Source organism: Uranotaenia lowii, chromosome 3 (genome assembly GCF_029784155.1).
Source record: "Uranotaenia lowii strain MFRU-FL chromosome 3, ASM2978415v1, whole genome shotgun sequence".
Taxonomy (NCBI): domain Eukaryota; kingdom Metazoa; phylum Arthropoda; class Insecta; order Diptera; family Culicidae; genus Uranotaenia; species Uranotaenia lowii.
The window spans coordinates 363899671-363971759 of NC_073693.1; the positions used below are offsets into that span (position 1 = coordinate 363899671).

The following is a 72089-nucleotide window of genomic DNA, read 5'->3' on the forward strand; positions in this document are numbered from 1 at the left end:
AGAGTTTTAATGGCCAACAATTCAAGTGGCTGCGCCGAGCCCCGTCAACGAGTCAAGTTTCAAGTTCAGCTTTAATGAAAGAAAATTTTCGCCATTAAAAAAGGCTGAATGACAACAGTCAGCCGCTGGCTGGCTGGCCGAAAACGACACTCATCCGAAGACACTTGTTTGGGGATCCTTACACAACCGGTTGCTTCCTTCTCGGTTTTTTGAATGGGACTGGATCATTCCGCTTTCCCCGGGTTCCTTCAAAATCCTGTCCCCGTTCCTTATTATTATTATTATAAAGGATAAAAGTGGAAGTTAAAAAATATGAAATTTTGGCACCAACAAAGTTTTGGGCGACGAACTTCGTCCAAGGAGAGAGAAACAGTGGGAGGAAAAACTAAAAAACCGGGCTAAATTTAATGAGGTTATCATCGCCTTCATCATTGTCGTTTTTGGCGGTGGTGGTTTTCAGTGCTGTGTGTGATTTCGTTCGAGTTTACAGTTGTGTTTACAAACAAAATTCGTCGTCGCTGGTGGCTCAACATGTTGTAGGCTCGCCAGCCGCGACATGAAAATATCGATTTTTGTTCTCGCTTATCTGCTGGATGATGCTGCTGGGTGTCTCGGACTGACAGTTAACTTCTGGTCTTCCGGATGGGCGCTTTAAAGCTTCCCGAAACTGGTTCGAGCATTGGACGGAGATTCGGTGATAGGATTAAAGCGGAGCGTCTTTTTTGCGCAATTATTGTCCGAAAACGAACTTTGATTTTGTGAAATATTATGAAACTAATAATCTTTGTGCTTTTTATCGTTTTAACACATAAAACGGTTCGAAGGACCACGAATCTTCAAAGAAGGACATCTATAACTTGTAAACATTGAAAACAAACTCCATTAAACTTTGACAATCATGCTGAATTAGCCATTTGCTCATATTCGATTCGCTAAACTACAATTCTCACAATTTCTCAATTTCTCACAAAATTAAACAAAATATTGGTTAACCTTACATTCTTCTGGAAAAAAAATCTCCTGTTTCAGAAAACATAAGTTTGAATCCGGTTCGAAAGACCAACTTTCTTCAAAAAACAAAATATCTTAAGACATATTTTCCAGTTGTCATTCTGAAAACTCCAATAAGGGTTTATTGCCAGTAAAATTAGTGGAATACACTGCAAATATTTGATATTGTGATAACTAGCTCATATCCGGTTCGAAGGACCAAGTTTTCTCATTTTTATTTTTTATTTCGGAAGTTGTGTAGAAGACAATAATACTGATTTCTTCAGTAAGATAAGTGGGAAAGGTTACACAATTCACCACAATATGCTATTAAAATCATTGACTCATATCCGGTTCGAAGGACCAAAACCTTCCAGTCTTGATTTTCGGTAGTTTTTTGCAAGAATTTTGTTTAATCTTATATTCGGATTGAATGTTATAACAATGTTTCAACCAAAAACTCTTTTCAAAATCTAAGGTTATTCTTCTCTTCTTTTGAAGAGCGTCATGCGAAGTCCCAGAGAAAGACAAAACGAAGCAATTAAATTTTGGTTAACCTTCCATTCTGCTGAAAAACCTCATATTTTAGAAAACATTAGTTCCGATCCGGTTCGATGGACCAACTTTCTTCCAAAGAACTATAATATTTTAAGACATAATTCCCACTTGTCGTTCAATAAGGGTTTATTGCCAGCATGATCAGTAAAATGCGCTTCTACCTTTAGTTCATATCTGGTTCGAAGGACCAACTTTTCAAATTTTTAGTGTTTATTAGGCTAGATGTGTTCAAGACTACAATACTGATTTCTTTCAGTTAGATTAGTGTAAAAAGGTTGCACAATTCACTAAAGTATTCTAATTAAGTCATTGGCTCATACTCGGTTCGGAGGGCTGAAACCCTCCAAACTTGATTTTCGGTAATTTTTTGGAAGAATTATGTTAAACCTTATATCTGGATCGAAAGACAAAACGTTGTATAAACGCACAGCTCATATCCGATTCAAAGGTCTAACATTCATCGAAATGAATATACTATAATGTGCTTTAGAAAGGCTAAACCTGTATCCGGTTCGAAGGACCAACAATTTTCAAACTTGGTTGTCTAGTATACAATTAACTGAAGGACGAAAATTGGCTGCCACCTTGATCAAATAGAATCCGAAAAGTTGTTCAATTTCATTCTTCATGGACAAAAAAGACAGAATTATTCAACTCAAATGATATAAACCAATATTCTTATCACCGACACAGAAAGCTATTTTTGGGTTGTAGATGTTAAGTTTTTGGTAAATCTTCTGTTAATTTAAAAAATCATCTGATTTCGGACAGTATGACTAGAAGATATGAACAGATCATAATAAGCTTCAATTGCCAAAAATTATATCCGGTTCGAAGGACCAAACTTCTCAAAACTGAAGAACTGAGAATGAAAATTTAGATTCGATACACGAAATGCAAATTTTCAATTGAGGGAATATTAAGATAAAACATATAAATGTAAAAATTACAATATTTTTCTCCCTTCGATGCAAGTCGTTCAAAGTCCTAAAGAAAAACAAAATGAAGCGATAGAATTTTGATTAAACTTCTGTAGAAAAAACCTCATATTTTAGAAACAAAATAAGTATCAATCCGGTTCGAAGGACCAGCTTTCATCCAAAAAACCATCATATTTTAAAACATACTTTCCGATTGTTATTCTGAAAACTTCAATAAGGGTTTATTGCCAGCAAAATCAGTAAAATTCACTGCTATCTTTAGCTCATATCCGGTTCGAAGGACCAACTTTTCACATTTTTATGTTTTATTTAGGTAGTTGTTCGGAAGTCTAAAATACGGATTTTTTTCATTAAAACTAGTGGAAAAGCTTTCACAATTCACTTTGATATGCCATTAAAGGCATTGGCTCACATTCGGTTCGAAGGACCAAAACCCTCCAAACTTGATTTTTGGTAGTTTTAAAAGAACTATGTTGAAAGTTTAAAAAACTCTTCCAAAAACAATCGAAAATCAAGTAGAAAGGTGCTTTAGAAAGGCTTGGCTTGAATCCGGTTCAAAGGACCAATAATTTTCAAACAAAGTTTTCTAGTATCTTATAAAAAAGAAGCAAAAATTGGTTTTCAGCTTGATCAGATAGGATGCAAAAAGCAGTTCAAATACATCTTCTCTCTTATATTAAGCTCAAATGATATTAAGTTCATAGAAGAGAACCAACATTCTCTTCAGTGACTTTGGGCCAGAAATCTGGTTTTGGGTTTCAAATGTAAATTTTTCAGTAAATTTTATAACAATTAAAAAAAACTGATTTCCGACAGTAAGACAAGTAGATAAAAAATAAATTTCAAAAGCCAAAGAATCATATCCAGTTCGAAGGACCAGAATTATCAAAACTATCGTTTTCAGCAGTTAAGAATTGAGAATGAAAATTCAGATTCGATACACAAAATGCAAATTTTCAATCAAGGAAAACAAAGGTAATAAAATGAAGAAAAAACAATCAACAGTTATTTTTCTCACCCTTCAATAGAAGTCGTGCAAAGTCGTCCCAAAGAAAGACAAAACGAAGCGATAAATATTAAAGGATTTACTCTCCGGATCCATTTGCCTTTATTGGATCGGTCCCTTGCTTTTCAGCTTTTTTTTTCTTTCGAAACACAATTTTTTCCTAGTCAAATGAGTTCCATTTGCGTATAAATCATAAAATAATTGAACGCGCTAAGCGCATTGAAAGACGCTGGCCTGGAATTAGTTCCATATGGGATTCCATTCTTCTGTGAGTTAAAGGCCTGTGGGATCATCTCAACTCGGGGTGATTAAAGGAATTTCGGTTTCCTATTACTGGTTTTGTTTTTTTGTTTTGGTTGGAAAAAAGTAAGTTCCCTTCTTAAATGAAGCGCTCTTTGCGCGCTATTAGCGTTTGACGAACGAGAAAAAAAACCCCTAAGAACCCGAATTTCTAAGGTGACAGAATCCTCGACCGCTCCCATATAATTTATGACGCCCATCTATCTGGCCCGACTTCTTCTGCCTGCCGCGCATAAAGGGGTGTAAATTGAGTGTTTCATTTTGGTTTTCCTATCCCCGCGATTTTTCTTCAAACCGAGCGAACGAAACTGTAGGTACATTTATAGTAAAGAGAACATTTCTCGAAGAAAATCGTGCAACTTATCCTCCCGATTCAGCTAGCTGGGAGAAATGAAGTTACAGCGTGACAGTTCTCTTTCAGCTTTTTTTCCTTGGGTTCAAAATTTACCTCTCGAAAATCACCAGTCTTTTTATCAAGCAACGACCACCCTTCCCCCGGAAAGGATCCTGTAAAGCTTCGAGGGCAATTGAGAAAAAAGATATTCTTCGTTCTTCCTTCCTAAGATTGAAGCCCCACCCGGCCACGAGTTTTGACGCGGAAGGTGATTGGGGAAGGACATTTGCAATTTTTCATGACAATCGCATGAAAAATTGCTTTTCCTTTCAATTTATTTTTACCTCCCCCCGAGCTGTAAGGTTTGGAGAAAGGAAAAATTTACAAAATGGCTTCCGGGTTGGATCGAATTCTGAATAGTGTCCGGTGGAATTTTTATCAATTTTTACGGTGTCACAGCAGAAAAAAGCCATCTGATCCGGAACAGCAATAATAAATTATAGATTAATAAATTTTGATTTCAACTTTTAAATATTTAATCTGATTTGGAATTCTCAACTTTATTTTTTTTGCAACAGTCAATTTTTTTTTCTAATTTAAGGTCCGAATAACTTTTAAGGCGAAAAACGAATTTTGGTCCTTCGAACCGGATTCAAACAGCTGTCTTTTGCATAAAGTGTGTTGTGTAACATTTAACACATTAAGGACCGCAAAGAAATCTTGGCTGAAAATACGAAAAAGTAGGCACTTTATAACTCAGGAATCACTAAACCAAATTTTTCAAACTTAGTGTCTATGAATTTCTGATAGTGTTATGTTTCATTTAGTTGAATATAGTTTGCTTATCAAATTTATTATTTATGAGTTATGCTTATGTTAGTGTGGAGGAATTGTGGCAACTGAAAAAATTGAGATATCTCGTATATGGTCCGCAATGTGTTTAGAGCTTTTCCATAAGTTCAACAATCAGTTTTTTACTACCAAATATCAAGTTCCAAGAATTTTGGTCCTTCGAACCGGGTACAAGGCAATCAATCATACGGAGTGTATGCAATATTTGGCTACTTTTTCTAGCAGCTCTGAATTCAGAAGGTGAGGTTTTCGGAACATTCAGTTGAAAAAAAGTTGGTCCTTCGAACCGAATTCTTAAAAAAGAACTTTCATTCGAGTCAGACATGAGCAGAAGATTCATGAAATAGAAATTTCATCAACCTAAAATAATGAATTTGGCATAATGTTTAACCATGTTGGCTTACGGAATACAACATTAGTTTTTGAAGTATATTGATTTGAGCCAAGCAGCTTTTCTTCTAATGTTATGCTTGAAAACTGTATAGAAGTCAACCAAATAACAGTAACTTGAACGTATTCTGGTCCTTCGAACCGCGTATGAACTTTTTTTAAGGGAATTTAAGTCAGAGGCTCATGAATTACAACGTTAAACAAAGTTTTAAAGTTTATCAAGCTGGCTGAAAATTCAAGTTTTCAGATACCAACCGAAGAAAAACCGTTTTGAGAATTCGGGTCTTTTTAACCAAATTTTACCAAAAAGTTTATAAATTTGATCTGTGTTTAAATTCTCAATTCAGTTTTTTCAAGAATATTCTGAAAAAAATTTTAATTTACGGAAAAATACGAATACGAATACAAAATACGAACTTTGGTCCTTCGAACCGGTTTCAAACAACCGATTTTTTTTTGCATAATGTGTGCTGTGTCACATTTTTACAATTAAGTGCTTTTCCGTAAGTTCAACTATCAGTTTTTTTACTGACAAATATCAAGTACTAAGAATTTTGGACCTTCGAACCGGGTACAAGGCAATCAATCATACAGGGTGTAGATATGAAATATTCAGCAGCTTTTTTTACCAGCTTCTGTTGTACTTTGATTAAAGCTTAGCGGCTTTTCTCCAATTTTTAAGCTTGAAAACTGTAAAAAAGTCAACCAAATATCTGCCAAAAACGTAACTTGGACGTATTCTGGTGCTCCGAACAGCTTATGAATTTTTGTTTGAGAGTTTATATAAGCCAGAGGTACAAGGTTAACCAAAATTTTAAAACTTATCAAGCTGGCTGAAAATGTAAAGTGTCCAGATACCAACCGAAAAAAAACCAGTTTGATAAATTGGGTCCTTCGAACCAGATTTTACCATTTGGATTATTAGACAGAACGATGAATGGTGCATAAAATAGACAACTAAAAAAAAGAAGCTATTTTGATACCATTCGAATCAAAAATAAATTTGAAAAGTTGGTCCTTCGAACCGAATATAAGTAAACGACTTCTGAAATATGCTCAATTATTCAGTTTTCACTGATCTGAAATCTGAAACTTTCAAACAGCTAACAGTGAGCAAATTACATCAAAACACGTCGACAGATTTTAATCTGTATTTTAGGATGAATGATGATTTTTACAAAATTTGTTCAAAAATATGGTTTTGAGACATAATAAAAAATCTACAACAAATTTTCTGGTTCTTTGATTTGGCAAACAAAGTGAATGTATCCGGGCAAAATTCTGGTATTTTTCAATGAAATTGAAGCTATTGGACCGGTCTAGACTCCTATATTCTGTAAAAAAAATATCCGGGAAAACCCGGATTAAACAGGGTAATCTGGCAACCTAAAAATAATTACAGAAATACTTTCTTATTAAATTTTAATCTTCTTAAATTAACATTTTGACAGATCCACCTACCCAAAACATGTTTTTTTCTTTCACGTTTACTACCAAAGCAGACACTTTGGAGAATTTTGGTCCTTTGAACCGGATATGAGCAAATTATCTCATTTTTTATTCTGTACCTTTTTTAGCTTGGAGAATAAGTCGAAGAATATTTCTGTTAATCAAGCTGGCTTCAAATTTTTGCCTTCGAAAAAAATAATGTTTTGATAGTTAGGGTCCTTTGAACCAAAATTGACTACATGGCTTATAAGACAAGCATTCTAACTAATGGACTAATGGAAAGTTAAATCCTTCGAAATAAGATAGAAATTAAGGCTGATTAGGTTTAAAACTTTAAAATTTAGAATTGCAAACCGGTACAACTGCCAGAAGTGTTTTTTGACAGCACCACATCCAAGATAAAAACCTCGGAGAATTTTGGTACTTTGAACCTGCTATTGTCAAATTTTTAGGATTTTTATTCTGTGGAGTGAAAGATTTTTCTGGCTGCTAGCAAACGGTTATTGGTATCTTTTAGAAAACTTTAAAAGACGACACAAAGATAATTTTGGTTTATCGAACATACATGTAAAGATACGAACTTATAATTCGCAAAACACAATGTCTCAAAAAAAAAAAAAAATATGTCGCAGATTAAAATATTTTGGGAAAAAATATCATGTTATCCAATTTTCTCCAAACAAAATAGATTCTCAAATCCAATGAATCATTCGAAATCCTCGCCCATGATTAAATTGAAAGGGAAAAAAACCATAAAATGAGGAAACATTCACAAAAGCGTCTCCATCATCTTGTGCTCCTCTCGAAGTGTAGCCATTTTCTTGTCGATGATAAAAATCTCTCATTTTTCTATAACTTTTTTACTCCACCATCGTCGTTTTGCCATTCGATGCCATTCTCGAATCCTGGGGATTCTTCTTGCATCACACGGCTATGTATCCACACCTAAAATCGGTAGCAAAAACTGGGATGGGGTGATGAGGTGGAAAGCAAAGTGATAGCCACCCCAGAAATGGAAATAAAAAGATCCTTCCCCGAAAAAAAAGCAAATTCGTAACGAAAACGCAAAAAAGCAATACGGATCGCTCGATGGATGGCTGGCTGGCTGGCTGCTCCTCTTCTTTTCGTTTCGGTGGAGCATAAACAGCTCCCCATTTGGTGTGCACGTGTGTATGTGGCCCTCTTGCACATTTTCCATCACCCGAGAAGTATTGGTTCGAGTGTTATATAAGACATCTCCCATCCTGGCTCCTAGCTTTTCCTTTCCTCGTCCTCTTCTAGGCGTGGGGCTACACAATTCGATCAGCGCTAGATAGGACATCGGGGAGATGGGAAAAAAGTATATGCTCTCCAATAGGAAATATAGGCGAACCCAACCAAAAAAAAAAACCGAATAAAAAGAAATCAATGAGGGTGGAGCCACTGCTGCTGCCTGCGTCGTCTTATCACGGGCGACGTATCACACCGCCCTAGTCTTCGTCGTCGTAGTCGTCGAAGGGACGTATAAATTTTATTTTCTATACACATTTACGATCCATCCCGTCCCATCCTGGCTCCCCGAAGCCCTTTTTGCTTACCCACACAGGAGGAAAATCTGCTCCGAAAGCTGGGTCGGAAAAGCTCAATGGAAAGGGGGGATGAAAAAGTTCCATCGTTTCTGAATTCGATGGGATAGGAATGAAGGCAGGAAAGAAGAAAAAAAACCATTTGCCTGTCACAGTTCGTCACATTCCATCATCATCGGTCTTTGGTCGTTCGCTTTTGTGTGTCGTCGTTGACGTCGTAGTCGTCGTTTGAATTCGATTCTCTTATCATATTTTTACTTCTTTTTTTTTCCTTTCGTTGGGTTCGATGTTCCGGGAGAAGAAAATCGACCGACGACCCTCCCCCAAGAGGAATCATCCCCCCATTCTTGCGTCTTTTTTCTCGCTCCCCATCGACGACGAGAGATCCTTGCCAATACATATTTTTCTTTCTTTATTGCTTCAGCTCTTGTAAATCGACTTTTTTTTTCGCACACTCTCACACCTCGCCAAAGTCGTCATCGCATCAGCGCGCCATACAGAAGAAGAAAACTTCGCACACATATTGGAAATCGGTTCGCTCGTTTGTTCGTTCGTTGGTTCCTGGCAAGTTTACTCTCGATTCCTTCCAGCTTTTCCGCCTGGTTCCCCCACCCAATCGTATATGTACCAGAGCTTTGCCTCCAGCAGGAGGATGATGACTGATTTTCTCTCACCATGTAGACATTCGATAGCCCATCGAAGAAAGAATCCCGACGAATACATGGAATACGGGACACACGGCAGCGCGCTAAATCAATAGCCCGCTCGCTGCTGCACGTCGTTCATCCCCCCCCTACTTGCTGAGGTTTGGGTTGCCAGCATCCATCCCAACAGCAGCATCCCATCTCGCTCTGGCGCGCTTTTCCCAAAAGAAGCAAAGAACCTGTATGTAGAAGAGCATCAGCAGCACACCACATAAAAGTGTTCGAAAAGACGGAAGACTTTTTTTCCGTCGATCCCGGAAGCAGCAACGGCACTACATATGCGCTTTTCCGAAATCTCCACCTTCTTCTTTTGGGTTCGACTTTCGGGGGGGTTTTCGCTGCTGCCTTTTTTTATTTGAACGTGTGTCACATTCGAGCTTGCAAGTACATGGCAGCCAGGCAGCAAGCTCTTCAAATTGGATCGATAGCTCCAGGGCTCCAGGATTTTCTAATCTAGATGTACATCCATCCGAACACGAAGGATCCGGATCGTTTGTCGTCGTCGTCGTTGCCGGGGGCCCTTAAAGCTTCGCCGTTAGCTTGTTTTTTTCTCTTATTTTCATCTCTCGGATTACATTACTTTCATTAGATCAAATGGATTCGCTACGGCGGGGGTCTCAAGATGAACTTTTTTTTTCATTTTTGTTGGTCCTTCAAGCTGAAAAAGGAAAAAAAAACGCTTCTAGCTAAGGACTGGAAAGGGAGATTCATTTCGATTATTGCTAACACTTCGGCGATGATTGTCAAAGTGTCACTTCGAACGACATTCTCGAGCTCGTTGTGGTTTGATTCTTATGAGAGTCACATCATGTGAAGATGAACATTTCCGAAATTAATTATTATTAATTAAATTAATTTCCGAAATTAAATTATTCTTATTTTGAATTTTTTTCTCGGTTAGTTTTAGTTATATTCAAATGAAAGGATATTCCGGCCTTAGAGTTCCAATCAAAAATCAGAATCCAGTTCGAAGGACCGACTTTTCACGGGCGTCTCTTTCACTCTTTTATGTGTTGTGCGTCTATCGGGTGGAATTATTTTACTGAATCAAAGCAATCGAAAGATTCCCCTTAATTCAACCACGGTTCAGCGGATCTTTCGATTGTTTCGATTTAGGCGTCTCTTTGCTTAAGTTATCTGAAATAAGTTAACTACTGTTTTCTGGCAGCTAGACGGATAGACAAATCGACTTATTCGCACCATAGTTAAGGCTGCCAGATTGCCCGGTTTAATCTGGGTTTGCCTGGATATTTAATACAAAATTTGGGAAATGTCTTGTCCAGTTTTCATTGAAAAAGCCCTGATTTTGCACGAATTTATCTACAGTATTTGCCAAAATACAAACAAGAAAAATTGTGTAGCAATTTTTTTAATAATTTTTACGTTCAAAACGAAATTTAAGAGCAGGATTTAAAGGAAGAATCGTGAAAGGTTTTTGGAAGCCTTCAATCCGATTTGAAATCGTCTGATATTTTTTAATGAAAAAAATCTTTTCAATGTTTTTTTCTTGATTTTTGTTGAGTAGTTTCTGGGTTTGTCCAAATTTGTCCAGATATTATATAGATTTTCGGTCGACAATTTTTAAATCATAGCCCGTATTTTGCAAGGTTTTCATATAAAAAAAAAGTTCGGGTTTGTCCAGCCCGGATACAAGCTGAAAAAACCTGGCAACCATAACCAAGTTACTTTAAGAGCTATATGCTTTTCCGGTTTGAAGGACCAAAATTTCCAAAATTCTCTCATTTGGTTGTTATTAAGAAGGCTTTAACAACTGTTTTTTTGCAGCTTAACCAGCGACAATATTGAGCTTGAAAAATCTTTAATTTTTTAATATCGAGTTTGAAGAACCAAAATTCTACCAAGAGATCTCATCTGCAGTAGCTTCAAGGCTTAAATTGCAGTTTCTGGCAGCAAGACTGGAGAATAGAGGAGTTTTACTGAATATGACATTTTATACTTAACAAGGTATAAAGTACGACAGACCAAAATTCTTTGAACTTTTTGCTTTGGTGGTTATCTCAAATGCATCAAAAACAGAAAGTTCACAGCTAGACGAGTTAAAAAAATTCAATATTATTCATCACAGGCCATTCGCTTATATCCGGTTCGAAGGACCAAATCATACGGAGTGTCTTTACCAGTAATTTGATGGTATTCAAACTTTTTAAGGCTCGTTGGAAGCTCAAACATCAATCTTCATAAGCTTCATTTTATAGCACCAACATCCTTCATATCGTTTTTGATTGCTTAAATAATTTTTTTTCTGGCATCTGAACCAGTGATGTTCTCAAATCGAAAATAATACACCTTTTAAGCCATATGTTCAAATCCAGTCCCAAGTTTTGCCGAAAATACATAAAGTTAATCGAATCCTTCAAAACTTGTTTCTTGTATTTATAAGGATATTTAATATAAAATTTAGGATAATATCAGGATTTTTTCTCATTTTCACTATCAATTCAAAATTTTAAAAACAAATTGTGTTGTAAAATTTTGTATTCATGGATTCAATACGAAATTTTTTGAGCAAGTTTCATAAAAATAGTCATGAAAGGTTTTTTGAAAGCTGATTTGAAATCTGCTCAAAAAATTTTATTTAAAAAAAGCTTTTTTTCATCCTTCCTTTAATGATTTTTAATGAGTTATTTCTTGGTTTTTACAAAATTTTCACGGATATTGCCCGGATTTCGGTCGACAATTTTGAAGTCCATTGCTTGGATTTTGGAAAGTTTTTAGATAAAATAGCTCGGATTTGTCCGGCCCGGATAGGTACTAAAAAAAACTTTGGCAACCTTAATCTAGTATCTAGAAAGACAAAAAATTTAGCTGCATACTTCCGTACTTCTGAATTTCCTAGAAAAAAGTTTGAACTCAGATTGAAAGACCGAAAACAAATTTTCTGTTTCCAATGAGATGGATTAATTAAAGTATTGAAAAGTTGATGAATAGAATGTCTCAAATTGAAAAATGACAAAATTAACAAAAAAGCTTTGATTATTATTAAGCATTACAAAAGATGAAATTGGCTAAATTGACAGCTTAAGGTTGCCAGAACTTTTCCAGCACGTATCTGGGCCAAGGTTGCCGAAAAAAATTCTTTGTTTTTGAGAAAAAAAATTCTGAATTTCTGCGATTTTACCCAAAAATTCTGTGATGGTTTTCTGTGAGACTTTTTCCTTTATTTTCATAGAAAACTCATAATAATTTGGGTTTTTTTATATTTAAGTATGGCAAAATCAATTAAAATTACATATCCCATCATACTTTTTTAATTTAAGGAAAAAAAATTTAAATTTTGTATTGGCTAAAATATCATAATTTTGGAAATCGATTCAAAATTCAAAAATTCTGTGAAATCTGTGAATTTTTCAAAATTCTGTGTTCTGTGACACAGATTCTGTGATGAAAATTTGCTCAAAATTCTGTGAAATTACAGATTTTTCTGTGATTTCGGCAACCTTGATCTGGGCTGGATAAATCCGGGCTATTTTATCTAAAAACCTGGCAAAATCAGAGCATTTGATTTAAAATTAGACGACATAAATCTGGGCAATATACGATCAAATTTGGTCAAACCCCAGGAATAACTTACCATAAATCAAGAAAAAGAACATGATAAAATATTCTTTTTTCTTCTAAATTTATCAGCAGATTTTTAATCGAATTTCAGGATTGAGACAAACAATTCATGATTATTTATATAATTTTAAACATAATTGATTTTTTTTTGTTTTGTTTGGCAAATAAAGTGAATGAATCTGGGCAAAATCCGAGCTTTTTCAATAAAATTCGGTCAACCGAGTTGGGCTGGACTTTTCCCAAATTTTGTATTAAATACCGGGCAAGCCGAGCAATCTGGCCATCATATGAAAGATGGGTCAAATTGACAAACTGCCTATAGAACATATTAACAAATGAATGCATCAACAGATTGACGAAGATTGTTTCAAAAATTTACAAATTGACTGGTTGGCAAGTTGACAGATTGACATATTGACAGATTGATTGATTGACAGATTGATAGATTGACAGATTGAAACTGCCTTAAGGGCAAATTTACAAATAAGGGCATCTACAGATTGAAAATTATTGCTTCAAAAATTGAAAAATTGACAGGTTGGTAAATTGACAGATTGACTTCTTGACAGATTGAAATATTGACACATTGACAGATTGGCATATTGACAGATTGACTTACTGACAGATTGACAAATCCACATGTTGATTGATTAATCAACTGATAAATACTATACTATGTTTAAGATATTTTTGAATTTTCAGTTAGATGAATGCTTTTTTTCAATAACTTTCAAGTTTTCCGAGGCTCCAGTTTGTTTTATTGTCAGTCCAGATGTGTTATTTTATCTCAAGAATTTTTTTTTTAAATTCTCTGAATGTTTTTGCTGAATTCTCAAATGCCTTCAAAAGTCTTGGAAAAGATCGATGCTTCACAAGATGTCATTCCGTCTTCCTACGAAAGATAATTAAAGCTAAAAGTTTAGGATGAACCACTCAAAATACCACCTCGCTTCAGCTTTTCTAGAATTTAGAACTGAACCAGATGTTATGTTCAAAGGAAAGCTGCCTCCCAAAACTTTTCAATAAATTCACCATCGTCTTCTTCAGCAGCAGCAGCAACAACAGCCCCTCTCATCTTCCAACCCGTTCCGCTGAAAAAAAAGAAACTATGCACTCACAAAGCGGGACGGAAGAAAAGTAGGACTTTTTTCGGTCGTTTCCTCCAAGCACCACCACACAAAGAACTGCTGTCGATCCTTCGCTACGCTCTGACTTTGGATTGTGCAAATTGCAACGCCTTGCTTCCACACACTAGTGCAAACTAGAACTGTAAAGAAGAAAACTAAGAAAAACCAGCTCGAAACCAATACCAATACCTCTCAATAGACCGATAGGTACGGAGAAAAGATTTGCACTGCTCCGCGATTGACAAAATCAAAACAATAATAACAACATCGAACAGTAGGGATGGAGAAAGCACATGTTTGCGTGGTACTCGGTTGCTACCTTCTACGAGAGAAATCACTCACCGCATCGGCTCCTTCGATTTGCGAAAAATTGGGAACTGGGAACAACTTTCTTCCTCAATGGATGATCTAGTACCACAATCCGAACATCGTGTGAGTGAGTGAGTGAGCGATGATGAGTCACACAGATCGGAAAAGGCGACCGACGGACGGGAGCATCGAACAGTGTTCGATTTGCTTCTGCTGCTTGCAGCAGAACAGAGATGTGAGCCGCTCAAGGTTTTCTCTGTCTTCGATTGGGATCGGATCGGCGGCCGCTCGCTCTCGCGAAATTTTTCTTTCGACCGTTCAATCGACCAGCAGCAGCAGCAGCAGAGAGTGTGCTGTGTACTGGTATTCGAGCGGTTTGCATACATGTATCTTGGGTGATGGGAGGTGCAGACTGCTGCATGCACATGCAGGCTCGCGCGCGGACCCGATTTTTGCACATAGAGAGGAATCGAACGGTTTTCGTCGGTTTCGGACGGGGGTCCTATAATTGGCGATGGGGAAGAAAAATCTTGAACGGGGGATCTCTCCTTGGTCGTCGATGTCCACGTCCTGTGTTCGCTCGCTCCGGCTCGTTCGCTCTTTCTCTGTGCTGCTGCGCGTCGGGAGAGCTATCGATAACGGTTGGAAATCGATGGGTTTTTTTTTTGGTTACTTGGTGGAGCGAGTTCGGGGTTTGGGGGCGACTCAATGGGGGGTCTATTATTGTTTGTTCTTCTCTCGTCGTCGTCGTCGATTCAGAAGAAATCCGAACACAGCGCGATACCGATCAGACAGCCAGCCAGCCAGCGGGCAATTGAGAGCGAGGCAAATCCAAATTGAGGAAGTTGACTCTGCCGCTGCTTCTGCTATTGAGTGCTGGCGGGATTGAGGATTTGATTCGGTTAGGCGAGTGGGGTTTGAGGGAGCACGAGGAAGTATATAAATCGGCTATCGGGAAACTTGGAATGAAATATGTAAGCTTTTTCCCTACCTCGCACCCCTAACCAACCTCAAGCTTCGTTGATCCTTTTATCCTGGAGCCGAAGGATTTGTTGCAGGACAACCACGTGCCTTGGAAAGGTTGGAGCGCGCTCCAAGTGTATTGGTGCGGTGCGCTATCCAAGCAGTCCATGTGTGTGCATGAACAGCTTTTTTCCCGATGTTCGACTTCTTTTCATTTCCTTTTTCACTTGAAGCTCTTTCCTCATCATTATCATCATCGTAGTAGTCGCTGGCGCTGTCGTTGTCGTCGTCGTCAATAGCTTTGCTAGTGTCGCTGCCTTCTGCGATATTCTTTTGCTGGTTGCTGCAGTGCATTCGATGAAAAGAAAAGGTGTGATTTTTTATTACATTCTTTTTTTTACTTCTCTCGATGATTATCATCATCGTTGTCGTCGTCGCCGTCGTCGCCGTTGTCGTTTGGATTCAGTCACACTGCTCGCGTTCGTTAATCGTCGTTCCGATCACACATATAGGTTCTTTTCGGTCGCTCTCTTTGGCGCGATCTGTATAGATATGTGTGTACACACAATAAATATCGATACGTTTTGGTTCCGAACAGTGGTGGAGGGACACCCTCTGCCCGCGGGCTCTCGGTACCGCACCAAACCATCCACAAACCAATCGAACGGGCAGCAATGTGATTGTGCATGTATCCCCCCAATAAGTCCCCACATCGATAGCGACGGTCTTCGTCGTTCTCATCGTCGTCGTCGTCGTCGTTATTGTCGGTCGGTCTTCTTGTCGTCATCGAGTGAGGCGGAGCAGTATCGTTTATTGGTAACGCCTCTCTAACATCGATATTGGACCGTTTGCTTTTTCGTACTTTTTTATTTATCCTCTTGCTATCCGCTTCTTCTGCCGCGCGCTCCCGCTCTTCCGTTCTCGCTCTCGCTCGTTCGTTCATTCCTGTGTGTTCAATCGCTCGCACATCAATTTTATGTGCTTTTTGTATTGCTATTTTTTTCTCATCACATTACCTCGCATCGTCGCACCTCCGTTGCTTCCTTCTTTTCCGTCACAATTGGCGAACGAGAACGTGATCGAATTTCGGTGTCGATTCAATTCTTCTTGTGCTGAGACCCACCGCATCGCACCGAAGAAAACTTGCCACTTTAATTATTTTTCCACCCCGATAAATCAAACTTGCCAAGAAAAAAAAAGGAACAAGGAACGTTGTTCCTCCATCCGATGTACAAAAGTCCAATTTGTTCTCAACCAACCCCCCTCGCGAAAGCAAGAAAGCATTAATAATCTGAAGAAATCAAATTTTCGGACCCCTCGCCCCTTCGCTTTCTCGTTTTTCCAGCAAATTGTATGGCGACCTTCACAAAACACGCTGTAGAAGCTAAAAACTTGTTCTGCCGCACTTTCTCGCATCCGCGAGAAAACATCCGGAGCTCGTCGCGCTGCGGTGACGAAACGCGTGAAAACCGAAGCGGGGGTGCGGCGACGAAGAACACCAATTAAGCGGTCTCGCGGCAGTCTACCCAAACCAGTGGCAAATGCGCCAGCTTACTTGCTACTGTTAGTAGTATTCCTCGCTAAAGCGTTAGTGTACTAAAACACAAAACAGCCGGGTGGCCAGCCGCGGCAAGCGGCCACTAATTTTATGCGCGACGCTTCTGGAAGTGACGGCCGACGTTTTTCCGAGCTGTTTTTTTTTTCGATTTGAATTCAGAATATATCAACCTAGCTACTTATGAAATGGTTTTTTTTTCTTTCTCCGGCCCCTGCAACAGATTTCAAGCTTCGAATGACCTCCGAGTCCGAGTCTAACTAAAACTGTGTGTAGGTGGGAAAGTTATGCATGTTATCGCTACCCGGATCCACCGTCAAGCCGATTCCAAACGATTGTTAGAATTGTTATAGATGGAAAATTATTTTCCGACCAATTCCGATCTACATTACTTTCATTCGCTTTCAGAGGAAATTGGAAAAGCGGGGGGTAGAGAAAGCATATCCGTGACGAATGATTGTTATGACTCAATCGAATCGGTGCTTTGGTTTTCCATATTCAAACGAATAAAAAAAAACGAACGAAAATTCTATCCGGAGGCGGAAGTCCATTGCGTGAATGAATGGAGATTGATCGTTGGTGGAGGTCAGACGGCCGATTATTCGGGCCAGGAAGTTCAATTTTCCGAATTTCAGTAAGAGAAAAGCCGTTCTGATAGATTTAACGAAAAAAAGGTCTTATCATGATTAAGAAATTATATAATTATTGAGCAAGAGAACGAAAATTGTTTTCGAGTGAAAAAACTAAATTCGTTATTCAATTGTTTATCCACTACTATGAAAAAAAATGTACGGAAAATAGGAAGCAATTTTGTAGCGTTTTTTGTTCTTGTAGAATTTAAGTTATAACTTTTTTGTCTATTTCAATAAAAAATTTCAATATACAACATACAACACACAATTCCCTACCTATTTTGAAAAACTTCAGAAATTTGAAGCCGACCATTTAAATTTTGACAATTTTTAAAAATTTCGACAATTTTGAAAGTTTCGACAGTTTTGACAATTTTACCAATTTGACAATTTTGACAATTTGGCAATTTTGACAATTTTGACAATTTTGACAATTTTGACAATTTTGACAATTTTGACAATTTTGACAATTTTGACAATTTTGACAATTTTGACAATTTTGACAATTTTGACAATTTTGACAATTTTGACAATTTTGACAATTTTGACAATTTTGACAATTTTGACAATTTTGACAATTTTGACAATTTTGACAATTTTGACAATTTTGACAATTTTGACAATTTTGACAATTTTGACAATTTTGACAATTTTGACAATTTTGACAATTTTGACAATTTTGACAACTTTGACAATTTTGACAATTTTGACAATTTTGACAATTTTGACAATTTTGACAATTTTGACAATTTTGACAATTTTGACAATTTTGACAATTTTGACAATTTTGACAATTTTGACAATTTTGACAATTTTGACAATTTTGACAATTTTGACAATTTTGACAATTTTGACAATTTTGACAATTTTGACAATTTTGACAATTTTGACAATTTTGACAATTTTGACCATTTTGACAATTTTGACAATTTCGACAATTTTGACAATTTTGACAATTTTGACAATTTTGACAATTTTGACAATTTTGACAATTTTGACAATTTTGACAATTTTGACAATTTTGACAATTTTGACAATTTTGACAATTTTGACAATTTTGACCATTTTGACAATTTTGACAATTTTGACAATTTTGACAATTTTGACAATTTTGACAATTTTGACAATTTTGACAATTTTGACAATTTTGACAATTTTGACAATTTTGACAATTTTGACAATTTTGACAATTTTGACAATTTTGACAATTCTGTTGACAATTTTGTTGACAATTTTGTTGACAATTTTGACAATTTTGACAATTTTGACAATTTTGACAATTTTGACAATTTTGACAATTTTGACAATTTTGACAATTTTGACAATTTTGACAATTTTGACAATTTTGACAATTTTGACAATTTTGACAATTTTGACAATTTTGACAATTTTGACAATTTTGACAATTTTGACAATTTTGACAATTTTGACAATTTTGACAATTTTGACAATTTTGACAATTTTGACAATTTTGACAATTTTGACAATTTTGACAATTTTGACAATTTTGACAATTTTGACAATTTTGACAATTTTGACAATTTTGACAATTTTGACAATTTTGACAATTTTGACAATTTTGACAATTTTGACAATTTTGACAATTTTGACAATTTTGACAATTTTGACAATTTTGACAATTTTGACAATTTTGACAATTTTGACAATTTTGACAATTTTGACAATTTTGACAATTTTGACAATTTTGACAATTTTGACAATTTTGACAATTTTGACAATTTTGACAATTTTGACAATTTTGACAATTTTGACAATTTTGACAATTTTGACAATTTTGACAATTTTGACAATTTTGACAATTTTGACAATTTTGACAATTTTGACAATTTTGACAATTTTGACAATTTTGACAATTTTGACAATTTTGACAATTTTGACAATTTTGACAATTTTGACAATTTTGACAATTTTGACAATTTTGACAATTTTGACAATTTTGACAATTTTGACAATTTTGACAATTTTGACAATTTTGACAATTTTGACAATTTTGACAATTTTGACAATTTTGACAATTTTGACAATTTTGACAATTTTGACAATTTTGACAATTTTGACAATTTTGACAATTTTGACAATTTTGACAATTTTGACAATTTTGACAATTTTGACAATTTTGACAATTTTGTAAATTTTGACAGTTTTGAAAATTTAGACAAAAGGAAAATGTTCTTCTCTAAATTTAAAATTGCAAATTTCCAATCAAATTTTGATCAAGATTTTTCAAGAAAATTTATCTCGACTCAGAAATTAAGATAAACCTCTTATACAAGGTCAATATTTCTACTAAAGGTTTTTAAATAATTTCTTATTTGTTGTTGTCTCGTACATCGAATTTTCATAAGATAGGACTACGCTTGCCAAATCGTCCAGATTTTGCTCGAGTTTTTGCACTTTTTTTAAATCAAACAAAAATTTGAATTGGGTCATGAAAACTATGTTTTTGCGTCTAATTTTTTCGAGTAAATTATGTCATAATAAATAACAGATATTTTTCAAAAGCTTAAAATATGATTTCTTACTGACTGATTTAATTCGATAAACAAAAGTCAAGTGTTTTTCTTCATGATTTTTATTTTCAAATTGGCAGATATTGGAGAGAATGTCCCGTATACTTGTGAAATATCTGGAAAGATTTAGTAAGAATAATTCCGGATTTTGTGGTCCCAAATTTAATAAACATTGAAATTTGATTTTTGTGATAAGAATTCGGGATCTGCATCTAGTTTTTTGTAACTAAATTTAAGTTTGTTAAATCATCAGGCAAATTCTGATTCGAATCAAGGATATGCATTTCAAACTCCTTTATGCGAAACTCATCTTTTCGGAATATGAAAAGAAAATATTTAAAATTACAAACCATTTCAAAGATTTGAAATTTTCAATTTTAATTTTTATTCTGAACTAAACTAAACTAAAATAAAGTTTCTTGATGGTGATCCATTATTGAAAATCTGAAATAATTTTATCATTCGCAATTTTCATTCAGGTTCACAAGTTGAATTTTGAATGAATAACTAATGTTAGGCTTTCAATGTAAGAACTCACATTGAAAACCAAACATCCAGAACTCAAATAAGAGATTTCTTGTTGAAATTTTGATCCAAATTTCGCTTTTTGGTAAATAATTTTTTTTATCTGGAACTTAAATTAAAACATCATTTTCAATTCTGGAATGAAGATTTCAAATTCAAGTTCAAAAGGCAGTTATCAGATTCGGAATAGAAATTGAAAAATCATGAAATTTTATTTTCAATCAGAGTCAGTTTGGAACACAAACCAAAAGAAATCACAAATAAAACCTTGATTTTTTAGAAGCATAGGTTTTATTTTTTATTCAATTTCACAGGATTCTTATCATGAAATGAATATTCAATTGATGATTTTTTTAGGCCAAAGAACATGTACTTTATTTTCAAGATAAAATTCCACTGCAAACATGTGGTTTTTTGTTTAACATTATTTATATTGCAGATTATTCTTAAACAAAGTTTCAAATTAAAATCTTTGATTTAAATCGAGTTAACCAAAAAAGTAAATAAATCTGATTTGAACCTCAAACTTGATCTCCAATATAAATTTCTAAATATTTGATAAATTTGTTCCAATGTTTAAAATGGTCAAATGGTCGTGCTCGTTGTTAAAAAGAATAAGCTTTCTTCTTTCTTATTGAAGTAAAAATAAAAAATATTCAAATCCCTTTCATTTTTCAAAACTTCTTGAAGATAAAATTGCCAACTTCCAGAACTTATTTCTTAATTTTTTTTTTGTCTTTATTTAAGAGGTTTTCAGCCGCAGGCTGGTTCGCCTCTGAATTTCTTAAATTAAAAATTGAAATAAATACCTTACTTTTAAACGAAAATAACTTTCAGAATTATTTAGAACCTTCATTTTGTTTTTCCTATTCATTATGTATGCATTGTTCAAGCAAAAATGATATAGGAAAAAAAATTGCACCAAAACCCTCCCCATGAGCCGGTTCTTCCCTGTACATATTTATCAATTGCTTGTTATTGACTATAATAGCTTTATATTACTAATAGCTATTTCTCGTATACGAGTTATCTACATCAAAATTCAGATATTTAAAAAAAAATGAACTAAGATAGTGGTCTACTCATCTGACTTTGCTTCATTTAATTTTATATCATTTAAACAAAGTCTCTCAATTCGATTAGTGATGAAAATTCAATTTTCTCTCAAAAAACGGCTTGAAATTCATCTCAAAATTGTCTAAAGCTGCCAAAGTTTTCTTATTCTGTGCTATTACCTAGAAAAATTAGAAAAGTTACGATAAAATTTCCTTAATTTTTGAAATTTAAAAAAGGGGAAAAAGATAAAACAAAACCAGAGAGTTTTTGTTGATAAAGCTAAGAACACCGAATGAAAAAATTATTATTGTTAAAATTTTCACACAATCAATGCGCTTTTTTCATCACATAAAGCAGTCAAGACTCTGGTTAAAAATGAATATTAGCGTTTCTCATGTTTATTTTACTTCATGTTTATTTTTGGGCTCCTATCCTAGTTCATTTTTTTAGTATCATCGAGATTGCAAACCCTTTTACTCTAGGGATGCTTTAAAAAGCCACAAATTATTCAGCGTGTACCTACCATATATTTTGATGAGGCGATTTAATATAATACAAATAAATTGTTTTTTCCCAAAATGTACTTTTAAAAACTAGAAAAGTTTAGGCAAGACTCAATATAAGTGATAAGTTAAAGTTGCCAGTTTTTTTTCAGCACTCGTCCGGGCCGAACAAACCGGGCAATTTTATTAAAAAACTTGGCAAAACCCGGACATTTTAGTTCAAAATTGACGACCGAAAATTCAGGCAAATTATTTCAAAACCCGGAAATAAATCAATGAAAATCAAGGGGACAACATGAAAAAATTAATTTCATCAAAATTTATCGACAGAATTTAAACTGTATTTCAGGCTTCCAAAAAACCTTTAAGGATTTTTTTTAAAACTTGCTCGAAAAATTTCGTTTTTTAGGCATGAACAAACAAAATTTAACAACACAATTTGATTTGCTAATTAAAGTGAAAAAACCTAGGCAAAAACTACACTTTTTTTAATGAAATCTAGGCAACAAAGCCGTGCCGGGCTGTTGCCGAATTTTGCATTAAATACCCGGGCAAACCCGGATAAAACCAGGTAATCTGGCAACCTTATGATAAGTGACTTTTTTATCGTTTAAACATCTGTAGATACTGGAATTTTGTCTTTACGATAGATTTTCAAATAAAATTTCTGAACCCTTAACCGATACAGTTTATGCACTCCAATAACTTTGAAAGAGTTTTCTAACGCACAATGAATTTTGTTTTTATTTTAGTATTTAACATCTGTCAATCATAGATTTCCAAATTGACTGAATTTATCCAAATATTCAGAGCAAATTTAGAAGAAAAAAATTTCAATTGAATACACACCTATTTTTCGGAAATAAACAATTAAAACAAATTTAGTAAGAAAAGTGTTTATTTTATGCTTCACCGGCGAAATATACCATGCTTTTTTTTATATCAAAATAGACATCAACAAAAATCTTATGAAAATTGAACTTTTGGGTAATTTTTAAAAATGGTTAAAAATTAAAATTGTAAAGCTCTGTTTGAAACCTTAATGCTTTAATTTTTGTAATGTTTTGCTTTTCAACAATGCCAGTCTGGTCTGAAGTAATACATAAAATCGCTAAAAAAAATTTTAGTTTTAAACTTGAACATAAATCGTTTGAAAACTCTTTTTGTACAGCTTGAGCAAATTAAGTGAAAGTATTCATGAAAATTTTAAGAAAATGGTTAGTTATTTGTGAAACATTTGAAACATATATCTTATAACATCTGAACATTATCCAATTTATGATAAAAAAAGTTGGTATATACCGTGGTTTACTTTAAGACAAGCTTTCGTTTGCTTTGATTCAGTAAAATCATTCAACCTAGGTTCACAACACATTTTAGAATAAAATAGTATTGCTTAGTGATTAATATTAAGTATTGTTCTATTTTTAGTTTTTTATCGAAATGAATTAAGATATTTCTTTTCTCCTTTCGAATGATTTGTTCGAGCAGTCAAAAAGATGATAAGATTAAAAAAATGTACAATGGAGCATTTTGAGAAATTTTTAGATAAAGAATCAAAATATATTACAAGGATATATTGGATTTGATTTTTGAAAGGATTTGTTACGGGAATGCAATTAGATGGAATTCCTCCAAAGAACCAATCACATTTGACAGTTGAAGTCCCGAACTTGAACATTCCTCGAGCATAGTGATTTTTCCCACTAGACTAAGTCGAATCAACCGCCCTCAACCCACCGAACTCAATTTCACCATTCGACCACACAAACTTATGGAATAATTGCAAAAACAACATCAACAAAAACAGCAGTACCAACAAATCACTCCAAATCCAATTCAACCCGGCATCTCCTCGGGAGCTAGCATCTCTCAAGCGAGCCATCAACTTTAATCCAATTTCCCGATCGCCATTAGTCCCGGGATTGGTTGGAACCCCACACAGCCATCCCGCATAAGCTTCAGAGTTCAGATGTTCGTTCATCCCCCCATTCCACCCACTCACTTGGATTCGATGTTCAGTATGCTCTATTTCCGTTATAGTTTTTTCTCCTAAGTGCTACTACTCCTTATCCCAGTAGGATTAAAGCGCGGCGTTGCTGTAGAAACTCTTATTCTGGGACCTGTTGGGAGGTGTTGTTCGGAAAAGCTTGTGCCGATGGTAAGGGGGGATGAAATCCAATTCCGATATGTACATAGAGAAAACTCCAACCCAGAGTAAGATCGGAAAAAAGGAAAAAGAACCTTGGCTGCAGCAAAACAAGTATAGTGCACAAGGTGGTTTATCCCCCATTTCACGCGCGCACATAGCTGCTCCTGATAGATGGCCGGATTTGCGAAGGTCTCCCCGGGTTGGAAGAGGAAGTTGGAAAAGGGAAAACTCTCATCCTCCGCTGTGCATCGATTGGTCCTCGATCTATAGTGTTATTTACACACAAACGAATCGGCATCTTGCTGCTGCTTTCAGCTCTCCGCCTTTCGCCGCGTATGGCTTCAAGAGCCAGGAGCAGAAGTATTGAATGCTGCTGACTCTGAAGATGCATCCCCGGCACACATACAGGCTCTCGAAAACGGCACACAGTCAGAGCCATCCAACATCCACAGCATCCCCAGTACATCCGGTATGGTCGCGCGAATGCGCTTTGATTCGATTTGCTTTGGTGAAAAATCGAATCCTCGGACCAGCAGAAAGCTCTCTGTGAGATCTATCTTCTTCTGCCTCTTTTCCGGTTTTCTTTACACGCTCAACCGTTCGATTTTTCCACAAAGCTACCGCCCCAAAGCCACCCAGCTTCGATCGAAGTCCTTCGGCGAAACAGAGTGCAAAAAAACAACGAAACGGAATCCAACAATCGGAGACGAACAATACTCCCAATAAGCCCTATATGTATGGAAGAATTTCTTATCTAGAAAAAGGCAGAAGCTCGCGAAGGGATCCATGTATGGAGGAAAACACATTTTTTTCGGGGGAAAAGTCGATTTTACGAGCGTTCGACTTTCGAATTTCGGAGAGTGCACTCTCTCCAGCAGACTTTTCTAAAAAAAACGGAAACGAATAAAAGCTGAAGAAAAATCTCATTTCATCCCGACACGGAAAAATTGCCGCGCCAAAAAAAAAAACCATCTCAAAGTTTTTTCGATTATTTTTCTGCTGGTTCTGGTTTCCATTTCCTTCCCCACTTCTTTTCGATTGAGTGAGTGCGCTTTCTGCATCGACGAAGACCACGAACTTCACCACTTCCGCCGTCCAGCCGTCCTCAGGAATCCATCACAGCCCAGCCAGTAGTGGGTGGTAGGTTTTCCACCCACCTGCCGGGAAAATTCTCTTGCCCGCCTCAAAACCGATTCCATCTATCACATCTACTTTCTCGTCTCAATTTTTGGTTCTCTCTTAGCTACTCTCTTTTATCAGCGGAATCGAACTCTCCTAGTTAGTAGCATTGCCCGCTTCTTCGTTCGGTTCGTTGTGGGACTACTTTCTTCTTTCTTTCCGGTGCTTCCGGTCCAGTCCGGAGGGGGTTTCCTCCCAATTTTTCCGCCCAACTTTCTCCCATCCACCGAATAGAAAAAAAATCCATTTCACCGACCAGTTTATTTGCCAAATGTGGATGGATATTGTTCTTACTTGCGGTTCTGTTTCATGGTACAATCTCAAAACGTTGTCGTCGTCATCGCAGCAACAGCAGCAGCGTGAAGCAAAGTGCAATGTTCCCGATCCTAGAAGAAACACCGACAACTTTTGGGCACTGGTGGAAGACTCACTGACTAGCGTTGGATTGTTTGCCTACATTTGTGAGGTATTCAGTGGTTGGCTCTTTTTGTTGCTCTCCGAGTGGTAATAAAAATTGATTTTTCATCACAACGCAGCACAAACGGAGGGAAAATAACAGCACCGGAACGACAATGCTGAGGACGGCAAGGATGTGAAATTGTCCTGTTGTCTGATGGAATCTTTGGGGTAGCTCTTTAACAGGTTGTTTTTCGTAGGAATGCAATTCTACCACTACGTGTTGAATTTTGTTGAGATAAACCAGTGGCTAGGATTTTGTTCGAACGGAAACTTAAAATATTTAGTCTAGATCTCTTTCTAAAGTGAAACTTTCTCAAGCAATATGATTTCCATAAAATCCTGAAGTTTTATTTCAAATTGAAAATAGAAAATACAAATTTTGAAAAGTAACACTTTGAAAAGGTAGTTCGTATTCAAGATTTACAATAGTTTTTTATGTTTTTGTTGAAAAAATAAATAAAAAATCCAAATTTTACCTCATGTTATTGACAACAGCAACAGCTGAATGTTTCGGTCTGTGTTTATGAATTTCGTCAAATCATTTTATTTTGGCTGATAAACGTGGTACGACTGCTGCTAAAATATTGTTGAAACTTATCGCCATTAAGAATAACTTTAAAAAACAGTATGATAAGGGAGAATTCTACGGAGGATTGCATTTTTATTGTTTTGTTTGATTGATTGCAAAATAAATAGATCATGAATTGTTAATGAAAATTTTTTTCCAGAACTCGAACTCGAGTCCTCTAATTATATCTCTCAGACACTTACGAACAGGCCTAATCGTCAGATTAAACAAGTCAAGCTGAAGCTATATAGTTCAGATGACTTCATCGAGTTGAATTCGCTGCTAGATTCTACGGAAAAAAACGCTCATCGTGCCCGATTAATGGTGCTTATACTGTCCCAGCAGGAGATGTTTTCATTATGCCCCTACAGTGACTGATTTTAGCTTTCGGCCAAAATATTTAAAATGCATTTTTAAACGATTTTTAATCTACTTTTTCAAGTTTCAGCCAGTTGGGAGATAGACTTTTTGAGTGTCTGAACACGAAACAATGATGTAACTCTTATATTTTAGCTGTTTACTATAATTAAATAAGGGTTCTCCTTAAGGAGGCCATTGTGCCCTTATTTCCCATATCAATGAGAAAAAGAACCCTTGAAGAAGGTGCGTTTTGAAAAGAAAACTTTAAAACACCCAGTTTCACCATGGATTTGGTCACAAACCGTGATAATTTTTCTGATATTTGATAAGTTTTCAAGTTGTTCTATAAGAATTCAACTCTTAACACTAATCATACCAACACTTTGTAAAAACTTATCCATGCCGCGAGCGGCCAAATGACGGCTAAGCCTTTTTCGCTTGAACTCTCTTGTTTCTAAACCGATTCCTACAAAATTTATAGTTTTAGAATACTTATAACGTTACTCAAATATAATGCTCATACAATTTTCAGATACAATCATTTATGTTCAAGTTATTCAAAGTTCAAGAACATGCTCCGGAGAAAGGTTGTGAACCATTGATTAATTTCTCGAAAAAAAATTCACTTAGTGCCTGAAAAACCTGAAGTTGGAAGCTAAATGTGTGGAATTTAAATAAAAAAAACATTCAAGATCATGGCCACAAAAAATATAAAAAGTGGTGTAAAACCTGTACTTTTCAATTAATCAACCGCCAAAACTGTTCCAGTTACAGTATAAAATTTTAAAAATTAATGTTTTAGATTTTGGAAATTCGAAACATGAAACACAAGATTTATGACGACTTTTCATAGGTAGCTTTTACGAATTTTTTATCAATATGTATTTCGGAAACAGTTCCTGCACAAAAATTAAGGTTTGCACTGCATTTTGAGTATGTTAACGTTGAGCAATTACACTAAAGGCACAAGAAAGAATATTCAATACCGTTTTAGGGGATATAACTGCATTGACAAAAATATGATAAAAATATTTCTGAAAGTAAAACCAGAAAATTTGAGCTAATGTTGTTTGTTTTTCGTTTTCTTTCACCCGTCTGCCGAGCAAGAATTTGTGCTGACTTCGCAAAATTAGAGAGGACTTTATTCTTTAAATTATCATATTTGTTCTAGCATTGCAACGCCAATCCAGTGACATAACTAGAACCGGTATAAAATTTCCTTTCTTTGGCATATAGTTTTATTGCTAAAACCTTACGTTAACCTACTCAAAATCCAGCGAAAACCTTAATTTACGGCTAGGAATTGTTTCAGAAAATGCAGATTGATAAAAAGTTCGAAAACCAGCTTACCTCGAAAAGTCATCATTAATGTTGTGTTTCGCATTTAAAAAAAAAATCTAAAGACGTCTAAATGTAACAAATTACCTCATCTTTAGGTATGTACATTTCAAAAATTTTCTACTGTGACTGGAATAGCTTAGGCGGATGATTGCATGGAAAATATGGCTTTCACACCACTTTTTTAACATTTTTTGAAGATACGATCTTCAATTTTTTTTAAATATCCGTATTTGCAACGTATAACTTCTAACTTCGGCTAACTTAGGCTTACTTACTTAGTGATATTTTTTCGACCACTTAATGACTAATTTAGAGCCTTTTTCCGAGACATCTTTTTTTCAAAAATAAGATCTTGAACTTCGAATAACTTGAAAACATATGATGTAGCTGGAAAATATCTGAAATTCATAATTGAGTCGGGTAATAAGCTTTTCAAAACTATTTACGGTGTGTTTATAGAAGATTTTTAAAAGAACAATTTTCAGGCAAAATTTAAATATTTAATCGGTGAATCCCCTACGTTTTGTTTTTCTTAAGATTTGTAGTCCATATTTATAAATTTTTATTTATAAAATTATTCCAGTGCAATGGAATAGTATTTATTTTTCTTGAAAATTTTGTTCTTTTATTTTGCTTCAAGTTTTTGTTAGTTTGAAACATTAAAAATTGACAAAGTCTGGAAAGATTAGTGATTTGGGTCTTCTGAAAAATTTTTTTCTATATGAAAACTTAATTTAAAATTTATTATGTATTTGGAATATTCTCGGTATAATTAGTCTTATCCAAATGTTACATGAATTTGAAATCAAATGTGTTTATCTTGGAGAATTTATTCAAGGTAAATGAAATTTTAAGATGCATAAATAACAACAGTCCAACACCCTTTGATTGGTTTCCAACGAAATATTGAAAATCTATTCTTTTTTTCATACTTTTTTCTGGAATAATTCTACAATATTTCTAGGCTTTGATGTGAATGAATACGCACTTTAGAAAAAATATTTTTGATGATATCACTTGTTTATGGCAATCTTTTAATTTTGTTTACCTCAGATAAAATTCAATCATATCAGAACACTTTTCAATAGAATTTAAAATATAAAATTAAGTTAAAAGTGAAAGTACTTGCACTGAAATCCGTACATCTTCCATTACATAACATCAATTTCAATTTTTTTCATATGTTAAAGATAATACATTTTCGATTAATCAATTGAATTAAATTTTTGCTTAAGAATTGAAGCACTGTTGAAATTTATATTAATGAACAAAACAATGAAAAACGTTTTTTTTTTCAGGAGAAATTTCAATTTCATCGACGGATTAAGGCCAGATTTATGCATTTTAAATTTTTTAAGTTTTTATGGATTTCATTCAAACCATTCATTTCTTGATGTTTTATCATAATTGATGTAAAATTGTAAAAGCTATGATTGTTTTATTATATCATTAATACATAATACCTATTAAATGTTCTTTTAAATAATAAAAAAGAATTTCAGTGAATAGTAGAATAGAAATGATGGATCTTAGGCGCTACAGGCTAGCTTGCTATCGATCAATTGTATTTCACTTTTGCCAACAATACTGTTGATTTATGTAAATTTGAGCTTGACAAAAATATAGAAATTCATTTTCTGGAAAAAATTGAAATTTATTACAGTTTTAGACTAGATTCATCGATTAAAAAAAAATATTTCCTAAGAACTATAAAATTTTATTTAAAACAAAGAATTCAAGAGGTGTATTGGAAACTTTAGAAGCTTAGATTATTTTACTTTAACTGTATTACAACTCTTTGAATAAAAATGGGAGAATCACAGTGTACAACAGCGTTACTTAAATTGGGCTAGAAAATAATAAAAATTATACGTTTAATGAAACTCCAGGTTTATAATGAACATTGTATCAAAGGAAAATAACATGCAAAATTCTAGATAGATTGAACTTCTTTAGCGACTTGCATTGAGTCTGAAGTGCGAATGGGATTTTAAGACATTTTACTAATGTTGATTCGGAAGTAGAAGAAACTTGATTAAGACAGCTTTGCTGTTCAGCACGCTTCAAAACTGTAAACGTTTATTATTATTAGTGATATGAAGTAATCATTATTAGGAAAGTGCTACATACAATTTGGTTTCCCTTGTGAGATTTCTATCCGAACCAACTCAAGTAGTGCCTGTTAGCATAGGCTATAACTTCTTCGCGAAATCAAATGTTTTCTCTGCAGAACTTGAACCACGGAACTCCGTTATTCGCCTGAATTTTAAGTAATCGTAGCAACTGATCAATCTTATGAAATTAGACCTGCTACTGCAATTTTGTTTATCAACACTGCTCAGAACAATATTTAAAATGAAAATCTAAGAATAAACGACGGCTAAATAGTTCTCCTCCAACGTACTTAAATTGTGCTTGGATCACGTTTTTTGTTTTCCTCTTGTAAACAAACTGACTGAGATGACTTAGATGTCACTATATAGGGAGCAGTCGGGACTCACGCCACTAACATGATTCAGCCCAGGGGTATTCTCATCATTCTCCCCCCCGTGTAGTTCCGAAGGCTCCAGATTACATCCTGCCTGGTCTGGCGAAGGTCCATCTACCTCTAAGAGTGCTAAATTGGCTACCGATTTCATAGTGTCTCCATTTGCTGAACGAACCACAGCCCTTCGCACTTGGCCATCTGGTGCAGTAATCACACTAACAACGCGTGCTCGTACCCAGCCATTTCTCTTCTGTTGATCGATTACCATGACCAGATCACCTGGTTTTAACGGCTTGGTCGGAGTAAACCACTTCGTTCGCTTAGTTAACATCGGCAAATACTCTTTGACCCACCTTACCCAAAACTTGTCGACCAGTGTTTGAGCCAAATTCCAGCTATCCCGTAATGTCCTGTTGGTAATCTCTAACGGAGTCACAGGTTGATGGATGCCAGTACTGCCATAGAGTATAAAATGGTTCGGGGTTAAGGCCTCTGATTCTGCGGCATCTAAAGGGACGTAAGTGAGAGGTCTAGAATTCACTATAGATTCTGCTTCAAGCATTACAGTCTCTAAGACTTCTTCGCTGGGATGTTGTGGATGGTCCGATATGACATCCATTGCGGCCTTTATGGATCTTACCATACGTTCCCATGGGCCTCCCATATGGGGAGTCGCAGGAGGGTTGAAGAACCATTGCGTGCGTGCATTAGTGAATATTACGGCGCAGTTTTCGTGGGCATTACGAATCTGACTAACGAGAAGGTTGTTCGCGCCCAAAAAATTGGTCCCATTGTCGGAGTAAAATGTACCTGGAGAACCTCTTCGCGCGATGAACCTGCGGATGGCCATAACACAAGACTGGGTCGAAAGGCTGGACACTAGTTCAAGATGTACTGCTCTTATAGTAAGGCATGTAAACAGTGCCACCCAACGCTTAACCAAACTACGCCCCTGCTTGACCATTAGCGGACCAAAATAATCTATTCCGGTATGAGTGAAGGGCTTGACGAATGGTGTCAGTCGAACAGCAGGTAAGGGTGCCATAATGGGAAGTTTAGGGAGGGCTTTCTTAACTTTACACCACTGGCATTCTTTCGCAACACGTTTCACTAGCGTACGCAAATGAGGAATGCGAAAACGCTGACGCATCTCATTGACTACTGTTTCATTATTCCCGTGCAACAGACGACGATGGTACTGATGTATGAGCAGGTAGGTCAATCGGTGATCTTTTGGCAGAAGGACTGGATATTTACCTTCTAACGGAGTTGCAGGAGCGGCTCCTATTCTGCTATTCATACGCATCACGTGGTGATCATCCATAAAAGGAGTCATTTGGTACAACGAACTTCCTTTTCTTATCGATTTTTGTTCTTCAAGAGGGTTATTGAGGTTTTGAAGCAAAATATTGTACTCTTCCGAATATGTTTCCAACTGAACCTGTCGCCATAAAAAGTTTTCAGCTGACGCGATTTCATCGGCTTCAAAAATTCCTTTTCTAGGGCGCCTTTGATACCACGCGACTAGTCTGTAAACATATACTATCGCTCTCAATAATCTATTGAACTGTGAGTATCGAGAGTAATCGACCAAAGGTTTGAAGGTTTGAGCATGAAACATGAAGACTGCTCGCATTTCTTCTTCAGGATTACCAATAACTTTAAATTTAGATGGCCATTCGCATTCCGGTTTCCTCAAAAATTCTGGTCCAGTGAACCATCGACATTGAGGGCTGAAACTAGGCTCGGCATTCCACTTTGTGGCCTCGTCCGCCACGTTGAGTTTCGTCGGTACATGCCTCCATTCGTTGATAGAAGAGTTTCGTAGTATCTCACCAACTCTACACGACACATACTGATGATAACGTCGACTATCGGACCGCAACCAGGACAGGACTGTTGTTGAATCTGACCAGAGAAACCTTTCACTAACTGGGAGAGTCAAAGCGTTCATTATCTTCTGAGTAAGGCGGCTACCTTCCACGGCCGCTTGTAACTCAAGACGTGGTATAGAAAGCGGCTTCAATGGTGCCACTTTCGTTTTCGCTGCAATGATCGCACATTTTGGGATTCCATTATCTAAAATACGACCATACACTACACAGGAATAAGCCATTTCACTCGCATCCACAAAAGTGTGAAGTTGAAGAGTGTTTAGACACTTGGGAGGCGAGTTTTTGAAGAAACATCGAGGGATAATTATTTCATTTAATTGTTTCAGCTTTTCACTCCACTTGAACCAATTTGCATGTAGTTCTGTTGGTAAATGCTCGTCCCAGTCACAACCGTACTTCCAAATTTCTTGCATTAAAATCTTCCCATGTACGATGAAATGGGCTATCAATCCAAGGGGATCGAAAAGTGACATAACTATTTTCAAAACTTGCCGCTTAGTAGGAATGACTTTGAGATCGATAATTCGCATCGTTTCCGCTTGGAACGTGGCATCGAAGGTGAAGACATCTGTGTGGGGTTTCCAAACCATGCCTAAAACTCGTTCAGATTTTTCTTTGGTACTTATCCCCTGTTCCAGGCTTAAAACCTTCTCTCGTGTATCTTTGGATTCACCAAGTTTTTCTAAAACTTCGGTAGAATTAGAAGCGAAATTCCTAATTTCAAAACCACCTTGCGCGTGAATTAGTTTTACTTGGTTGACTATTTTCACAGCCTCTTCTGGTGTGTCTACACTTTTCAGGTAGTCATCCATGTAATGTTCATTTACTATATCACTAGCGGCTTGCGGAAATTCAGTGGCATATTCCATTGCGTTGCGGTTTTTCACGAACTGGGCTATACACGGGGAACATGTTGCTCCAAAGGTAGCCACGTCCATCACGTAGACTTGCGGTTGTTGGTGCGGATTTTCACGGAAAAGGAAGCGTTGATACTGCTTATCAGGATTTCTAATCCTGATTTGGTGGAACATCTCCTTGATGTCTCCGGTGATAGCGATGTCCCTTTGCCGAAATCTCACGAGGATATCAGGCAGCGATGTGAGGAGATCTGGACCTGTGAGCAAAGCATCGTTGAACGAAATCCCCTGCACTCGAGCTGCAGCGTCCCATATCAATCGAATCTTCTCGGGTTTCTTGGGATTTTGAACCACCCCAAGAGGAAGGTACCATGTCTTCTCCGGATCTGTGTTTTGTAACTCCTGCGTAGTTGCTAGATGGGCATAACCCTTTTCCAAATATTGCTGTATTTGTTCGCGTATTTTGTTTTCTAAAAACGGGTCTTTAGCTAGACGCTTCTCTAGGGACTGTAATCGGCGTTCTGCCATTGAGAAGCTGTTTGGAAAACGTTGCTCCGGGTGCTTGAATAGTAGACCGGTCTCGAATCGACCGTCGACCCGTCGCGTAGTCGCTTCGAGTATGGCCAGAGCACGTTTCTCACTATCGGTTACATGACCTTCCGCTCTGGATTCTTCTACTTTCAGTAGTCGTCTAATCAATTCGTGTAATTCACGATCGCAGGACTCCGCTTCACAATGCACACTAACGGTTTCGATAGCTTGTGATCCAATCAATTGTTTCCCAAAAACACACCACCCTAAGCGCGTCTTAGTTGCGATCGGGTCATTCGCACCACCTTCTCGGATTTTCAAGGAAGTTAACAGAGTTGCGTGTTCAATACCGATTATCATACTAGGTGTGACCTTCGCGTACCCTTTAACTGGCAATCCTCGCAGATGTGGGTATATATTTTTCAAATATTCGTAGTCCATAGATTGCGAAGGAAGCAGTAGTTTTTCTACTGTACGAACATTGTTCAATCTGTACATTTTTTTCAGCGAAAGACCGGAAGCTATCACCGATATTCTTTGCGATTTTTTCTCTTCTCTTGTAACGTTGCCCGTCCAACTCAACCACAATGGGTCGGTTTGCCCTTCAATTCCAAGCTCGGTTGCAACGCTAGCTTCCAGCATAGTGGAAGATGAGCCGTCGTCTAGGAAAGCAATTACTTCGATCGACTTGCCATTTGCTTGCACAACGATGGGGAGGTAACGGAAAAGTGAAAAAGAACATCCGGTATGGTGATGAGCAATACTGACGTTCGACGCAGCGGAAGTACTTGGGTTTGCGGCCGATTGTGGATGTAGCAGGGGGTGGTGACGAACACGACAACCGTCAACATTACACTGTCTCGTAGAGCGACAAGGCCATTTTTTGTGAGGGATGAGGCAAAGGCGACAGAGCTTTTTCTCTTTTACTGCGTTCCACCTGGCGTCTTTGTTCAGACTTTGGAATATTTCGCAGTTAACGATTTCGTGGCCAGTATAGCCACAAAAAATGCACGCTTTCTTAGGATATTCCGTTTGCAATGAGATCTCTGTTGGATTATCGATAGCCACATGTGTAAAGAGCGAATGTTTTTCCTTACCAACTTTTTTCGTATTTTCATTTCTCGTGGGAACTTCTGGCATGATAACGTCACTGGCAGTGTTCATGAGTTCTGTCATGAACAGGCCGAACACCTCGAGATTCACGGTTGTGTACTGACGTTTGAACCAGGACCAATGCATCTGCATTTGCGGAGGTAATTTTTCAACAAGTTCTTGTATCAAAGTCGGGTTACATAGATGTTCCAAAAGATTTGTGGTTATCATATGATCAACCGTATTTTGAACGGCCAATGCGAATGTTATAATGGAGCGTAGGTTGTCCTCTTTCGGTGGAGCAGTTTTCCGAAGTGTTTTAAGCAGTGAATGAATAATTATTTCTGGTCTGCCATACAGTCGCTTCAATATATCCAATATTTGAGGAACGGACTCTGGGGTGGTAAGTTTGCTTTTAACCGCTTCCAAGGCCGGTCCACGTAAACAACGTTGCAATCGGGACAAATTCTCAGCATACGAAAACCCACAGGACATCGTGCTATTCTGGTACGTGCCGTAAAATAACGGCCAGTCTTGTGGATCGCCAGAAAAGTAGGGTAGTTCACGGGCTATCACTTGACGCGCTGCGAGTTGGGCTGCTGAAGGCATTTGATAACTGATCACATTCTTCCCCGATTCATCTGCCATTATCGGGAATGGAACACCGTGTGTTGATGTGGGAAGAGCTCTGTTTGTGTTGTGTAATTCGCCACCAGTAGGAATGGATGATGATGGTCTTTGGTGTTGCTCAACTATCGTTAACTGAGCCAAAGGAGATACGATTGTAGAGATGTCATGTGCGATATCATGATTGAAACCTTGCGTGAATCCGGGATACCTATTTGAATTGCGACTCGATTCAATCGAAACTGGAAGTGGTTCTGGCGTGTTGATTATAGGATTGTGTACGGCGGTGCAGCGTGGAGCGTAAATTTTACTTGGAATTTTAGGAATAGTTCCGGTTGAAACGTAAGGTCCGGCTGTCGTCACCGAAGGAATCGATCCTCTGCATACGGATGTCATGATGTTAGAATCAGTTCTCATGGCCAAATGTGGCGGGTAAGGTCTGGGTGTGCTACGAATAGCTGCCTTCGAAACAAGATCGTTCTGTAGCTGATTTTGTCTTTCGTTGCTGATCATTTGTAGCATCGTGGTCGGAGAAATTTCCTTTGAAGACCAGCGAATGGCAGACGGAAGATGGATCCCAGAAGCCAACCCAACAGCTGGATCATTCCGAATATGTGGGCTGCTAGTTGTACAAAACGCTACCTGATTGCTGGTTGTTACTGTAGATGGAACTACCAAACTAGCGTGAGGAGTGGATGAAGATGTTGGTGCTACTATAGTGTGTGAAATAATCTCGGCTGAGGTGAAACTGGATATGTTTTGAACCTCGTTAGGAAGGGCTGATGCCGGAAAAGCTTGGGCTGAACTACTAGATGGCTGCTGTGGTAACTCCCACTCGGTCGGCGCGTTTTGCCCCATATTACCCGTGGTCCCGTTTGCTAGCCACTCCGATACTTTCTCCCTACTACTTCTTTTACTACTGACACTTCCACTTCCTGCTTCCATTACTGCTTCAAACCTTTTCTTAATGTACTTTGCTTCCATGTCATATCTTTTTTTCCGCAATTCCTTTTCACTAGTCGCTTGTCGCTTTCTTGCTGCTTCATCTTCTTCTGCCTTTTTCTTTGCAGCGGCCTCTTCTTCGGCCAATGCCTTGATTTCGAGCTCATGTTGTTCTTTCAACAGCATTAGTTCCTGGTCCACACGCGATCTACGCGTTGAAACTGATCGAGCATCCGATTTTTGGGAACTTACGTTTGGTGCCAAGGGTACCGATGTACATGCTTGGCATCGCCACGAACGATCGGGATTTTCGATGGAGTCCGATACACCGGCGCACTCGTAATGGGCCCAATTCGAGCACAAGTCACACCCAACCATCCGATCGTTATCTGGTTTATCGCAGTGCAGACAATGTGCGTCTGTGGAGTTTCTTGGCTCTGCAGATGCCATAACAAATTTTTTGAAGATTGTTGATTCGGAAGTAGAAGAAACTTGATTAAGACAGCTTTGCTGTTCAGCACGCTTCAAAACTGTAAACGTTTATTATTATTAGTGATATGAAGTAATCATTATTAGGAAAGTGCTACATACAATTTGGTTTCCCTTGTGAGATTTCTATCCGAACCAACTCAAGTAGTGCCTGTTAGCATAGGCTATAACTTCTTCGCGAAATCAAATGTTTTCTCTGCAGAACTTGAACCACGGAACTCCGTTATTCGCCTGAATTTTAAGTAATCGTAGCAACTGATCAATCTTATGAAATTAGACCTGCTACTGCAATTTTGTTTATCAACACTGCTCAGAACAATATTTAAAATGAAAATCTAAGAATAAACGACGGCTAAATAGTTCTCCTCCAACGTACTTAAATTGTGCTTGGATCACGTTTTTTGTTTTCCTCTTGTAAACAAACTGACTGAGATGACTTAGATGTCACTATATAGGGAGCAGTCGGGACTCACGCCACTAACATGATTCAGCCCAGGGGTATTCTCATCAACTAAGGAGAAGTTTAAAAACTGATTCCTCATCAAAAATTGTTTTAACGGTTTATTATTGAATGCTCATTATCCTATTTTTTTTTCAAAGCTTAAATTAAGGCAGAAGTTTTTACTCTAGATCGCATCACGATAAGCTTTATCACAGAAAATTTATAGCGGTTCCTAGTATGACCTGATTTTCTTAATCATTGAACTTTTTAAAATAAATCTCCATCCAGTGTTGCCACAATCAAAAAATCTAAAGAGAATAGATTCAAATGGATTCATTTATAAATTCATATTATTCCCGAAAATTCAAAAAATTTGACCCTCTCAAACTGCAGGCAAGTTTGCCAGCCGATTTTTAAATTTAGGATAAGAAGATATTTTTCAGGCAATTTTCTTTGTTTTTATAGCTCTGTAAGAAGATTGAATTTATTTAGAAATTTTTTTTTGATGATTTTTTGAGATTATTGAGTTATCTGTTTAATATAAATAGGGGAGAGTGGGGTATCGTGGGCCACTTTTAATATCTCAGATGTGTGTTGAGATAAAAATCTCAAACCAACTGTCATCGTCGTCGCTTTGCGTAAGCATATTTTTCTATATGTTGTTGACTGAAATACGCATCATATGCTTCTTTTATTAATCAAGCTAAAAAAAGTTAGGAAAATTTACTTACATATTTAAAAACAAAACCCATTAATTTCATCGATGGGGAACCTAAAGTGCATAACAAAAATATGCTCATACGCTTATGATTTTAGTTTTATGATGATCTTTCACGTGGAAAAGGAATTTTTGATGAAACATCAATAAGTCACACAAACGCAACCAATTTGAAAATCAAAGCTTGTGGGGAATCGTGGGCCACACATCTTGAATCACCTATATTTTTATGTTGTTATACACATTCAGAACTTAAAATACGTTTTTTCTATCTGTAAAGTTTTCTTATGCCAAATGAGGAGTTATGGAAAATATTTTGTCCATCCTATATAAGAAATTTTACCAAAACGTTCGCGAGCCAGGTTTTGGATTCTATGCGATCATACACAGCTCTCTTTGCATGTTATTTGGTCAATTTGGATTTGGTGGCCCACGACTCCCCACCATTTTTCAAAATCCAAAAAATATTGTTTTTTTCAAACAGTCAGAATTTTAGGAAAAGAACTTATTAAAAATTTAAAAAAATACCTTATGATACCTTGAAAATGTAGAAAACCATATCATTTTTTATTTTTATTTTATCTTTTATAATAAAGAAGTTATAGAACAACGAAAAAAAGTGGCCATGATTCCCCACTCTCCCATACATTAAAAATAAAACTAAGAAAATGTACACCTCAGAAATTATAAAACACTTAAAATATAAATAAGTTTTAAACACTACAAATTCAAAACTTTCAAACAAAAAATTGGTATGGGGGGGGGGACCAAATATTTTAATTTTTGGTGAAAATGAACCGGGAAAGGTCTTTTCTCTGCCCATGCAAAAATTAGTGTTACTGTATTTTTTTCTTTAAGTCCTTCTACGAAACACATCGTGTATTAATTTGGTAGAAATCGGTTGAGAAACACGAGAGTTTGAGCGAGAAAAGTGTTTTCTGTCATTAGACCACTCGCGGTATGAAAAAGTATACCACATGCGTTATTCAAAAACCACAAAAATCATAAAAATTCGAAAAACCATCATTTGATCACCTCCAGTACGTTTAATGTTAAAGAGTGTTGACTAATTTTTCTGGCTTATTATTTCTTAAAATATCCAAAAACATTTCCATCAACTTTATTGTTCTTAATTTATTTGTTTCAGATAAATATTGTTATGATTATTCTCTTCATTTAACATTTATGTTTCATCTCAATTTTAACGCTTGACAAAAGGCTATATCACGATTGTATATTTGCTTATGCTTTTGACAAAAATAAATGGATTCCACAGAAATTCATTCTAGTTTAAACCTAAAATTCAACACTTGCCTTACGTAAACCAAAATAAAAGTATTTTACTGTTTTGGGTACCTTTTAAGGCCAATAACAACTATGAAAAATTGGATGGCTCCAGAATTTTGCAGAAGTTCAAGCAAAACAAAATTTTTGGAATTTATATGGAAAAAGTGTCATTTTTGTTCAAAAATTTTATAGCTTAACCATAAGATTTAAATTACGGCAATATATACAGTACTACCAAGGGGTCCGATACCACAGGTTTGGGGTAGGTTTGACCCACCAAACACAAGAAATATTTAACACATGAAGCTCTGCTTCAGTTTTGGTACAGACTGCGACGTCACAATCACGTAAAATCTGTTTATCTACAATGAAACTTGCCTTTTTCGTTGATAATTCAAAGAATCTGCTAAGATTTTTTTTACTTTGAAGGCATGTTATTCTATAAGAATTCCCGTTCTTCAAGATTGGCACTAGAAAAGTTGGATTGTTTAGTAATTTTACAATGAAATAGACTATCAAAGTTAAAAAAAATTGTAGTTTTTCAAAACTTAAATTTGCAAAAATTTAAAATGAATTTCAAAATATTACGAAAAGCTGTACAGGATATCGTATAAGTCTTCTAAGCCAGAGGTCATGAGATCGAGTTTCAGTCAAGGCATACTCTTTCTGTGGGCTGATGGTGATAGCATTAGTACGATGCTAGCCTTCAAACCCTTGAAAGATGTTTGCTTTAGCCTAAAGTAGAATTTAGATCTCTTCAAAGAAGCATGAAGTTTCACTGAGATCCTATATGTATGTGTTCGTTAAAAAAAATCAAAAATCACATATTTTAACAAATTTTGTCATTTTGGAAAACAGAGTTAACAATAATTTATTGATGTTAAATGTTCTACATAAGAATTGTATATGGTAAACCGGTTGGATATAATCATGACAATCAGTTGAACACTCAACAACTACCAGCTAGATAAATTAACAGCTGATATCTTTCATTTTCGCACTTTTTAGCTTCTACATGCTCTGCGTTTAATAATAAAATTAAGAAAAATACATAATTTAATCTTTTAAGGACCAACAAACTTCAAATAGAGACCTTATTTACAACACAATCAAAATAAAATCTGAGTTCGGTCTGAAACGTGTTTTCTCTTCGAAATTCTTGCCATTATTGTGCAAAAGTTTTGTGACGACACAAAAAAAAATTAAATATGGCTCTTCCAACTGTTTGAAACAAATAAAGAATTTTCAAGATACTCCAGCTGGCTTGAATCCACAATTCATTGTATTTCAGTCTCCCGTTCTATAAGAAGAGACTTAGCTGATTTTTCCAAATATTGATGAACGCCACAAATTTCTAGATTTTTCATTTTTTCCCAATCAAAGCAACCATCGTTGTTATCAAATCCCTGCATTTTCACCATGTTAATGATAACTACCGCTGCAACTTAGCCAACGATCCACGTTTCTGCTAAAATTCACTTCTTCTAAATGCCACAATTTCTAAAACTGTTTCATTCCTTTTTGAATCCTCAACACCAATTGAGGATCACATTTTTCACAACACCAGACAGTTCGACACAACACTAGACAATAATTTGTTGAAATTTTGATAATATGAAATTTTCAGCTCCGAAATAACACGTCTGTCACGTTTTACCAAGGCCTACTTCCATATTGAGTTTTTTTTTAAATGTAAAAAAACATTAACACGTCTGTCACGTTTTACCAAGGCCTACTTCCATATTGCGTTTTTTTTAAATGTAAAAAAAAAAAACATTAATTTTATAAGCACCACTGCACTGCTTCTTCACAAATCGGGGTTCGGTGGTAGCATTCGCTCGCTGAATGGCTTTTGCAGTTCAGTTGAACTAATTGAATTATTTTCTTTATTTTTTTAACTCAATACTTGAATCATCAAAAGTTTTTTTTAAAAATTTTTTTGTTTTTCTAGGACAGTTCCTAGTCCCAACTTTTGACACCAACACTTGTTTTGACCTGTCAAGGAATTTTTTTTATTTAAAGAACGCAAAACTGTAATGAATTCAAATTTCATGTATTTTTGTATTTTTGTGTTGAATAGTTCTAGGACCGATATCCTGATTTAGACCTTTGCTTCCCAAAGTGGGAAAGGGATGATTTTTTTTTTTTCAAATAAGTCCGGAAGAATATCAAATTATTCGGCTCCATCTCGAATGGATTAAAGGAAGTTATCTTATGGTCTCTTGGAAATCAATACAAACTGGTATTAAACTTGATAAAAAATTTCTAAACGAACTTTTAAAACACAGTGCAGTGAAGGAAATTTTACGATTCCACACGTAAGTTGTTAATTTCAATTTTTTTTTAAATTTTACTTTTAATGCCAGTTTTACCTGACTTAAAGATAGTCAGATTGTTAAGATAAATAATTTCCTGAAAAAAAATTCATAAATTTTTTATTTGTTTTTAAATTAAAGGATCTAAGTGATGTTCATTCTAATATCAACCTAAAATTTAATGCACTTTCATCATCCTCATCATAAAACCGCACATGGCTGGCCACTAGCTATCGATTTTTCCACCACCCGATTTAAGAAGGGAAAGTTCCACAGACACCGCAACAGGGAGTCGCCGCCGCCGCCGCCGGTCGTCATTATTATCTGCTGCTGCTGCAAAGTCTTCTACCCTTCCGCTCTTGGAGAGCACTGAAAGACATAACCGAGCACATTAAAATTTCACACAGCTTCCCTCAGGTTTTCACTTATCGTTTACCCCGTTTTGCTTTCCTTTCCTTGCAAAAGAAGGGCTGGTGGGAAAACTGGGCGATCTTCAACTTTTGAATCGCACGCAAAAAGCGTGCTTTAAAAAGCTCCCATTTCTATTCATGCGACACCACAACACAACATAAGCCGCTGCCGTCGTTGCCCCCGTTGACGAAAATAGAATCACACGAGAGAGAGACCCCCGACGGTGATGGCGGCGGTGGCGATTTTTGGGTGCAAGGGAAAACGAGGAGTTGGGATCAGACCTCGAAAAGCAAAATATTCACACAGGACCTACCCCTAGCAAAACCAGGAGACCGAACCCCGACGACGACGACGAAAGCAATTTAAAGTTTTGCACATTCACTAATGATGTTCCCTTTTGTTTCTCTTTTCTCGATCCGCAGGTAAAGAAACAGCATCAACGAGGTTTTTCGTCGACATCGTCGTCATCATCGCGTTTTTTGGAGCTTCTTCCTTAACGTGGAGTCAAAAAAGGAAGAGAGGTTTAAAGCTCCACAATTTCCCCGCTGCTGTGACTCATTTTGGCTGTAGCCCCAAGGAAGTGTTTCCTGGAAAAAAGGAGTAAGTGACTTTAAACCTGTGAGCCGGCAACAAACAGCTGTTTTGAGTAGCACCACTTGGTGAGGTAAGGGGGGATGACAGTTTCAGAGGGTTTCTAATTCTTAACGACTTTTTGAAGGCCAATTAACGAGAGAATCCCCTTTCGGTGTACCCTCCTAAGAGCTTTTCTGCCAAACCAGACAGACGTCTGAGGTTAGGGAGTCACCGTTGAAATTTGAAACTGATTCCGACTATCGATGTGGCCAGGATTGAGAAGGCGAAGCAAAGCGACTGTGGCGAAAATTTAAATAAACACCAATTTTGTGGTAATAATAATAAAGGCACTAATAAAGCCCCGAAGGAGCATATTGTGTGCCCGGGGTTTTTGCTCGAAGAGAGGGCCCGTTCATCGGGATGTGACACTCCGCGCTAAACGTCATTCTTGGAACAGACATTCCCTGTTTTTTTTTTTGCAAGATTTCCAAGTAGGCTGCGGCTGTCTTGGACAGCCGCGACAAAATTCAGGCAAGCAGACGACGATGACGATTATAAACCGCTTCAGCACTAACTATCTTTTGCTCAATGTTGCCAAGGTTTCAGCAAGAAAGAGCGCCGCATGCTAAGATGAAAATTAAAGACACGCGTCATTTCAGCTCTTTCTCCGCGACCAGTTGACGTGGCGTCGTCGTCATCATCGCTTTTCCAAGTCATGGCCTACTACTTTGGCAAGAAAGGGTTAACAGAATAATCGAAAACAAGCAAAATTGTGTTTGCCGCCACAATCCACCACCGCCTACTGAGTCTGAGAATTTTCAGGAAGATGCAGGTAGCGGAACAAGTGACAAAAAGCCACCAGTTTGAGGTTCTGGTTTTTGCCTTCATCCACCCTCTCTAACAGATGATTCAATAATCAACACAACAATAACAACTTGCAGTAGTAAGAAGAAAAAACATCGGTTCATTCATCCGCAAACAATGAATGAAAGAGCACCGGCTTTTTCTGCTCGGGTTATGAAAACCCAAATTTTAAGCTCCAGAATAAATTACAATCAAGTCAAGGAGAAGGCGATCAATTTTTACTTATCCACGGAGAACTTTAAATTTTCCAATGAGATAAAAACACCATAGTTGAATTCATTCCTAAAAAGTTAAATCAAACCTGACCTAGATAACTCCCCTGTGGAACTTCGGAGTGAATTCTATGTTTCATTCCCTTAAAAAATGTTTATTTTTTTTATTTTATTGATTTTGAGAAGTCCAGTGCCTCACAACCGTCGACGACGCATTATTGTTGTCTGCCGATGCAAGAAAACTGATGACACTGAACGGAACTGTTCAATTACCTCCCAACGACGAGCGATCGTATTCGAATCGCGTTGCGTGGTTGCTGCTCGCCGAAAACACATTTGCATTACCCACCTTCAATTGTTGTTATTATTATCGGGCTGCGTGGGTGGTTTTTCGGGGCTTCGATCAATTTTTGTCGTCGTCACGATCAACCCAGATATTGGCGGCGGCACCGACATGAAAAAAACAGGAAAGAAGCGATTATTTTCAGAAACTTGCCGAGCTGCGATCAATGACTGAATTTTGTGCAGACAAAAAAAACATTTTTTGTCAATTCTTTCCACCAGCCACCACCTGAAGATTTATCGTTCGATTGTCGCTTATTGGAATGCAGTTTTTTTTTCGTGCAAGTGAAATCAATATTCATTAGCAGTTGTCGGCGAATTTTTTGTGTGAATTAGCTCAAGAACACACATTAAGGTGAAATTTGAATCGATAATTTGACTGTAAACTTTTTCATCGTAAAATAACAAAAATGACAAAAATGACAAAAATGACAAAAATGACAAAAATGACAAAAATGACAAAAATGACAAAAATGACAAAAATGACAAAAATGACAAAAATGACAAAATGACAAAAATGACAAAAATGACAAAAATGACAAAAATGACAAAAATGACAAAAATGACAAAAATGACAAAAATGACAAAAATGACAAAAATGACAAAAATGACAAAAACGACAAAAATGACAAAAATGACAAAAATGACAAAAATGACAAAAATGACAAAAATGACAAAAATGACAAAAATGACAAAAATGACAAAAATGACAAAAATGACAAAAATGACAAAAATGACAAAAATGACAAAAATGACAAAAATGACAAAAAATGACAAAAATGACAAAAATGACAAAAATGACAAAAATGACAAAAATGACAAAAATGACAAAAATGACAAAAATGACAAAAATGACAAAAATGACAAAAATGACAAAAATGACAAAAATGACAAAAATGACAAAAATGACAAAAATGACAAAAATGACAAAAATGACAAAAATGACAAAAATGACAAAAATGACAAAAATGACAAAAATGACAAAAATGACAAAAATGACAAAAATGACAAAAATGACAAAAATGACAAAAATGACAAAAATGACAAAAATGACAAAAATGACAAAAATGACAAAAATGACAAAAATGACAAAAATGACAAAAATGACAAAAATGACAAAAATGACAAAAATGACAAAAATGACAAAAATGACAAAAATGACAAAAATGACAAAAATGACAAAAATGACAAAAAATGACAAAAATGACAAAAATGACAAAAATGACAAAAATGACAAAAATGACAAAAATGACAAAAATGACAAAAATGACAAAAATGACAAAAATGACAAAAATGACAAAAATGACAAAAATGACAAAAATGACAAAAATGACAAAAATGACAAAAATGACAAAAATGACAAAAATGACAAAAATGACAAAAATGACAAAGATGACAGAAATGACAAAAATGACAAAAATGACAAAAATGACAAAAATGACAAAAATGACAAAAATGACAAAAATGACAAAAATGACAAAAATGAAAAACATGAAAATAAAATAAAAAATTGACAAAAAATACAAAAATTACAAAAAATAAATTCATTTGAAAAATTTTAAAAATAAGAATAACTGCAAAAATAACAAAAATGACAACAATTACAAAAATTAAAAAAATCGCTCAAATAACAAAAATTACAAAAAGACAAAAAAGTCGATTAACATTTGAATACTTGAGTTTTTTTTAAAACTGGAAACAACAATTCATTTAAAAATTTTGCAATTGAAAATTTTGTTAAATTTTTATGTTGTTTTCTGTAAAATTTTTGTGTCATTTTTGTATTTTTGTATTATTTTTTCTGTCTTTCTTGTGCCATTTTTGTGCCATTTTTGTTTTATTTGTGTGTGATTTTTTGTGTTTTTGTTTTACGTTTTTTTTGTGTGCATTTTTGTCATTCTCACGTCATTTTTCGTTTATTTTTTGTGTTATTTTGCTTTTTTTGTTTCATTTTTGTGTCAGTTTTAAGATATTTTTTGTCGTTTTCATATCAATTTTGTGCCACTTTTGTGTCAACTTTTCGGAATTTTTTCATCGTTTTTGTTTCTTTTCATTTTTTGTTTGTTTCATTTTTGTGATATTTTTGTTTCAGTTTTGTGGCAATTTTGTGCCATTTTTTGTCGTTTTTGTTTGACAATTTTGTGTGATTTTTGTGCCATTTTTATGTCAATTTATCGTTATTTTTCATCAGTTTCCTGTTAGTTTCTTTTTTGTGTCTTTTTGTGTCATTTTTGTGTCATTTTTGTGATGTTTTTTGTCGATTTATGTGTCAATTGTTTGCTAGTTTTCATCTGTTATGTGCTATTTTTTGTTACCCTTTTATGTTATTTTTGCGTAATTCTCGTCGATTTGTTGTCATTTTTGTACCATTTTGTAATGATTTTGTAATTTTTCCATCAGTTTCGTGTTATTTTTGTTTCTTTTTTAAGTAATTTTTTGTTTGTGTCAAGTTTGTTCCATTTTTTTTTGTCATTTTTGTGTCATTTTTGTGTCATTTTTGAGTCATTTTTGTGTCATTTTTGTAACATTTTTGTATCATTTTTGTATCATTTTTGTATCATTTTTGTATCATTTTTGTATCATTTTTGTATCATTTTTGTATCATTTTTGTATCATTTTTGTATCATTTTTGTATCATTTTTGTATCATTTTTGTATCATTTTTGTATCAATTTTGTTTAATTTGTGTATCATTTTTGTGCCAATTTGGTGCCAATTTGGTGCTATTTATGTGTCATTTTGATTATTTTTGTGCCATTAATGTGTTATTTTCTCTTATTTTTGTGTCATTTTTGGTCTTTTTTATTGTCAATTCTCTATAATTTTAGTGTCATTTTTATGTCAAAATTGTGTTATTTTGTGTCATTTTTGTTCTTTTTAATGTAACTTTTGTATAATTTTAGTGTTATTTTTGTGTCAAATTTTTACCATTTTTTTATATTTTTTGTGTCATTTTTGCGACATTTTTGTGTAATTTTTGTCTCATTATTTTAGTCATATTATGATATTTTTGTGACATTTTTATGTCATTTTCGCGTCATTTTTGTGAGATGTTTGTGTTATTTTTGTGTCCTTTTTTATATCAAAATAACAGTATAATGAGTTTCGAGTTATTTTTGTTTCATTTTAATGTTATTTTTGTGTCAAGTTAAAGCCATTTTTGTGTCAGTTTTGTGTCACTTTTTGATGTTATTTTTGCGTCATTTTTTATTTGGAAATTTTTCTGTTATTTTTGAGTCATTTTTGTATCATTTTTGTTTCCTTTTTTGTTATTTTTGTGCCATTTATGTGTTATTTTCTCTTATTTTTGTGTCATTTTTAATCTTTTTCGTGTAATTTTTGTATAATTTTAGTGTCATTTATTTGTGGCGAATTTGTGTCAGTTTTGTGTCATTTTTGTGTCATTTTTTTTTATCATTTTTTTGTAATTTTTCTACCATTTTTGAGTCATTTCTGGGCTATTTTTGTTTAATTTTGTGTCATTTTTGGGTAATTTTTGTGTTATTTTTGTGTCATTTTTGTGTCGTTTTTGTGTCATTTTTGTGTAACTTTTTTGTCATTTTTGTTTCATTTTCTTGTCATTCATGGTTTTTTTTTCATCTGTTTATTTCTTTTTTATGTTATGTTTGTGTAATTTATGTGATATTTTTTCGTCATTTTTGTGCCATTTTTGTGTCATTTTATGTCATTTTTGTATCAGTTTTTTGTTATTTTTGTGTTAATTTTAAGTCCTTTTTGGTATCTTTTTTATGATATTTTTGTGCCATATGTGTGTTTTTTTCGCGTCATCATAGATACATTTTTGTTTCAGTTTAGTATCACTTTTGTGTCATTTTTGTGCCATTTTTGTGTCTTTTTGTGTTATTTTGTTTTCGTTTTGTGTTATTTTTGAATTTTTTGTAATTTTGGTGTCAGTTTATGTCTCTAAATGAATTGTCTCTAAATGAAAATGACTCTAAAATGACACAAAATGATTAAAAATTACACATAGTGAAGCCGAAATGAAACAAAAATGACACATAGATAAATAACACAAAAATTGCTCAAAACAGACACAGAAATGACACAAAAATTACTAAAAAAAAACACAAAAATGCCACAAAAATTATACTAAACGAAAATAAAATAACATGAAATGACACAAAAAAAGCACAAATATGACACACATATAATTCTGAAATTGAAAAAAAATTTCACAAAAATGACATCAAAATAACAACTAAATAACACCAAATGATATAACATGTTACAGTTACGCAAATGACAAAAATTTAAAAAAAAAATGGCCTATTGCGACATTTTGATACATTTTTTTTATTATTTAAAGCTGTTTTTTTATTGGATTTTTTTCATGTGAACTGTTTTCAAAACGTGGAAAGACACATTCCCCAGAGGGATCATCTTCAGAAAGATGATTTCCATTGCTAAGAAGCCAATTTTCTCCAACCCCTGTTCCTAAAGAAATTACCTATGAAAATTTTTCAAATCGAACCAAGAATGCAGTATATCACGGGCGGCACGATTGATCAAAATTTATTGTTCCGACCGGGGCTAAAAAATAGCTTCCTCAACTTTTCCTCTAGGTATAACCTATGTCATCCGCGAGGCGTATCGTTCACATTAACGTTTTGCCAGGGGTTAATTCGCGAACAACAATTTTCCTTCCGCCTTCCCCGCATTGAAAGACTCATATTTTCGAAAAGTAGCAGGAGGGGAAATTGCAACCGCAACAAAGCCAACCACATCGCGAAGCTCTGTTTGGCCGGAATTCGCGAAGATTAAATATTCAAATCGATGTTTGCAGCCGCGCATTATTTTTATGTTTCCAACCCGCCGTCGTCATCGTCCTGGATTGAAAATATGTTCCCGCAGGGCTGCGTTCTCCCCCTTTTTCCTTAACCACCCACTCACCCTTCATTTCACCCACCAAGGGTGCCACAAAATTGCGCGAATATATTTTCAATTAATAACACTAGTTTACAAAATTTAAAAAAAATCGTGAACTTGATCAACTGACCAACATTTTTAATGTAAAATCGGGCGCTGAATCCGAAAATGAAATTCAAAAAAATCTCAGTAGAACCGTTTTTGAGTTATGCTCCAAATATGAAATTTCGAAAAAATTAAAAAAGTTCTTGTACTTAGATTAAAATATCTCGGACGGCATAACAGTAATTTGAAATCCCTCTTTTGCATATTGAAGGTGAATAAGTTATCTATTGATCATTCTAACACTGTTTCTGCGTTTGACCAATTGTGTTGCTGATATTAGTGACTTTATGAGAAACAAAATTATAAAAAACGCATTTTTTTAGAGAAAATTTTGTTTCAACGAAAGTTTTAGACTCGAAGGTAGCAATTAAAAAATCTGATTTTCTTTTGCGCTTAAATGTCAATTTAAAACAAAGATTTCAAGTGGTTATTTATCAAAATCGGTTGAAAATTGAAGAAGTTATGGCTACTTTACCATAACTGAAATTTTTGGAGTTTTTAATAATTTAACGAACCGCAGTACACTTATCATAATATAAGAAGAATGAAACATAATAAACCTCACTCGCTCCAAGTCAAAATTATTTATTAGCTTATCAGAAGGTCACATGCCAAGTTTCAGGAAGATCTGACCATAGAGAAGGGTTGCTTAAGTCTCAAACGTGAATAAAATTTTGAGATATTTTGCACGGAAGGAACGAAAAATACTGGTTTTTCATCAATAACTTTTTTCATTACTAGCTGATTGTTTTTTATGGTTGATTTTCTTAAAGCCTAAGTTGAGACAAATTTTTCACCCGAAGACTGTAACTCGATTGGATTTGAAACAGAAAAGTTATTGAGGTTCAAAGATTGTATTTTAGTCGAAAATTGTCGTATAAAACGCAATGCGTAAAAAGTACTCATTGCGTGTTGGACAAAATTTGCGGCCTTTGAACCGCAATAACTTTTCTGTTTCAAATCCAATCGAGTTACAGTCTTCGGATGAAATATTTGTCTCATTTTAGGCTTTAAGAAAATCAACCATAAAAAACAATCAGCTAGTGATGAAAAAAGTTATTGATGAAAAACCAGTATTTTTCGTTCCTTCCGGGCAAAATATCTCAAAATTTTATTCACGTTTGAGACTTAAGCAACCCCTCTCTATGGTCAGATCTTCCTGAAACTTGGCATATGACCTTTTGATAAGCTAATAAATAATTTTGACTTGGAGCGAGTGAGGTTTATCATGTTTCATTCTTCCTATACTATGATAAGTGTACTGCGGTTCGTTAAATTATTAAAAACTCCGAAAATTTCAGTTATGGTAAAGTAGCCATAACTTCTTCAATTTTCAACCGATTTTGATAAATAACCACTTGAAATCTTTGTTTTAAATTGACATTTAAGCGCAAAAGAAAATCAGATCTTTTAAATGCTACCATCGAGTCTAAAACTTTCGTTGAAACAAAATTTTCTCTTAAAAAATGCGTTTTTTATAATTTTTTTTCTCATAAAGTCACTAATATCAGCAATACTGTTGGTCAAACGCAAAAACAGTGTTCAGATAATCGATAGATAACTTATTCACCTTCAATATACAAAAGAAGGATTTCAAATTACTGTTATGCCGTCCGAGATATTTTAATCTAAGTACAAGAACTTTTTTAATTTTTTCGAAATTTCATATTTGGAGCATAACTCAAAAACGGTTCTACTGAGATTTTTTTGAATTTCATTTTCGGATTCAGCGCCCGATTTCACATTGGAAATGACCTTCAGTTTACTGAGTTCAAAAATGCTGTAAACTAGTGTAATTGATGATGATACCGCTTGAAATTCTGCCTTTGCTGCTGCTGCTGTTGTTGATGAGCTTCGAAGAAAATGAGAACGCGAAAAGCGGCAGCCTCGGTGTATGCATATTTTCCAACGCAGTTCTCATGTGGGATTTTCGCGATGTTCAATTCTTTTTCCCGAACCCTAGGGCAATGCGAGGCACTTTCTCCCAAGCTATCTCTCGCTCGTGCCACCACCGGAAGAAGAAATATTGAGCTGCCAAATCGAGCGGAAATCTTTAGGGACAAAAGCAAAAAATGCGCACCACAGCCAATACACTCATTCCACTTTTGCATTTTCGGTCGAACGGGAAAAGGTTAATAAATAAAAATATGCTTCATATGTTGAATGATGGGCTTTAGAGGAAACTGGAAGAAGGGAGAGGGGAAAATTTTGACGGAAGAAGAAAGCAGCTTGATCTCGTTTGGCTCTTTCGGATCTGCCGACGCATTTGATATCAATCAAAAATGTTCTGCGTGGAAGTGGCTTCGGAAATAGGCAATCGTTCAATGTGTGGTGGGGCAATAAATTTCAATATTAGGTTTGTATTCGTGGAAAGGGAGGTTTTATTTAATGAAAAATAAATTTAATTTTCGGAGGAGCAAGTATGTATATTAAATTGATAAGAAGGTTTGAAAGAAAATATTAATTTGTTTAGCTTTTAAATGTCACGTCTTCTAAATATGAGAAAATCTGTAAAGCTTGAAGCGACTAAGACGGTGTATGTCTTTTCTTTTCAAATTTAAACCAAACTTATACCTACCTTTAAAGCATTAATTGAAGCCCTAATGAGTCATATTTCGATAAAGTGTTTGGCACCATGATCAAATTACCAAAAAGTTTTTACTTATTGAATTTCGTTCAACAAAAGAATAATATGAAAAAAGTATCATATTTTTGTCAAGTTTTGCACCGCCAATGCAGTTGCATCACTAGAACCGGTATGAAATTGGCTTTCTTTTGCATATAGTTTTATTGCCTATACTTTACGTAAACGTATTCAAAATCCAATGCAAAGCTGAATTTAGGTGTAGGGATTGTCTCAGAAAATTCAAATTGATAAAAAGTTCGAAAAACAGCTACCTTTGAAAAGCCGTCATAAATTATGTATTTTGTATTTTAAAAATCTAAAGATGCCAAAATGTGACAAATTAAGTCAACTTTCCAAATCACTTTTTAAAACAGCTTTGGCGGTTGATTGATTGGAAAGTACGGGTTTTACAAAACTTTTTTACATTTTTGTGGCCATGATCTTAAAAAAAAAAATCAAAAAAATGTTCAATGTGTGCAACATATAGCTTCTATCTTCAGCTTTCTCAGGCACTAAGTGAAATTTTTTTCGAACACTTGATAACTGATTTACAGCCTTTTTCTGAGCCATGTTTTGTCATAAAAAACTTCTTGGAATTTAAATAACTATAAAATAATTGATTGTAGCTGAAAATTGTCTGAGAAGCATATTTGAGTCACGCTATAAGCTTTTCAAATCAAGAGAGTTTAGGCGATAATGGTGTTTGCCGTCATTTGACCGCATGCGGTATGAATAGGTATACTACATGTGTAATGCGAAAACCACAAAACTTAGAAAAGTTTTAATAATGCAAAAATACTTGCATTTTTTTAAATAAAAATTGTCCTGTCTTTTAATTCGCGAAAAAAAAAATTATAATGCGTAATCATCATTTAAAGTTCCAAAACCGTAATTTGACCACCTCCGGTACGTTTAGTGTAAATAAAAGTATCCAGCAGCCAAAATTGGCCAAATAGGTAAAAGTATCCCACCAGAACTTTAAAATTAAATCATCAATAAATTAAAATCGAGAAATATAGATTGAAAGAAAAAAACGATTTGAATGGAACTTTACCCACTAATGAGATTTAATAAAAATAATTTTTGGAAAAGCTTGATTTTCTTTCAAAACAAATATTTAATTTAAAATTTCAAATATTAGAAATTTTACCTTTTTTCTTAAACTGAAATTTTTCTCTGTAATGGAAAACGTTGATGTACAGCTGTGATATCTCGAAAAAAAAATTGTTTTGGCCAAAAATCTACTTTGTGGGACTTAAACCAGTGGTTTTTCGGAAAACCGACAGTCCCAGAAAGTCTATTTCTGACCAAAAAATGTTTATACCTATATAACACTAGATCTCATTGTTTCATGCATTTATAAACCATTTGTCAATTTTTTTTTTTCGATTTTCCGATTATTTTTGGTCCCCGCTTTGGTGATTCTTGAGGTTAAAAAAACTGGAATTTGAGGCACCCTTAAATCAAGTCCGATTGAGCTGAAATTTTACAGAGGTCAGTTTTTAAGGCAAATCTACAAAATGTATATGATCGGTACTATAAATTCGACATGACGCATTTTGCTGCCATCAGCGCCAGATTAAGGGGCGGGGGCAATGGGGAGCCTTCGAGGTATAAAAAAAGTTAAACATAACTTTGATCATACTACTTAAAGTTTTGGAAATCATGGAAATCAAAACTAGAAAATTCGAACTAATACACCAGAGGGAACCCCCTGAAACAACATCTCGAATATTTTAGTTGTGTTTTATGTGCCTTCTAGAAAAAATATTGCAGGATTTTCACCGCATTCTAGCGGACTGATAAAATCGGGACATCATTTTTTTTTTCAAACTAAATTTTGAAATTATTTATTAATTAATTAATTAATTTAATTAATTATTTGAGCACAAAACCCAAGATGATTCACGGATTATTCGAAGAAAATTCAAAAAGAACGTAAGAAAAACACCATGATTTTTAAATTTTATCTAACATGTCAGTAACTTTCGTATCGTTTTTCAAACTCTCGAGAAAAATTATTTAGCTTAAGATAACTTATTAAAAAACTGAGCTCAATTTAAATTTTCTTCATAATATTTCGGCCACCGTTTGTTGCTTTACTTGTCCAATTTACTTTAAAAACCTGGGCAAAAATTTCGGGGAATCTGGAATGTTTTGCTTCGCTACGTTTATATTAATTGAATCAAAGACTTTTTCATAAACATTCCAGAATTTTTACCGGACAATATCCGGGTAAAAACCAGGTATCATAGAAATTCAAAATAAAATCAAAGAAAGTGAAAAGAGAACATTGAAATTCATTCGAAATCATGAGTTTTCTAAGGCTTTGCGGGTAATAAAATTAATCAAAAAAGGCCAATCTAGATGATTGCACCGATAATCATTTTAAAAACATCAAGAATGGAGAAAAAAAACTACTGTAGTTGTTTGTATTTGACCAATCGGCAATACTGAGTTTGTCTATTTAATTTCTATTTAAATTCCAATGTAAGTTGTGCAATTCGAATTGAAACTTTTCTAGCTGTGAGTATCAAAGTCTTATAGTATTGATTCTGAGATACTTCTATTTTATAATCATCCTCTGCTGAAGTAAATATCCTGAATTAAGCATTTAATTTCCAATTGACTGTTCATTTTCTTATAAAGCTCATCGTAAAAACAATCTCGTAGTTGGATTGCAAATTTTCATGAGTGATTCTTTAAATATAGACAGTTCTATTTTTTAATCTTGCCTTCTTCTAGATTTTTAAGCAGAGACTAAATTCATTGGGATTTTCATCCCAATGAATTTAGATTTTCAAGTACTGTGTTGTTCCTTCAGTTTCATGATTTTTCTGAGTATTGAGAACTCGATGTCATTTTTTAAGGCAGGTACTAAACTTTTTTGGATTTCTTATCTGATGTTATAATTTAAGGTGGCCAGAGTTTTTTCAGCACGTACCAGGGCTGGACAAATCCGGGCAAGTTTATCTAAAAAACCTGCAAAATCCGGGCATTTGATTCCAAAATGTTGTCCAAAAATCTGGGCAATATCCGGGCAAATTTGGTCAAAACCCAAGATTTACTAAACGCAAATCAAGAAAAAAATGGTATTTTATTTTTCATTTGCAGTTTTTGAATCGTATTTTAGGCTTTCGAAAACCTTTTCATGATAATTTTTATAAAACTTGCTCAAAAAAAATTTGTTTAAGGTACATAAATAGGGGAGAACTGTACAAGACGCACCAGCAAGGTAAAATGGCCCATCCCATACTTTCTCAAAAATACACTATCCTTTGGCTCCGAATGGAGCCTTTTCATTGTAGCAAACGAGCTTTTTCATAATTTTCTAGATGAAAAGTTCACAAAAACGACTTTAATGCTTAGAAACAGAAGGATTAATAATTTCTGCCTAAAACTTGTTATTTTTTATGATTAACATATAAGGTTTTATAGTAAACCAGTCAGCGCTATCTTATCCAACTGCAGCTTTTCGTTATAACACTCGTATGCTTTTTCGAATGACTATTAATAATTTATTATATTTCACTAACTTCCCACTAATTTTAACTAAAATTAATCCTATCAAAATTGGGGCAGAATGCCCGTAAAACCACGTGTTTTAGGCTCAAATTTTGTGTGCTGTTAACTTTTGAGAAAAACCAAATGTCAAATCAAAATGTCTTTCTTTTTACTTGCTGACTCCTAAATTACGATAAGAATGCATAATTATAACAAATTTCGTCCTTGTTTGAGTTAAAAAGGTGCAACATTATTTGACTCGAAAAAATTATCTGCCGCCATGTTTGCCGCGATATCAGTCAAGAAATTGAATTTCGTTGCCTACCTGAAGGCGTTTTACCTATAAGGATATAAAAAAGTGAATTTTGAAAAGCAAAATTTTTGTCAAATTAATCAATTATAAATGATTTTTTGCCAAAGTATGGTTAGTTTGCAAAAATACGATGAACATGTAATAAAAAAATTGATATTTCATATTCCGTAAAATCATTGTTCCATTTCTCACCACCCATTCGGTATGGTGCGTTCTGTCCACTAGTTTTGGCGTTCTACCCCGCGGCTTGTTTTCTGGTTGCTTAAGATTTTCACAAAAAATTAACCAAAATCATGTTTTAACATATTATTTCTTTTTGATAAGATGTAAATGTGATCCCTGAACCGTCGTGAACTTTCAATTTGGTTCATAGATGATGGGTATCGCTGTAAATAGCGATTTTGCTTAACTGGTGCGTCTGGTACAGTTTTCCCCTAAATACTTTTACAGCACCCTTTTTTGTTGTTTGTTTTGGAAAATAAATGAAATAAATTCGGGAAAATCCGGGCAATGTCTTTTTTATATGATTCTTGTTGAAATCAATGGTTTCCTATTTTTACAAAAATATTTTTATGATTCAGTTACCAGTCTGAGCAAAAATGCATCAAAATACAAAATGCAAAGATCCACCCTTTGAATTTCGTTTCCATTTGCTGGAATATCATTGTTTTGCATCACGCGTTTATAAATTTCGAAATTTCATCCGTCAAAACATTTATTTTTATTTCAGCTAGTAGATTTTTTTGTAGTAAATTTAACCCCTAAATGTATACAACATCCTTATGATATCTCTTTAAAAACATTTTAACTGAAAAAAACTTAAATTTAATTCGGAAAAATAAAAAAATAACTGTAATTTTTGTGTTATGTGCTATGAAAACAGAAGTTTATCAAAACTATAACGTTTGAAAGAACCAAGTGCATGTTTTTTTTTTTTGGAACAAACACAAATCATATTATCAACTTATTTTAACATAATCACAAAAACTATATTCATACAGTGCTAATATGATGAAATTTATTGTTAAGTCTAAAAATTCAGATATCTTGATCTCATGAGGTACATTTTTGTAATATTTTTTTAATTTAATGGATGGGCATTTCTTCTTATTGCCTCCAAGCCATAAATATTGAAAATAAATTTTAGACTGTTTTTAAACTATGTATAAAATAAGTATCTCGAAAAGCGAATATTTTTACACAACGATACAAATACTTGAACTGAGTATAGACAATTAAGAGCAACATTCGATAATACAAGAGACGGTTTCGTTACCAAAAATCTTATATTTAAATTTTAACGACAATGTGGCGAGACTCGAAGAGAACTGAAGACCGGAAGCCTTTTCCAATTAATCATCTTCGCTCGAAGAAAACCCCTTCGCGATAAACAGAAGCTAAGCAGGCACAAGTCACGTCATTGGCACTCCATCCTCCCATGAGGCGAAAATGTGCTTCAAGGTTCCTTATCAGCTCTGCCAAAAGTCGCAAAACTTCGGCGCCCACCTCCATCCACATATGCTCAAGTGTTGCTACTATCATCGAGCGCGGGTTCCTTGCTTTTCAAAAACTTTGAAAACTCCGGAAATCTTCCCTTTGGGATGGGGACACACACATTGATCAAACTCTCGTGCCGGCACTGTCCTTATGGTGATTAGGTTCTAAAAGGAAGACAACCAAAAAAATCCTTCCATCCCGAGACGATACTATCCACTCGAAGAAGATGAAAATTAACCCCTTCCTCGATAAGGAGGAAAGAGACGAGCTTCGATTCATCCCCCCTTTCCCTTCGCTTACTCATCTATTCATTATCATATTTGATGAATTTACTCGCGTTTGGGACATATGTGGGTGGTTGCGCTAACGCAAATCTTGACTTACGACTCGCAGGAAAAGGGAACAAACGAGGGCAAGGGGAAGTGTGTGTATATCTAATCAATGGAAAAATTTCCACCGCCATTAGTTGGAAGTTCCCGGGAAATTTGAGAGCGTCGTCGTCGTCGTCGTCATCGTCTCACAAACATAACGAGGACGAGGAAAAAGTTTACCCCATATAAAATGACAAAATCATTATCTGCCTTCACCAGAAGAAGGCCGAGTAGATGGGTGCCAAAAATTGATGAGCTCTCAAGTTCGTTCGGCGGAGCTTTCGTTCCAGTTTATGCTGCTGCTGCTGCTGCAGGCGACAATGAACGAGACAACGAGCTGCTCATAAGGAAAGAGGAATGTCACATTCTTCCGAAACCTATTTATAAACAAACAAATCGTCTTTCAACGTTCCCCAACCCCAACGTTTTTTGATGAACAAACTAAACTCCCGCCGGGGGTAAGTATGTGATAAGAATGTGCCACCCCCAATCAACTTAACCAGGGGGGGGTTCAGAAGAACGTTCAAGTGCGCGAAGAGCGATACGAGAAAATAATTATACACATACGGTTTCCCTCCGATTTCCAAGAAAATTTGTGGGGTGGTAAGACGAAGAACGCACTTTTGACAGGATATAATCAATCAATATTCGCAAGTAGGATCCGGGTGCCTTCCTTCTGAGAGGAAGATTGTTTGGGCAAAGAGAAGTGAGGGAGGCTGTTTGGAAATTAAGTTTGAAAAGATTCATGTCATGAATATTTATCCTTCGTTTGTCGGTGACAGAATGCTGAAGAGGGGAGTGTGGGAGAGTTTTTATGTGCTCAGGCATTTCAGTGAGAGGGTATTAGCTATCGGAAGCTAATTTTGCGTCATGTGCAGCACACAACCGGGGTAATTTTTCATTACGTTGTTCATTGAAACATCAACATACGAGATATGAATGCTAATATTTTGGGTTTGATCAATTAATCATCAAAAAGCTTCTCAGTCATTGAATAACGAAACAAGAAAAAATCTAGCAGTTTAATTCTCACCCAAAATAATTTTGTTTTTACAATCAAATAAATCGATGAACAATCCGGAAACGAAAAGTTTTCCCACGCCCAAATGCATCGGCATTGCAATTTTGTAGCCGAATCTAAAAAAAAAATCCCTAGAACAAAAATCCAATTACCGCCTCGACAAGCCAAAAGGAAAACCTCCCTCCAAAATGGCAATCCAAACAAAAACAAAGCTCAATTGTCCAAATTAACCCCCACAAATTGATCGCCTCTCGTTTACTGCTCACGAGATTGCATTCCCTACCAGGGACATGAAGTGGCAACGCCTTACGCTAACAGTCTATTCTACCGGATTGCATCCTCTTCGATGCAGTAGCATCATCACCAGTCGCAAAAAAAACCGATCCTAGCATATGCAACTGCACAAAACCCAGAAAACAAATGCAAACAAATTCAATAAGTGCCCCAACCCCCCCTTTTTCCAACAGAAACGAACGAAAACGGGACTGCATCGTCACCGATTCTCATCCACTGCTGAAGGTTGCAATCACACCCATATGATGCGATTTTACCGGGGATTGCACCCGAAAATCCAATTACAACAACCGATGCATTTTGCTGCCATCCCCAACCACCATCGACCGCAACCAGGCAGCGCCTGTTCCAGAAGAGAAAAGAATCATGTCCTAGGGCAGAAGCAGCGAAATGGTTTCCGGAAGGCATTGCTGGTTAGTCTACTTGCAGGCTGCCGAAGTTCTGCATCTGCATCGGTTTTGAGTCCCCCAACAGTAAAAAAAAGCTTCCTCTTTTCTACCATCATCGGCAAAATCACAATAGGCTGTGCCAAAGTAAACCAAAACAAACAAACAAAAAAATGCAACTAGTTCCAAATATGGGTGGGTTCCAATAGGTCGTCCTGTGGGCCCACGCTCGCTCAAACGACAACGATAAGACCAAAACGATTTCGCGAACCACCCAAAGAGGTCGAAGCAATCAAAAAACGCTAAATTCCCACATATTGGTGCATACTAATTGCGGTCATTTTCGCGCACAGAGTGATAACCTGATATGGCACTTCGCGGGGCGCCCGGAGCAACGGAAAACACATGGTATGCAGATGCAGCCTAGATGGACCATCGCGTCCTGGAGAATGCCAACGAACGACGACGACGACAAGGACGATTCCGGACTGTTTACCGTAAAATTGCGCCTGCAGTTGACTGCGAAAATCAACAGCTATCCAATTTCAACACATTCAACCTTGTCCCACGATCCCCGGAGGTGTGTGTTTCAAGGTAGAAAATGGCGAAGAGGATGGGTCCTTGCATTCATCTCTAGGGATCCATCGACGAAGGCCGGCTGTAGTTCGATGAACGACGCCGACGACCTGTTGAAAAAAGGCCTGCGGGCCCGCCACTTTTTTTTGCTGCAACCTTCCAAAAACCGAAAACCTTCGCCGTATGTGCCGTATAAACGATGCAATCGCGAATAACGCGTGTGGAATGCACATTTGCCTATGAACGAGGAAAAAAAAATGGATTCATCCCCCCTTTCCCACATCACCCAAAACTGTAATGGTTCCACCCAAAAAGCAGAATCCCAGACTATCATCATCAGTCAATTCATATTCGCTTCCGGATTTGGGGCCACAGCGCGATGATGGTACTTTTCGGAACGGATTCGATGCAGGTTCTGGATATCCATCCATCGACAACGTGTGGTGGATCGCCACATATCGCCAAACACCATCTTTACCGATGATGATGACGGCTGGGCGGCTGTCCGGTTATCTCGTTCGTCCGTTGTCGTCCTTAGAGCAAGAAAGGATGCACTGTGAGGTTTTGATTTCGAATAAAATGGCAACAGCGAGAAAAAAGTATCCACCAAACCATATTCTACTTGTTCGCGAAAATCATACACCAAACTGTGGGGCACTGGAAATATTTTTTTTTCTTGACCAAGGATACTGCATCAAGCTTTGCATACAAAGTTGGGGCTGAGGAAAAACAGTGTTTTGTCGATGTGTTGCTGATAATACACGAGTTTGCAAACATATAGTTTTTTTGGAACTGGATCCTTGCTAGCACTCCGATATCGGAACCATGGGCGTAATAATGTAGGGAAATTTTAACAAGAGTCTCGATCATTCTACGGAAGTATTTTACAAATTGTATGAATTCTTAACAGAAGCCTGTCGAGCAACGTAAAAACTATAGATATCAAATTACACAACATCCAAGCTTTCGAATAACTTTATTGAATTTTGTGATTTATGAATATTTTTTTCTTAAATACGAACGTTAAATTTTGTGTATTAAATTCGTACCCCGTGGTGGATCTCAGAAACTTGTTTTTTGCCTGGATGTTCCGTATGAAAGAGAAACTGAAAGTGAAACTATACTTAAAGTTTGAGATCCAAGAACAAACTCCAGTTCCTTGACAGTAGATGAAAACTGCTTCTTCACTGAAAAATCAAAACACTTAGTTTAGGTTTTGTTCGTATTCATTTTTTAATCACAACTTGTAGCGGTTCAAGTTATATTATAAGTTTAAAAAAAAAAAGCTTAATATTTTACTCAAAATAAAATATTCCCATTTAGAATCATGTAATTTATCTAATATATAAAAATGGAGGCGTTTTCTTTGTAACAACATCACGTATGAATGGTCTGTCGGAATGAAGTGAAATTGGTATCTGAGGATTTTCCGGGCTAGAGATAGTTTGTATAATAGTTTCAAGGAGCTCACTTTTTATGGAAGGTGGTCCCAATACAAATTCAACTTTATTTGTTACAATTTCCATAAGAATCCATTCGCGAGCACGGTGCAGTTAGGGACGTGTAGACGAAATTAAACATTAATTACGAATTAAACTTTAGAAGGTTAAACGAAGTTTACCGGGTCAGCTAGTTTGTCTATAAAAACAAATTTTTTGTAATCAAAATTTCACAGAAACTATGTTTTGTGATTAAAACAAAATTTTGTTCTGCGAAAATTGTTATTTATTTAATAAAATACAAACCACATTTAATGTGTGGATGGGAGCTTGCATATCTTTCGTTTTCTAAAAACATTTTATTCAAGTTTGGTTTTTACATCCATAAATACACATATTTATTTTTTTAAACTCAGAAAATACTATCTTGTGCTGTCTGAGACTAAGAAAAACTTTGATACCGTGTTTACTGGTTTTGAAAACTTTTTGTGCTGTAGCAGTAAACACTTGTTTGTCAAACATCTGTCATCATTGTGGATTGGTATGTAAAGATTTAAAAATTTTAAATTTAACGCAAAAAATTGAAAAATAACAGTTGAATAGATTTGGTTTATTGAAAATGTAAGCAAAATGGTTGGGCATTGGAAGATTGAACAATCAATAAAAATATGTAAGCATCAATTCTCATAAACAGACAATCGCTAGTACACTTTTGCTGATGACATATCAAGCACATACTCCGTCCATCTCAGCCGACTTAGGCTCTACAGACTGATTAAACGTGAACAACTTAAGAAAAAATCAAGATAAAAAATCTTTTTCACATGAACTCTTTGTGCAAAATTGAACAAATCTTATTCGGAAGTAATATGAACGATAGACTTGTCCGAATAGGGTCAGAAAAAAGTATCAAACGGTTTTGGGCTCCTTTGAGCCCAATCACTATTTGCCAATTTTGCTATCCCAAAGAGTTGAAATCGGCTGTAACAAAAATTCGAAGTTTGTATGTAAATTAGTATGGAAATGGTGACTTATTTGTTCAAAAAATACTACAGTCTCACAGTTGCAATGAATTCAAATTCTTCGAGATTCAAAAAACAAATTTGCCGAAGACCGTGAACGAAGATGCGTTAATCAAAAATTATATTTTAATATCTTTCAAAAGGCACCTCAGTCCGCAGCAAGATTTTGGGGAAGGTGTCATTACTCGTTGAAAACTAGCTGGCGTGTTTTCCCATATGTAGAAGTGTAGGTTCAATTGTCGTTAAAGTTGGTATAACGGGTTTTTTGGGCTGGCAATTGTTTTTGATAATTTACAAACTCCTCTCTACTTGGAAAGTGGGTGGGGGTCCCATCTTAAAATCGACGTAAAATATTAAGCAAATCGATTATTTTCTACGTGATTTCTATAAGTTATTGTTTTATTCATTTTCAACATGGAGTAAAAGGTAATTAAACGCCTTTTCAAAACATTTAGCATTCAGTTAGAGTAATACACAGATTTATCTTAATCAAGACAGTTGCCTCCTGAACAATGTTGCCGAAAAAATGCTGTGTTTTTTGCGAAAAAACATTCTGTGAGTTAGTTATTAATTTCAATTAAAAATCATGACGAATTGGGTCTAACATTTTACTTGAGAAAAACCAATCAACACTACCAATCTTATAATATTTTTTCAATTCAAAATTTTCTAAAAATTCTGTGTTTTAATACATATTATGTGATGAAAGTTTGTCATAAATTGTGTCAAATTATAGATTTTTCTGTAATTCCAACATTGCTCCTGCGCCGATGTCGACGAGTTAAAGATTTTTAAGGATTCGATAAGGTTTTGTGCAAAAGATCGTTCCATAATATCTTGAAATTTAACTCTGTACTAGCGATTGACTTTCTATAGTAAAGTAACACATGAGGTCCTCATGGCCGAAGGGTTAATTGAGCAAAAATAAGAAATTTTGCGGTGATTATGACAATAATTCGTCATATTTTAATTTATGTTTGTTTAAAAAATCAGTTTTTTTTCGGATTCTGTTCACATTTTTTGTATGCGTGTATGTTGGTTATCCACGATTTTATCGAAATATTCATCCTTGCATTCCTCAGAATATCTAGAATGCAATAAACATAACATACCTGACAACATGGTTTCGTAAATACTGTTGTGGAATGTATGTATTTTGTGTCAATGTATTGGTTTATTCGGGAAGAATATTTTGATTGTCTCCAAAACTGGAAATAAAAATAATTTAAAATGTAAAAAATCATATAGGGTTTTTGGGGTTTAACCTTCCCCCATGATTTTTTTTTACAAGTTAAATTTTTAGTTCACAACATAAATTTTCCGTGGAAATGTAACATAACTTGATCTTAAAAAGTGTTAAAAAATAAGTGTTTACGGACATGTCAGAAAATTGACTCACCTCCAGCAGTGTTTAATCCAAAATCACTTTAGACATTAACAAACTTATTTTTAATAAACAGTTTCAATTAGCAACGTTTTGAAAACTTTCTGAATTGAAACGCAAATCTTGACAAAAAATAACTCCACTGTAAAATTGTTTTTTTTTTTTAGAAAAATATCTTAACAAGTTCATCCATCACTTCTTTTATAATCACTTTTAAAATAAAATAAATTGTTAATATCATTATATATTTAATACACTTACGAAATGTTCTTCAAAAAGACCAAATTGAGCCTAAATTTTATTTTGTTTTTTTATCCTTCATCTTACCATTCAAAACGATTTTGATATATTGCACAAGGTCAAAACCTTCACAAACTTTTGAAAATAGGTAAGAATTACTTAAGAAAATTCTGCACTTATCTGATAAAACTTTAAAACATAACAACAAATTTTAAAAATAAAGGTTTTTGTTATTTTTTTCTAAAACCTTAAATAATTTTGACATCTGCGAAAAAAAAAGTGTTTTCTATTTGTTTTTTCCTCAATTCTGTGTAAAAATAGATTTTTAACGAATTTGATAAAGAAATATTACCTAATTATTATGATATTATTAGAAGCAAAAACCAAATCGTTTTGCAGACTTCAACGAATTTGTTTTATGAAATTTATTTTATGAAATAATTTTTTTAAAATTCTTTCAGTAATGTCTTCACAAATTAAACAAAACTGTTGAATTTTATATTCTTAGACCATACATCATCAAAATCATATTTCTAAGTAAAATAGAGTTTTCTAAACCATTTCTATGATTGATAAAATCATTCATTAGAACATAGGCACGAAAAATTTATCTTCTTCATCTTCATATTATATTTAAATTTATGATGAAATCAATCACTGTTGATATGTTTGTGAATTTATTTGATCGACTTTATCAGTGAAAATTATATTCATTTAAAAAGAACTTTTCAAGATTATAAACATTACAGGCGAATAGAAAATTAGAAGTAATGAACAGGTATTCATAACGAATTTTCATAATCTTGAAATGTTTTTTCTAAAATAACTTAACTTTTACGGAATTTTTTTCAATTTATTTAAATTTTCAAAAAAAAATGGAATTTACTAGTCAAATTTATGACATTTTTCGAAATATTTTTTTTAGTTTGCTTTCGTTTTTCAACTTTTAATTTTTGTGTTCTTCAAACAACTTTTTAGAATCCTTGAAATCAAGATTTTTTATTAGGAAAACCTAGTTTCTACCATTCTTTCTTTTTTGGTGCGGGACTTAAAATTTCAATTTGAAGGTGACAACTAAAAGATAAGAATTTGAAAACATTGATTGCGCTTGATAATTTATTAGCGGTTCACTTACTTTTATTTTTTTAATTCATCTTGATGGAATCGATTATAACTTAAAAAAAAACAACTTTTGTAGCCTTTAACTTTGATAACTGAAAGAATTTTGATATGAAAAAGAATTTTATCACTGACTTTGATCATTGGAAATCTTGAAACAAAATTTAATAATTTCTTGTTGTCAAATACAATTCAGTCATCATCTATGTGTTTTTAAAAAATTCTCTTGTATCCAAAATGGTTATTTTTTCTTAAAGAAAATTCACATTTCAAGCCGTGTAGAAAAAATTTTTATTGTTTAGATTAAACATAGGAATTTTTCAATCAAAATAAAGAAACTAAATGTTCATTAATAGGCTAATATTGAACAATTTTTATCATTTTGTATAACATTTTTTAACCATGGTGAATTTCTGACCTGATGTGATTTTTATAAATTCGGATTTGATTTTCTTTAAAATCTAGTAAAATATTTTATTTATTCAATTTTATTGCCTTTTTTTTATGTACAAAGTTTTAAATTCTGTTCTCACTAGAATTCTAGTTCGCATTCATTTCCTTTATATCGAAAATATTGACTTGAAATATATTTTTCAGAACAAGCATCATCATTTTCAACTATTTATAAATAATCATTCGGATTTATCATTGATTTGAAACTTTGATTCTGATTAATTTTGGGTTATATTAGTAAAGTTTATTATGTTCTAGAGATTGTGTGATGATCATGAAAAAGAATATGGTGTAAGAAATAAATTTCCTTCGTTTATTGTGTGTTTTTCGTATTGTTATTATTTTTAGCGAAATTTGAACTCCGAAATACCACCGCCCTCCCCCTCCCCCCTATTGACGGGGGGCCTAGAAATAAGTTTATGTTTTTTTTTGAAAACTTTAAGATCTTTGGACACGAAGGCAAATTTTTAAAGTGATGTTGAAGATTTTCAATTTCAAAATCAAAAACGACTAAACATATCAAGTAAAAAAAAATAAATAAATTTTGATCAGCTTTGTTTTTCATGTACCTATATAAGGGCGGCAATGTATGGTCGAAATTTCATGATTGAATTTGAAAACCGACCGTACACATTTTGTAGATTGACCCAAAAAATTGACCTGTGCAAAATTTGAGCTTGATCGGACTTTATTAAGGGGTGCTTCATGCGCTCAGAGTGTTGGTTTTTTATCCTCAAAAATCCTCCCTTTAGTGATTGGGATCGATCGTTTTCCAATAAAAATTAAATTCCAGAAAGTCGATTTTTGGCATATTTAGTTTCGAGATGACTTCAGATCTTGATGTTTTATGCATTTCCAAGTCATTTGGCATTAAAATAAAAATTTCGATTTTCTGGATTTCCTATGATCCCCCCTTACGAGATTTTTGAAATTCTAAAATCGAATTGTGACAACAAAAATAATTTTTGAGAGAACATCAGATCTCGAAGTTTAATGCATTTAAGGTAATTCGGCATCAAAATTAAAATTTCCTTTGCTCCACTTTTCTGAATTTTAAGGGATGAAAACCGAAACTTTGAACGCTTTGAGCCACTTCCTAAATCAAGTCCAAATAAGCTGAAATTTTGCATTTTTTTGGGCTTATCCACAAAATGTATATTGGTATGCAAGATTCGACATACCCAATTAGACATCCAATCTAATTTTCTTTTTTTTGTTTTCCATAAAAAGAGAAGCATGCATTTAAAAAAAATAGAAAAAATAAACCGTATAATGTAAACGCGTTATGAATGAGACAAAATTCTTTGAATCGTGTTAGTAGCAATATCGCTGAATAGGTTAATTTTAATATTTAACACACTTTTCTTTTTTCGAGTACAAACATATGAAGCTTTTTTTTCGGACAAACGTGCTTTAAAGATGAGGGCACAATGGACAAACATGTATTTGAAAATAATTTCAGTTCAATCAATTTTTTTTTTTAAATTCCGAACCGAAATAAGCTATTTTGAATTTGAGTTAGATATTTTCTTCATCCCAGGTTACATTGATCTCGAATAAAAATATCATTGTTAAAAATTGAGAGAATAGATTTTTTAATCTTTTTTTTTGTCTATTTAAATAATTTCATTAGAGTGCTGTTTTGAACAAATTTTACCGAAAATTCGTGAAATAGTTTGGTATCAAATTTCAATATGAATGTCAATAAATTCAAAATAAATAAACTTGAAATTTAACAAATAACTTAAAATGTCCCGAACGGAAATATTCCAGTGACATTAGATCACTCGATCACTAAAATGAAAAAAGTGCTCGAAGTGTATTGCTTCAATGAAACCTGTATTACAGTTAAGTATTAAATCAAACTAAACACAGTTTTCAAAACGAATATTACACTTTCCTACTTAAATCTGGACTCAAAGGAGATGTCAAGAATCAGATTTGCTACTTAAAATGTAAACTCAAATTACAGAATAAGAATAGAAAACTTTCAATGCAATCCTGTCCTAGAAATAAACCAGTAATTCACATGCACCCCCATGACTTCTATTCAAGAACGTAAACGACCATTGACGGAACCAAAGATCCGGATCAACGACAGGCTTTTAGAGGGATCAATTTTTTCTTCACCTCAACTATAAATCTGCAACCAGCGTACAGCAGGAAGTGCAGCAAAAAATCCTATCTCAGTGGCTATCTCTTTACAAAGTTCAATACAAACACCACAGTCGTCGTCGTTCATGAACCACCGGCTAGGATCAGCTAGCTAGGGCCAGGACAGTGTGTGGTGGCGAAATGATTTACGTCGATTTCGATTTTTCAATGGACTTCCTCCGAATCGTGAAGCCCGATTCTTTCTTGCGGGAACCATTTAGAGTAAGCCGCTGTTGACTGTGTAGAAAAGGTTTGAAAGGTTGCAAAAAATCATCCCCCCTTTCCCCGATTTTTTTACCAGCTAACGGATTGCAGTGCGCAAACCAACCGTTGAGTTGCAACTTTGTCGATTTTCCCGGTCGAATGGAGGCACGACTCGTGGTCCTTGCGGTGGATTTTTGGCTGTGGGTTTTTTTTTTTCATTTAGGATTTTTTGGCTCCTGTCATCGCCACATCGCCATCGTTGCATTGGGTGCTCTTTCGAAAGGATTGAAATTCAATGTTTTCTAGTCGTTTGCAAACAGGATTGCAACCGTCTCGTTGATGGCGTTGGGAATGTTTGGAATATTTGTTTTTGCTACTAGAAGCATTCTCGGGATATTTATTCGAATCGATGAGATTAGGAAATGTAAACATTGGAGCTTAAAAACTGTCTGCCTGAAGAGTCATTCGGTGGATGGTTATGAATAGACCGGTGTTTGAACAGAGATTTTTTATCGTGTTTTCCTGCGCGGTATCGCTGTCCATTTGGTGTTTGTCTAAACATAGAAAAAATCCACTATGAGTTAGTGTCCGGAAAATTGAAAGGTCAGCAGAAATTTCGGAAGTGCAGACGTCAGTCCATTGGCAAAATTGAATTTAAAACCATAAGCTAGGATGTTTTTCACTGGTTTGTTTCGGGGCTTGTGATATAGCTCAGTTGGCAAGTCCGTTGTCTCCTGAGCAGATGTCCGCGAGTTCGATCCCAAGAGTAAACATCAAACACAGTTGTACCGGATAAGTTTTTCAATAACGATCCGCCAACTGTAACGTTGATAAAGTCGCGAATGCCATAATGATGGTAAAACGACTATAATCGAAACAAAAAAAAAACTGGTTTGTTTGGATCTGCCATGACTTGACCGAGGAATTCTATTTTGAATACTTCTTCACAAAAAGGCATAAACATGTGCTTTACAAATAAAATTTTGAACATACAATTTTTCATAAACTTTCGTAAACATTTTCGAAGAAAATTCAATTTTGTTTAATTGTCATCCTTCTGAATTTTAGAAACTATGTATGTTGAAGTTTGATTTCAATTAAAATGGCCTGGCAGTTGATGATCAGGTCCATATGTAAAGCTTTAAAATTTGATTGCACCTAAAGCGAGCTTCTATGAAATCAATCATATTGCACTTTAATGCAAATTCATATTTCTATTTTTGAAATTCGGGTTTTCTCTTTCATCGACATTTTTTCAGAGGGAAGTATGGCAGAAACCGGTAGTAAACTTTTCACTCAAAAATAACTTTTCATATATCAAAGCTGTAGATGAGACGATTCCTCGGCTCAGACAAAGTATGTGGATAAAAGAATACACAAAATTGAGGAAAACTCTCCTCGGGAGTCAAAATCGAATTTGCTCTGCAGCGCTTTTCATATTTTCTCCGGGGTGTGAGATCAGGGGGAAGAAAATTTTGAAGGTTGCCTACTCCCCGATCAAAGTGGGAGGTTGGTTGATAAAAGTTTTCCATATGTCGGCCATATTTGTTTGTTTTGTTTTTTTTTTTATTCTTTGGTGAAGCACAAAGTTGTCAGCGTTTGAGGAAAGGAGAAGCTGGGCCCTCGAGGATGAGTTATGAGGAAAAACCGAGCGAATCGAAATCCATCAACAGAGCGTAGCAACAACTATGAAGATATAGAAAAAGGTAAAATTACGGTACCGGATAACCCCCTTAGCTCATTTTTCCTGCTGGGCCCGGATTTTTATTAACTGCAGTCGGTGCTCCGATACTGCGGAATCTCTCCGAGGGGCACGACGGAGAAAAATAATTTAATGTCTAATAATATTTGCATATTATTTATGACACTCTCCGTATGATCCGATCTGTCCCTCCTGGCTCTGGGTGGCTTGCCGGGTCTGATTCTGGTTTGGGGGCTGTAGGAGGGCTTCCGGAAACGGAGAATGATACGGAAACACGCAAGGAAGCACACACGTCATCCTTCTGTCAGTTGCTTTTTTTTGCTTCTTTCCATGCGGTAGAATGAAACGGAACAAAACGGAGAAATCCGAATGTGGAGTGGGGAAAGAACCATTCGGCTGGGGATAAAGTAACGTATGTTATTCGATTAAATTTTTATGTAGCAATTTACATATTTTATGGATGCGGAAGAATGAAACTTTTTTTACAACTCTGTCTTCGCTGATTATCTGGATCGGGTTGAAAAAGAAAGAAAAAAAAACAGAAATAACTGTCCCCGGAACCTTAGTCTCTAGGAGCCGGAATTTCAAAACGAAACCTCTGTAGGAAAGGGGGGATGACGAGCTCCTCAGACAGATTAAACTCGCAGAACTGAAACACGTACAGATGACGTTTATTAATCGTAAAAATAATTCATTTCAATGCTAGGGAAACCCGACTCGACTCAACCCATGGTGGAGAGCTTCAGAACCCGCAGCTTATCGATTTTCCACGGCCACCGGGAGAGGGCCGTAGCTTTCCTTTACCCCTTTTAGCCGCTTTCCACTCCCGGAGGGAAATGCAAAGAAGACGAGACGGTTGATTTTTAATCTTGGCGTCCCGCAGAAGTAGAGAAAAAAAATCGACACAAAAGAAGATTTTCCAGTCGAGCAAGCAATTTTGTTTGACGATGTATCGCCCGAGAGCGAGAGTCTGTGTAGAATAATTTTCCTCATAGCATTACTTAGTCGCCGGTCTATATCATCGTCATCGTCCTCGACGACGCCATCATCAACAGCCAGTTACATTCGATTGTAATCATCTTTTCCGGGAAAATTTCGGGATAGCGCCAGAGAAAGGGTGTCGAATTTTATGAGTGTAGCCAAGCCATCACCATGGACCGCAGTACCAGCCCTGTTTTTCAGCTTCCGATGCTGGCGAGATAGGAAACATTTGTACCTTCTACAATTGATCAAATATTAATAAGCTTAACCCTTTCCCTCATTTTCAATGGGTATTCAGTCTGATTCATAATTCATGTGAGATGTTTGAAACGATCAATTTTAGTTCCTGTTTCTTCTGATATCTGATTTAAAATTTTTGTTTTATTTCTGTGTTCAATTTATCTGAAGCAAGAAAAAAATGCAGCTGCAGCAGAATGTTGCAAAAAATCATGACTATTATTAAAAAAAACCAGACATCAGTTTTTTTCAACGACTGTTTTCAGTAAAAATAGCAAAAAATTTTGTATTTTAACTCCTGATGGCTAAGAGTTAAAATTGTCAAAAATTGTCGAAATTGTCAAAATTGTCAAAATTGTCAAAATTGTCAAAATTGTCAAAATTGTCAAAATTGTCAAAATTGTCAAAATTGTCAAAATTGTCAAAATTGTCAAAATTATCAAAATTGTCAAAATTGTCAAAATTGTCAAAATTGTCAAAATTGTCAAAATTGTCAAAATTGTCAAAATTGTCAAAATTGTCAAAATTGTCAAAATTGTCAAAATTGTCAAAATTGTCAAAATTGTCAAAATTGTCAAAATTGTCAAAATTGTCAAAATTGTCAAAATTGTCAAAATTGTCAAAATTGTCAAAATTGTCAAAATTGTCAAAATTGTCAAAATTGTCAAAATTGTCAAAATTGTCAAAATTGTCAAAATTGTCAAAATTGTCAAAATTGCCAAATTGTCAAAATTGTCAAAATTGTCAAATTGTCAAAATTGTCAAAATTGTCAAAATTGTCAAAATTGTCAAAATTGTCAAAATTGTCAAAATTGTCAAATTGTCAAAATTGTCAAAATTGTCAAAATTGTCAAAATTGTCAAAATTGTCAAAATTGTCAAAATTGTCAAAATTGTCAAAATTGTCAAAATTGTCAAAATGGTCAAAATTGTCAAAATTGTCAAAATTGTCAAAATTGTCAAAATTATCAAAATTGTCAAAATTGTCAAAATAATTGTCAAAATTGTCAAAATTGTCAAAATTGTCAAAATTGTCAAAATTGTCAAAAATTGTCAAAATTGTCAAAATTGTCAAAATTGTCAAAATTGTCAAAATTGTCAAAATTGTCAAAATTGTCAAAATTGTCAAAATTGTCAAAATGTCAAAATTGTCAAAATTGTCAAAATTGTCAAAATTGTCAAAATTGTCAAAATTGTCAAAATTGTCAAAATTGTCAAAATTGTCAAAATTGTCAAAATTGTCAAAATGTCAAAATTGTCAAAATTGTCAAAATTGTCAAAATTGTCAAAATTGTCAAAATTGTCAAAATTGTCAAAATTGTCAAAATTGTCAAAATTGTCAAAATTGTCAAAATTGTCAAAATTGTCAAAATTGTCAAAATTGTCAAAATTGTCAAAATTGTCAAAATTGTCAAAATTGTCAAAATTGTCAAAATTGTCAAAATTGTCAAAATTGTCAAAATTGTCAAAATTGTCAAAATTGTCAAAATTGTCAAAATTGTCAAAATTGTCAAAATTGTCAAAATTGTCAAAATTGTCAAAATTGTCAAAATTGTCAAAATT

The 72089-nt window shown here is 34.9% G+C and overlaps 1 protein-coding gene across 1 annotated transcript; it reads right to left on the minus strand.

The window, feature by feature from the left end:
* Positions 1–30393: 30393 nt before the first annotated feature.
* LOC129754035 (uncharacterized) lies at positions 30394–36810 on the minus strand. The gene has a single exon (XM_055749891.1). The coding sequence runs from the start codon at positions 36808–36810 to the stop codon at positions 30394–30396; it is 6417 nt and encodes a 2138-aa protein (XP_055605866.1).
* Positions 36811–72089: the final 35279 nt, after the last annotated feature.

What these genes read in the sequence shown, in the direction of transcription:
- LOC129754035 (XM_055749891.1), bottom strand. Translation starts at nt 36,810, where the DNA reads ATGGCATCTGCAGAGCCAAGAAACTCCACAGACGCACATTGTCTGCAC.